Source organism: Castanea sativa, chromosome 12 (genome assembly GCF_040712315.1).
Source record: "Castanea sativa cultivar Marrone di Chiusa Pesio chromosome 12, ASM4071231v1".
NCBI lineage: Eukaryota > Viridiplantae > Streptophyta > Magnoliopsida > Fagales > Fagaceae > Castanea > Castanea sativa.
In genome coordinates this window covers 18,310,396-18,381,827 of record NC_134024.1, presented here as the reverse complement: position 1 = coordinate 18,381,827, position 71,432 = coordinate 18,310,396, and the positions used below count along the sequence as shown (strand labels likewise).

The 71,432-nt window shown below is 34.5% G+C and overlaps 6 protein-coding genes, 1 long non-coding RNA gene and 1 pseudogene across 10 annotated transcripts; 5 read left to right on the top strand and 3 right to left on the bottom strand.

The window, feature by feature from the left end:
* Positions 1–257: 257 nt before the first annotated feature.
* LOC142618281 (putative glycerol-3-phosphate transporter 1) lies at positions 258–4,043 on the top strand. Of its 2 annotated transcripts, none has more exons than XM_075791190.1 (3): positions 258–423; positions 1,493–2,504; positions 2,860–4,043. In XM_075791190.1, exons 2-3 carry the CDS (start codon positions 1,508–1,510, stop codon positions 3,423–3,425), a joined length of 1,563 nt encoding a protein of 520 aa, XP_075647305.1. In that variant the 5' UTR covers positions 258–423; positions 1,493–1,507; the 3' UTR covers positions 3,426–4,043. The 2 variants fall into 2 exon arrangements, with proteins under 2 accessions (XP_075647305.1, XP_075647303.1); XM_075791188.1 differs by having other exon boundaries at positions 1,431–2,504.
* Positions 4,044–11,376: 7,333 nt separating this feature from the next.
* Positions 11,377–12,356, bottom strand: LOC142619961 (uncharacterized). The gene has a single exon (XM_075793372.1). It carries the CDS (start codon positions 12,194–12,196, stop codon positions 12,011–12,013), a length of 186 nt encoding a protein of 61 aa, XP_075649487.1. The 5' UTR covers positions 12,197–12,356; the 3' UTR covers positions 11,377–12,010.
* A 1,972-nt stretch (positions 12,357–14,328) lies between these two features.
* On the top strand, positions 14,329–29,454 carry LOC142619813 (E3 ubiquitin protein ligase RIN2). Of its 2 annotated transcripts, none has more exons than XM_075793105.1 (13): positions 14,329–14,483; positions 14,937–15,342; positions 22,986–23,063; positions 24,612–24,698; positions 24,803–24,924; positions 26,216–26,312; positions 26,420–26,522; positions 27,322–27,479; positions 27,595–27,732; positions 27,806–27,873; positions 27,963–28,193; positions 28,439–28,820; positions 29,122–29,454. In XM_075793105.1, the coding sequence occupies exons 2-13, from the start codon at positions 15,103–15,105 to the stop codon at positions 29,176–29,178; spliced, it is 1,761 nt and encodes a 586-aa protein (XP_075649220.1). In that variant the 5' UTR covers positions 14,329–14,483; positions 14,937–15,102; the 3' UTR covers positions 29,179–29,454. The 2 variants fall into 2 exon arrangements, with proteins under 2 accessions (XP_075649220.1, XP_075649218.1); XM_075793103.1 differs by having other exon boundaries at positions 27,322–27,491.
* A 7,197-nt stretch (positions 29,455–36,651) lies between these two features.
* On the top strand, positions 36,652–38,589 carry LOC142618815 (uncharacterized). The gene is made up of 4 exons (XM_075791847.1): positions 36,652–36,784; positions 37,084–37,186; positions 37,606–37,667; positions 38,323–38,589. The coding sequence occupies exons 1-4, from the start codon at positions 36,662–36,664 to the stop codon at positions 38,455–38,457; spliced, it is 423 nt and encodes a 140-aa protein (XP_075647962.1). The 5' UTR covers positions 36,652–36,661; the 3' UTR covers positions 38,458–38,589.
* Positions 38,590–39,373: 784 nt separating this feature from the next.
* Positions 39,374–42,158, bottom strand: LOC142618373 (uncharacterized). The gene is made up of 2 exons (XR_012841274.1): positions 41,751–42,158; positions 39,374–41,257 (listed from the first exon to the last, which is right to left on the bottom strand). It is a non-coding gene; the product is annotated as an uncharacterized LOC142618373 (long non-coding RNA).
* Positions 42,159–47,382: 5,224 nt separating this feature from the next.
* LOC142620291 (F-box protein At5g07610-like) lies at positions 47,383–48,612 on the bottom strand. The gene has a single exon (XM_075793687.1). The coding sequence runs from the start codon at positions 48,610–48,612 to the stop codon at positions 47,383–47,385; it is 1,230 nt and encodes a 409-aa protein (XP_075649802.1).
* Positions 48,613–53,406: 4,794 nt separating this feature from the next.
* LOC142620290 (8-amino-7-oxononanoate synthase-like) lies at positions 53,407–67,019 on the top strand (annotated as a pseudogene).
* Positions 55,447–61,236, top strand: LOC142621203 (ATP-dependent Clp protease proteolytic subunit 6, chloroplastic-like). Of its 2 annotated transcripts, none has more exons than XM_075794521.1 (7): positions 55,447–55,651; positions 57,810–57,923; positions 58,040–58,101; positions 58,717–58,786; positions 59,319–59,454; positions 59,651–59,716; positions 61,079–61,236. In XM_075794521.1, exons 2-7 carry the CDS (start codon positions 57,838–57,840, stop codon positions 61,223–61,225), a joined length of 567 nt encoding a protein of 188 aa, XP_075650636.1. In that variant the 5' UTR covers positions 55,447–55,651; positions 57,810–57,837; the 3' UTR covers positions 61,226–61,236. The 2 variants fall into 2 exon arrangements, with proteins under 2 accessions (XP_075650636.1, XP_075650637.1); XM_075794522.1 differs by having other exon boundaries at positions 55,452–55,651; positions 58,040–58,074.
* Positions 67,020–71,432: the final 4,413 nt, after the last annotated feature.

The following is a 71,432-nucleotide window of genomic DNA, read 5'->3' as shown; positions in this document are numbered from 1 at the left end:
CTATTTTTATAATGAGGAAAAAGAAAACCAAAACACTACAACAAGAATATACTAGCGAGCATTCTCAAAAAAAAAAAGAATATGCTAACGAGGGTTTTTTTGTCATTTAGACAAATTCAATGGCAGTATCGTAATACAAAAAAGCAGTTTACGCGAAAACCCTCAAAAGCAAGAGAGTGGGGCATTATAGTAATTTTAAAAAATATTATAACTTACATAAGAATTTTCGACGTTTGCTACTTCTGCGTTCGAATCAAAGCCTTTATAAACGGAAGTGTGTTCTGTTCGTTAAAGCAAAACCAGAACCATAACCAAAACCAAAGACATAGTGAGAGAGAGAGTGTGTGTGTTTTGTTGGGTATTTTAGAGAGAGAAAGTGAAAGCAAGGAATCCCAGTTAGCTAAGCTAAAGCTAAACTCAAAGGTAAGTTTACAGGGTAATATAAATTTCTTATATTTGTTTTGGTATCTGGGCAAGTTTTGGTTTTCTAAATTTCTTTGACCATTTAGTTTTCTGTCAATTTTTCTTAGTTAATTTTGTAGTATTTTTTTGGTTGTTGAGAAATGGGTTTTGTCTGGGAAAGATCCTTCAAGGAAGGAATTTGATAAAATGGTATTTTTTTCAAACATACATTTGACTTGGAATTTTTTTTTTTTTGTGACTTTTTGATTGTTTCAATCTTTTTTAGTTATAAAAAAAGAAACTTTCTTTTTGTTGGTGATGAGGAGGTTGATTTTGTCAAATATTTATCTTTGAGAAGTTAAATTTAAAATTTGGGTAAATGTTTAAAATCACTTTTGGTTTGAAAAATGGTGAATTTTTCTCTGATTGTTGAAAGGTGCATTTTTTTTGGTCTGTAAGAGTTTGGTTTAAGGATTTGCTTCAAAGTATGGATTTCTTTTCCTTTTCGATCTAGTTTGTGATTTTGTATGTATGAAAGAACTGAAATTAAAGTAAAGTAGACGATTCAACCTGAAAGATGGTTTTTAGCTAGTAGTTCAGAAGCACCTTTTGCCATTGGCTTTCCATCAGCTTGTTGAACCATTAAGTTCAGAATCAAACTTTTGGGAAAATGTTTCGGACTTACCTCTAAGCAAGTTAGGGAACTGGTTTTAAAATATTGCTGGATAAAAAGAAAATGGTGCTTTTTAAAGAAAGTTTGAAAATTGTAAATTGAATAGGTCAGAACAAGGGAAATAGAAAAGTCAAATTGAACATGTCCCCGACTCATTGTATAGGAATTTGAAGTACTTATTGTCAATGTGTTTTCTATTGTATGATATATGACAGTAGTTGATTACCATAGCTGAATTTTGTGATTGATTTGGTGCAGAAATAGGCAAGTTGCTCTCAGTTTCTTCTTTAAATTCAATCTCACGTCTCCTTTTTTTTTCTTTTTTTTAAATTCTTTTTTATCATCTTATTTTCAGCTTGCTGATTGTGGAACCTATAATAGGAAGTTAAACTTCTTCTTCCTCTTTATCCCCTTCAGATTGAGAATAGATAAATGGGTTCATTGTCAGAACCAACACCTGAGAGCAACTATAGCAAGCCCCCTGGAATCAGATTCTTGGAGTACATCAAGGGAACCAGAATTTCCTACAAAACCCACCAAGCAATTGTTTTGATTGTAACTTTTTTAGCATATGCAAGTTACCACGCCACTAGAAAAACCACAAGCATTGTTAAGAGTACCCTTGATCCAGAATCATCAGATGTGGGATTGAAGTTCACCCCATGGAGGACATCTTACTCTGAGGAACCAGCTAAACTTTCATGGAAAGTTGGGGATGGCTGGTATCCATTTAATGGACCAGATGGGACAGCATTGCTTGGAGAACTCGATGTTGCTTTCCTTGCGGTTTATGCTCTGGGAATGTACTTCTCAGGTCAATTGGGTGATAGATTGGATTTAAGGATCTTCTTAACAGTGGGAATGGTGGGAACCGGCTTGTTTACTTCACTCTTTGGCGTTGGATATTGGGGAAACATTCATTCTTTTTGGTACTTTTTGGTAGTTCAAATGGTTGCTGGTTTGTTCCAATCAACTGGATGGCCTTCGGTGGTTGCAGTGGTTGGTAACTGGTTTGGGAAGAGCAAGAGAGGGCTAATTATGGGTATATGGAATGCTCACACTTCTATTGGAAACATCACAGGTTCTTTGATTGCTTCTGCTCTATTGAGCTATGGATGGGGTTGGTCCTTCGTTGTGCCTGGTCTCATGATTGTATTCATTGGTTTGGTGGTTTTTCTTATATTACCTGTTGATCCTGAGTCTGTTGGAGCTGATAAAGAAAATGATGAATTGCATTCTCCTAAGAAAATTGGCGAGGGAGTAACAGAACCTTTGTTAAATTCAGAGACAGTGGTTAAGGAGAAAGCTGTGGGGTTCATAACAGCTTGGAAAATTCCAGGAGTTGCACCTTTTGCTCTTTGCCTTTTCTTTGCCAAATTAGTTGCTTATACATTTCTCTACTGGCTTCCATTCTACATTACCCACACAGGTATATTAGTTCTTTTGCATTTTATTCCTATGATTTGGTTAAATTTGCATACATTTTTAGTTGCAACTATAAGATGGTAAAGCAGAGATGAGAAAGGATATTATGAGTTACTGGACTAATTGAGTCTTCTATGAATAGGCTTGAACAAACGATTCTCATAGTTACAAATCTCAACTATACTCAACAACTTCTTGACAAGTTAGTGGCCTAAATGAGTTTTCTATGAATTAGCTTAAACACTCTGCTCTCCTAGTTTTGTATCTCAACCATACTCAACAACTTCTTCACAAAATTTATTATTGGCATCCAAAGTAACACCTTGATCAATTCTCATTTTTGTTTTTTCATTTTGCAGCTATTGATGGAAAGTATTTATCTAGCACCGCAGCTGGAAACTTGTCTACATTGTTTGATGTTGGTGGTGTGCTAGGGGGAATCCTAGCTGGTCACATTTCTGATCGCTTAGGTGCCAGAGCCATAACAGCTGCAAGTTTCATGTACTGTGCTATTCCTGCTCTCTTCTTCTATCGAAGCTATGGACACGTTTCCTTGACTGTAAATATCATTCTCATGTTCATCACCGGCATGTTTGTTAATGGGCCATATGCTCTTATAACAACAGCGGTTTCAGCTGACTTGGGAACCCACAGTTCACTAGAAGGGAACTCCCGGGCACTGGCAACTGTAACAGCAATTATAGATGGAACGGGCTCTGTTGGGGCTGCGATAGGGCCTTTAATAACAGGTTATATTTCCTCTACAAGCTGGAGTGCAGTTTTCACAATGTTGATGGCAGCAGCTCTAATTGCAGGGCTGCTTCTAACTAGACTAGTTGTGGCTGAGGTGGCTGCAAAGATACAGGAATCAAGGTCACAAGGGGTGTCTGCATCAAGATCTCCAGCACAAGCACTTGAAGTGTGAGTCTTTGGAGGGCTAATAGTGCTACTACTTGTGTTGTACATGTGTGACTTATACATACGCTCCAGTTCACAGCCTCTGATGAGTCTGGTCGCTATATTGAAATGAAGATCCTTGTGTGATGGTTAAAGAAAGTAGAGGGTATTTTTTAACCTTCTCCATCATTTGGTTTGGTGGGGGGTCCAAAATGTGGAGAGGGTTGAGGCATCCGTTGTACATTATTTGTATCTCTATCAAACAAATCATACATACATATATATATATATATACACACACACACATAGCATCATCCAGAAGGTTGACCAATTACAATCTGTACCATTTTCTCTCAACTGGTTTGCCTTGTTTAGAGCTGTATCTTTTGAACAACTTATGTTCAATGGTGCCTGTGCTTGGCTTCAGTCACTTGGGGAGTTAAATTCATCTCAAAATCAGGGAAGATGCTACAGTATAGAACAGGGTAGGCTAATTGGCTTTGTTGCTTTAGTGAATTGAGATCAAAAGTTGAATTGTAATTAAGAACGTGAATTTCAGTTGTTTGTCATCAAAATCCTTTGTATCCATTACAAACACAAATATTTTACAGATTCAGGTCTGGTTGACATCCGTTTATTTTGCTGATTCAGCTGGCTTTTTAATCTGAGCCAAACTTCCACTCAGAGAGAGGAAGAAAATAAGCTGCCTAAAATGACGATGCACTTCCTTTCACACTAGACAAAGGTCTGAGACTCTGAATAGAAATCCCACCTCATTTATCAGTCTAAAAAAGGTGCAACAAATTTAGCCCTCGAAAGTAAAAAGTGGTCCACACATAAGGTTACATGCTTCAAGATCAGGTGACCAAAAAGTATTAGGAGGTTTGTGAGCCCTGCATTGGCGCTGACTCGTGTAACATGTGCAGAGACCATAATCCATTCTTGTTTTTCTCTCAATTAAAAAAATTCAATGCTTTGTAGTTTATAATATGGGTCTGGTTAATGTAACCTTATGTTTGGTTAATGTAACTTAAAGACACACATTAACTCATTCATTTTTGAAAAAAATTTCTCGAGAATTGAAAAAATTGTCAAAATTTTTTTAATTTTTGAGAAAATTTTTCTAAAATTGATAAATTATTGTACCTTAAAGGCACACATTAGTAAAATAGTACCACAAAATGACCCCCACCAAACGTTCTACTTTTGACCTACAGAACCGTCTGGTAAGAGGCACTCAATTACCTATCATGAATAATCCATGGTGCAAATTGTTTTGGTGAAAAGAATAAAAAAAATGTAAAAAAAACTTCTTTATCCAAAAGAAAACACATGGTATTCTCTATTCAAATAGAATAGCCACTGGTTTTTCCGTCATGGGTTTCTTTAGTGAAAATGTTACATTAGCCATAACACAACTGCATTATAGGCAAGTTTGGATTATTATAATTATTTTTTTAAGCTTGTTAGTTTATTTGTTTATGTATTGTGAATTCCAGTTAACTCAACTGGTCTCTGACAGTTGAATAAGAGATTTAAAATTCAATCTCTGTTCACACTAAAAAACAATTAGTATTTTTGTTTAATGATAAAAAGCTATCATTAGGAGTGAACGCTATAAGTTGAAATTTTCTCTAGAAAAAATACTAATTTTGTTTCTAAAAAAAAAAAAGGTTTATGTATAGTATTTTAAAGTCTTACTCTTTTTTTTGAGAAAATAAAGTCTTTACTTTTTCTAATTGCACATGTATTTCTGTCAACTTTTAACAAACAAACAAACAAATCTTTAACAAAAAGTTAATTCAATCTCACAAATAAGTACTCCTATAAAATTATACTTGCCCTTATTAATGAATTAATCTAAAAGGAAGGAGATGAAGATTTAAGGGTGTGTTTGGTAATTGTTTTTTCCCTTTATTTTCTGTTTTTAAAAACAATTTTCTATTTTTCAGATTAAAAAACTTGTTTGGCAACCCAAAATGGACTAAAAATAAAAACTGTTCTCAAAACTCAATTTGTGAAGGAAATTGAAAACATGCAAAAGACTGTTTTCAGTTTCTAATTTTCAAAAGTCAATGAAAATACGCATTTAATTTAATGAATCTGTCTCATTTAATGGGTTAGTATTAGAGTTTAAATCCTAGTAACAACATATTTTAGTATTTTCTATTTTTTTCTTCAAAAAACTTTTTTTTTTTTTTTTAATTTTAACTAACCAAACATGTTTTTTATTTCAAAAATACAAGAAATTTGTTTTTTTATTTATATCCTAAAAACAAGTTTTTGAAAATAGAAAACAAAAATGGTTACCAAACATAACCTAAGATTGTGCCCTGGTCATCAGCTCTGACTGAATCACTGTTTTAATTAATGTAATAACTACATAACTTTGGATTATAATATAATCTTTTAGACACATGACATCAAAAGCATATTTCAAGAGGGATAAATATTAAGTGCCTGTTTGGATACCGCTTATTACTAAAAACTGAAAATATTGTAGCAAAATAATTTTTAAATATATAAATAGTGTCGTGAAATTCATTTTTAATGTTTATTTTGTTGAAAAAAAAGGTTTGTGGGTCCCGTGAACAGTGCACGGGACCCACTAAAACAAAAAAGTGCTGTTGGGAAGTGCAAAACGCGCTTCCCAAACGCACACTAAGGGAGTGTTTGGATAGAGGTGAAATACAACTAATGTGTGTTTGCGTTTTACACACAGTGGGTCCCATGTGCTGTTCACGGGACCTGCAAATATTTTTTTCAGAAAAAAAAACAATTTTAAAACTGAGTCTTTCGGTACTCTTCACACATTTAAAATTTAGTTTGCTATAATATTTTCAAATTTTCAATTTTCAGCAATAAGTGGCATCCAAATAGACCCTAAATTAACCTAACTCCATGAAAATAAAACTCTTGCTACGAGAACGAGTATGTCTGGTGTGGTGAGGGACTGTATAGTTTTCTCATTCTGTGCTATTACCAATCCCAATTGAGCTCTATCTAAAACTCACGCGGGCTTGAAGAACAAACAACAATGTGTTGTCAGAAATTAAAGACTATTTTTTCTTTCTCTTTCTCCTCTAGCAGCACATTTGATAATTTGTGTTTCCACGTATGCTTAAGCTAATTGGATTAGCATTAGGCACATTTCCTCAACTGTCATTTATTTTTTTAGTTGACAAAGGAAGTAAAGGAATCCATTATTTTCAGTAGTAACATTATGAATGCGTTTCAAATCAACTAAAATATTGGAAATTTTGCTCTTAGGGAGTCTCATGCGTAAGTTTGAAAGTGGATTAAGTTGGGTGTTTGAGAAAATATATAATAAAAAATAGAAGGAAGAATGTGGCCAGCACTTAAGAAATATGATGGGGAATCATGCTAATCAATTCTGAATTAGATGACAAATATTTAGGTTAGGTGAATGTTCTTGCTTATCCATTACCAGGCTAGTGTTAGTATTGGTTTGTCACGACTTTCACGGTTTAAAGGCATCAAAAAAATTTCATAACAGTTGATGCAGCTTATTGTGATTATCAAATAATCAAATGGTGTTACTGATCGGCTAATGTGAATGAAACATTACAATTACAATGATCGCAACTTGCTAAGGGGAGAAATTGTGAAAAATTAACACTATTTACTAGGCAATTATGGGGATAGTACAAGAAATAGTGTAAACACGATTAATTTATAACTTATTAAAGTGCTTTTCAAAAAGTCTATATTAGTTTTTTTATCAGTCACAAATTAGATACTTAAACAAACGAGTGGTAACTACTACATATAATGACCAATATAAGTATTAACCAATAAGATACCAATTGCATTGGAACCACAAATTAAAAGGTTAGTTTTTGTTTAGTGACCTTACTAAATTACAATATCTCTAACTCTAATCACTAGGTTAAAAAAAAAGGTTTAACATCTTCATCTTGTGATTCCTTTAGTTATTGACTAATATATATATCTCTTTCTCCACGAGATCATCACACATTCACACTTTTATTATGGGGACCACTAGAATCCTTCTCTCTTTTCAAATAAATTCTTGCTAGAAATTTTGCTCTTCTCTCTGTGGGTCATATAAGATTCCCTAATCTCTCAACACCAATTAATATATCTGAATTTAGGGATTAGCATTTTCATTCAATTATATGTGTAATGTGATTGTTTGTGATCCCGTTCACGCGTGCAGATAGATAGCATTTCTTTGTTTTTTTAACGTTCAACGTTTTCAAATATAGTTTACTGGTCCAATTCATACATATTATTGCCAATTTCGTTTGCATTAACAAGGTAGCCGACATTATTGACAATTAAATTTAAAACCACATAGTTGATAGTGACATTTTTAATTTCAACTTCCACCCATAGAAAACGCAGATTCATTCCCTTTAAAGTTTAAAATAGTTTTTAACCCAATTCACTGCTCTTTTTTCAGTTTTGGATTTTAAGAATTCATTTTTTGTCTCGTCATGCGTGTGGAAGGTGGCTAAGTGAGGGCAGAGCACGTGGAATATTTGTGAAATAGATTGTGATATATTTTTGACCAAACACTTATTACTAATTCAATATATATATATATATATATATATATATAGGTGAAAAATGTTAGAATTACAAATTTTTTACAATTTATAAATATGACGAGCAAGTAAGTAAAAAAGTAAAAAAGTGATGTCAATCATTTGTCCAAATAAGAACTAGTAAGAATGTATTACACAAACACTTTTGTAAAAATGTTATAAAATAATTTTTAATTGTAGTATTACTCTAAATAAATATAAACTTTTGAACAATGCAATCATTTACTTTCTGATTTCAACGTAGATCAGACCCCACAAGGAGATGCCCCAAAAAAAAAAAAGGTTTTGCTGGTTATTTATTACATATTGGAATGTTTCGTTGAAATACTTCGATTGTTACTAGTGTGATTGATTTTGCAGTCCAAAATTTAGGTCCTTGGAATTGGAAATTGAAGTAGAATAGTGTCTATTCCCAGGCCGATTCACTAGATTCGGTCCAGTTAACAGAGTGTTATATAAGCAAGCAGGAAATTTTATTAGAACACCACAATCTCAGTTACAGGACCACAAGCCCAAAGCCCTAAGGCTTAAGCCGTGAAAAGAAACTACACATTAGCCACTAAAAAACAATAAACAGACCCCCCAAAAAGGCCTTGTTATACAGTGCAGACAAAGGAGTAACTCCAAGCTAAATTTAATGGAGTAATCTCCCTTAAATCAGCTACTCAAGCTTTAGCTTCCCATGATCTGATGCTATGAACAATATACTTTCTTCAGATTTGATCAGTTCACCGAGAACAATTTTGTTTCTTTGAATCCAATTATGGTAAACATTAGCATGGCAGCTTGCTAGCAATCCACCATTTGTTTTGTTTAAGGAAAACTTTTATTAAATTCAAAAAATAGACCACTTACATAGGATGTATATGCAGCATACAAGAACAAGCATCAAGCATCTCAAACATAGTATCAAAGACATATAGAGGATGCATTCATCTACTCAAATAAAGATTTGTGAGAAGAAGAAACTTTTAAGTTTGTGCACTGATTTCTCCCATCTCTCGGATGTCCTAGCATTTCTCTTTGCACTATAGGCACCACATAAGACAATGCGGAATTGGGCTCCAAATTTTGTGACTTCTAATTCCACCCAGCCTTCAGTTTCAACTATTGAGGAGATCCTCCTCCCCTTCTGGCATAACCCACATAAACCGAGTAACACAAAAATCATGCTCCGTAACTCATAAGCACTAGGGCAATGAAGAACCAAATGATTTACATCCTCCCTCCCCCCCCTCCCCCCGCGGGCGGCGGGAGAGAGATTTGCACATACAACACCAAACAATAACAGGATATTGAAGAGATCACACATAGGCTCCTTAAGTTATCAATGAAGAAGCAAAAGACATTATAGCATATTATTTACCAGAAGGATAGGTTCCTCAACAAAGCTATATGGTTAAAAGGGCTTTCAGCTGTCACTTCAGAACAGTTGAGACAAAGGCCTATGTTGAGTTTGGCTTAGCTAGAAATATATAAAGGCATAAAACATGCCAATATATAGAAGTGATATATAAGAAATTCCATAAGTGAAGGTGAGTAACCCAACAAGCTCACACATAATCACTCACAATAAACCATACAATCGATGCAACAAAGAGCTTAAATGCAATTTCGATGAAATGCTCAATTGCCTTCTTTTGGAACACCCAAAATTAATAAGAAGACCTCACTCCACACTTCATGGCCCTTAGTTTTCCATGCCTCAATAGGCTAAGTGCAAATGAAATGCCCATTGATACTGCCAGATACGTGCTTATCAAAATAATAACCATATATGCACAAAGGCAGCTGATCAAACCTCCAAATCCATATTGCAAAAGAAACAACATAGACAGACCCATAGCCCCTATTCTAGCTGTAAGGACATCAACCATGAAAATCTCACAAAAGTGATTGTTGAATTGAAGAAAGCAACATGAAATCCTATGTTTAAGCTTGATAGTAGGCCATGTGCGCCTAGCCACAATTTTAGGTGAAAAGGGAAGAGCACCATGAAGACCTTTGATGGGAGCACATCTAGGGTCAAATATGAGCTTTGACTCTATTATAGGCATTGGTAAATAAACATTATCTAAGTTTGTACTTTCTCAAAAACATTGAATACTCTCCTTCAATCCCCCTCCTTTCCTATTAATGCTATAAGAAACGTGTGTTGTGGCACCAGTAGAGTATAAACTACTTCAAACTATAACTCGATGGTGCTCTTTCAAGTATTCTAGATGGTTGGATATTAGTGACCTAAATTGAGATTGCCAAATATTGATTATTGAACATGGAGCACCCCCCCCCCCCCTTCCCCACTTTCACTTTTTATATTTGGTAAGTTAAGTAGGCAAGTAGTGAGTGTTGAACCCACAACTTCACCCTCCACCATTAGATTATCAACATTAAAAAACCCATTTGGAGGTGACAAGGGAATGTAATGAAATAAATCTTAATGGGAGGAGATCTTATGGTTATAAGGGAATACACATTTCATTCTATCCCCTCCATAGCATTCCTCCCAAAAGTGGGAAAAACACCCATTCCTTTTAATGAAAATGGAGGTGAATTATCAATGTTATCCCTAGTTTGAGAAAAGACATAAAAGATGAAGAGTATATCAGTAAAATTACAAAGTTCTTTCATTTCCATTTATTCTTTTATAAAATACTAACTACACTATAGAAAATACACAATATCCCTTCCATTTTCCATTCATTTATGATTTAACCATTCATTCTTTTTTAAACTCCCAAACATAGTGACTGTCTACATAAGTAATCCAAATGAAAAACACCTATTACAAATAGACATACAAGGTCTCCCAAATACATAATGACATTGCTAGAACCAGCTCCTCAAACTTTTTTTTTTTTTTTGATAGGAAAAAATAATATTATCGAAAAGAGACTACGTTGTGAAAATAAACACAAAGTAGCCTAAAGAATTACAATGGGATAATATCTACATATGAGTAGACTCTATGAAGGAGTGAATAGAGTTACTATCAGTAAGACCCAAACAAAAGACCACTCATAAAGAGAACAAATGAAGGATACATGTATTTGAGAAGACATGCACTCCACATCTTCAAAAATACACTGATTCCATTCCCTTCATATAGTCCACATCAAACATAAAGAAATAAGATTCCAGATACCCGAATTTGGTCCACAACATTGCCACCCACATAATAAATCAAGAACCTTCTCCAGTAAAACCCACCGAACCCCAAACATCCTAAAATAAAACTCCATAACTCGAAAGCCATCAGTCTCCCCGCTACAGCAGCACATACAACACCTACTCACCATTGAAAAGCCCATCTTGATGAGATTCTCATTCTCACAGGTGAGAATCTTTTCCCGAGCCGCTCCTCCCCCATTTAGTAAACTCCCTTAATCAATTAACTGATACAACTCCTTTTCATCATAGCATGCTACCCTACATCTACCATACACTTCTATGTCAGCAGTTTCAACAATTTCTTCAAGACAATAACGCATCCTTTCTGCAAAAAATGTCATACCGCTTTCTCCCCCACATAGTTAGCCCACCAGAACCCCTCCATTCCTTTATTTCAATATGTAAATAAGAATTTTACTGAACTACACTACTTCATGTACACGAAAATGAATCTCAAAATTCAAGAATAGAGTAACAATTAGTGAAACCCCACGCCGGAGACCAATCAAACAATAATCTAGCAAACAATTCTGTCAAATTTGTCCCTGAAATTTCCAACTGAAATCCAAAACATTAAAAATCATATACACCTACTGTTCGGTCCGGTTCAGTCTATTTCCAATATTCCATTAAAAAAAAAAAAAGTAAAAACACAATCTTTTTTCTCTTTTTGTTTGATAAGTGATTCCAAACTATTATTGATAATTCAAAAAACTGACTTTACACAATTTTCACAATCAATATCTGAATTCCAAAAAAAAAAAAAAAATTCACTGTATTCCTCTAGAATTCAAAGTACAAGAGTTTATCTTGAAGACCTGGTTGGATTTTGGCAAAACGGGGTCGGATCCTAGCCGTCATCATCGTCGTAGTCGGCCTTGGTTTTGGGCTTTCGGTACTTCTCTTCGACGAGCTTGGCCTTGTAGAGGGCATCGTGGGCGAGCTTCCTGATGTTCGGAACGTCGTAGTTTTGAGCTATGTATATTCCACACACCGTCCCTACTATGAACGAGAAGCTACTCTTTATGATTCCCATCTTCCCAAAATCGAAAAACTAAATTTGGGTTTTTTCGATTCTGATTAAACCAAAAAAAAAAAAAAACTGGGGTTTTTGTGTTGTGGAGGTTGAAGAAGAAAGAAGAAAGAAGAAAGAAGAAGCATGAAAGATTCTGGAAACATGAGCTGAGCCTGAGCTAAATGGGTGCTACAGTGTGGTGAACTTGACTAGTATAAGTATAGGGCCCATGGGCCAGCCCAGATTAATGTTTTTTTATTTTCAATATCTTTTTCAGATTTTTTTTTTTTAATTTTTCGTTCTAAGGGTTTGTTTGAGTTTCGCTTATTTTGCTAAAATTAAAATTTTTTGCTGAAAGTACGGTAGGTGATAGTAAAAATTAGCTGAAATAGTACAATGAGACCCATGAATAGTACCAAAAAGTGCAATGGGCCATGAATAGTAACAAAAATAAGCTGAATAGTAAAATAAGTTGACTTTTTAATTTTTCCAAACACATGCTAAAAACTATGTAATTTGTTTTTTTTATTAAAATTTATTACTAAATATGTAGTTCATGTATAAATATTTTTTTTGTAAAATTTTTTTGTGCATGACACAAATTTACAATTATATGTATAGCTTTATATCATCAAAAGAATAGCAAGTTTCAATTAGTTTAATTAATAAATTCTTCTATAATGAAAATCGATTGATGTCTCAGCCCTATGATAAAAAAAATGAAATGGATGCTATAAATTAAAATTATATTTGACTTTGTGAGAAGTTATATGTTTCTACTTTGTGGGTGCCTTATTATGAGCTTGAACTTGCTTCTATAAACTTTGAGGAACATGTTTTTACTTTCTATACTTTTTATGAATTGTAAATTCATATGTTGGCTTGCTTTTTAGAATTTGAACTAAAGTTTTTATTTGAAGGAAAAAAGTTATATTTGGACTAATCGGAACTTATTGATATACTATACTTTTACAAATTGACTAAAATACTATTTATATTATGTAAAGCTTATGGTCTCTTTTAAAATTAGTATTTTGAATAAAACAATTGTATTGATGTGCCTCTTATGTTAACATGTGTTAGAACATTGCTACTAAAACCATTGTTTTGGACCAATTTTTTTTAAAAAAAAGTACAATTTTTTTGTTGTTGCAAACTTATGTCATTTTTGGCTGGTTAATGACAAATATATGATGGGAAGTTATATTATAAGTTTTGAAATTGAGAAACCAATTTAAAACAATTCATAACTTTTTTTTTGGTTGAGACAATTTTAATTTATAACGTCCGTTCCTAATAATAGCTTTTAACATCTGATTAAGACACCAATAAGTTTTTGGTGTAGGTGAAAATTAAACTCAAATCTCTTGAAAACAATTCATAACTTAAAAAGAGTATAAAATGTCTTTCTTAGCTATAATAAAAAATAAAATCACCCTCCCTAGTCCCTAAAAACTATATCCCTATGTACCCATTTCTCATATAGTCATATGCATGCTACCTCTATATTTGTTTTCAAAATAATGTCATTATATTGAAAATGACACTCACCTTTAGATTCCGTAAATTTGGAACTATTATTATTACAATAGTCCAAGTAAAAATTAATTAAAACAGAGAATATTGTTTTGTCATTTACACATCTACACTCTCTCAATCCATCCCACCTAAATGCATTCAATGAGAACACTTGACCAAAAAAAAAAAAACAATTATTACAGAGTAAGATTAGACTCATTAGAGTAATTATTAATTTTATTACGTTAACTATATTATATAAATCATCAATTATATTTATTGTCCTATTTTATGTAAAATTTTTAATAATAAAATTAGTATTAATGTTAACTTTTTCCTTGAAATATTACTGATTCCAAACAAGATCAACAAGGCAGGGACAAAACAACAGCATTAGTGCATTATTAAAAAAAAAAAAAGTAAAGTTATGAATATATATATATATTTATTTATATTTATATAATATGATTCACACACTTACCAAAAGCAAAGCATAAATATTTTTTTTTTTTGTTTTTGTTGAGAGAATTAGTTAGTTAAGTAACTTACAAATAAATCTCCCAATTTTTATTTTAAGGTTAATTTAAGGCTGTCGTTTTCGCCTTTATACATAAGTACTCTAAACTGACAGCAATAACTCTCTCTCTCTTCTCTCTCTGTCTCTCTCTCATTTCGTTTACCCAAAAAAAAAAAAGGAAAAAACTCTCTCTCTCGCACGAAAAAGCGATGCTGGTAAAAATTGCAGAAACCCCCTTCGACGAAAAAGCAATATGATCATAGATCGAATCAGGTCCGTTCATTTGCTTATTCATTCTCAAATTTTGGTCTAATTACTCCACAATTATATCAAAAAATTTCAGAGATTCAGAGATAAAGTTTTTGACTTTTTTCTATGCTCTTCAATTCATGGGGTTGTTAAATTTTAGCTGAATTCCTTCTGGGGTTTCTCAAAAGTTCATGATTTGCATTTGAAATTCGAAAATTTAATTGGGTTTCGAGGTTTATGTATAGGTGATTTGAATTTATAATTGTTTTATTGCACATTTAATTTATTCTAGCTGGGAAAGAAAAATGAAAGAAATGTAAAAGTTTTGATCTTTACGTGTTTTGGTTTCTGGGTATTGAAGAAATGAGAAATTCATAGCCTTTTAGACAGTTTTCTTTTTGGATGAAGTATCACCTGGTTACTTGGTTATTTGTTTGTAATTAATTATTATTATATTTGTTTTGGATTTGGGGACAGGTTTTGGGATTTGATCTTGGAGTGTTTGGCATGGTAGTGAATTTTTGACTGGTTTACTTCACTGCCAAATTGTGATTATAAAATGGGGAGAGTTATGCTAATGCCATTCTGATGAAAATTTTGGAGTTGGGTTGTGGTGAAAAGGCTGAATATAGAGTTGCTTGTAATGGGTGTGCGCTACATAGCCGTGTCAGCGGTGTCTACGGTGCTAAGTTTTGTCTTTCTTCAATTCTGGACTGAGTTGTCTTTAGATAATCTTAAATCGGATGGACTAATAGCTGAGAATTATATTCATTCGGAGAATGCAAGCCGCGTCATCGAGCTGCTCTCGGGTTCTTATGCTACCATTGGACTGCTGACAAATTTTGTGCTCAATGTATTTGTTTTACTAGTTCTATGTCTAAAGGTAAGTTTGCTATCTTGCTGAGGGACTTTTAAGCAATTATGTCTTTGTGTTGGTCAATGAACTATTTGCATAGTGGACTGTATGCTGAGTTAGGCAATGTATAGATCGCATTTACTGTTGCTGCAATAGGATATGTTCTTTATATAAAGCAGGTAGATTTTTTTGGAGAATATGAATTTTACTTTGCTATAATGCCACAGTGATTGAGCAATGAGAATGATGCTAAGACATTAAAATACGACATAAGTGGCTGCAGTAGGTATAATAGACTAATAGTCTGTAAAATCACTGAGTTATGTCCATCTTTTCCGTAAAGCGGGCCAATTTGTATTTACACTGCATGTATTGGTTTAGATGAAAAACCTTCTCTAGGTTTCAGGAAATTTTGTAGATTTTTTGGCGGAGATTATTGTGAGCCACTCTGGCAAAGATAATTGAGTTTGATGAATTGTATTAAACAATAATGCCATCAGCTTATCCTCTGCTAGCTGGATTATGCAATGGTTAACTCTAATTGGTGTTGGCTCTGCCAGTACTTATAAATGGCATTGGAGAAAAAAAAAAGCATATTGATATTATGAATATTTTTGCTATTTTGTTGTTAGGTCTGATTCTTTTAGAGTATCAAAGTCATAGATAGATTGAATACTTGTCTTCTGGAACGTTCACTTGTGTAGAGATTCAAATTCTTACATTCTTTTTCACGTGTATGATTTATCTCCCTTAATTTCATGCTACTTTTCATCACAGAAATGGGTGAGGGGTCTTTAATGGTTCTTATATCAGATAACTTAGGACTTATGGTTTGTCAATGGTGAATGGTTGTAGACTGAGGTTCAAACTAGTAAACTACTGGTTGATGTAATGAAGAAATAGGCTTCTGGAATATATTAATTGAAAGAACTATACACTAGATTCTCACTAACCTTGGAACAAGGGTCAGTATAGTTATACAAGCACTCCTGACATACAAGCATCTAAGCACTCATGCTGAAATGTATTAAGTTCTAGCTTAGAGCTAGTTATTGAACTACAAAATTTTTGAAATTGGATTACAACTATGCTTTCCATTTCTGAAAGTTAAACGCTAAAATTCATCCATACAATTCAGACTATTAGTTATCAAAACATTTTATTTTTTTTTGTTTGATAAATAACGGAAGAGTATTATTAATAATAATAAAGGAATTGCCAAACCGAGTACATAGGGGATGTACTAATGATGCAGAAATCATGAAACAAGAGAACAACGGTCAAGAAAAATAGAGAAGGAAGAAAAGTAAAAATGAGAAAAAACCACACTCCATTCGAAGAGGGTGTGTAAGAAATAAGACTTAATCTCCAACAAAGAGCGTTCGCAACCCTCAAAACTTCTAGCATTCCTCTCTCGCCAAATGCACCAAATCAAGCAGTGAGGTACCAACTTCCAAATATCAATGTGACGATGTCTCGCAAACTTTCCTTGCCAGGCCTCAAACACCTCAAGAACAGTACGAGGCATAACCCACTGAATACCAAACAAGCAGAAAACCAGAGACCACAGCTCCCAAGCTATGGAGCAATGAAGTAGAAGATGATCCACAGACTCCCCACACCTCTTACACATAAAGCACCAGTCAAGCACAATCACTCGTCTTTTACGAAGATTGTCTGTTGTTAAGATCTTACCTAAGGAAGCAGACCAAGAAAAGAAGGCTACCCTTGGAGGAGCCTTCGATTGCCATATCATTTTCCATGGAAAGGAGACAGGAATATGAGGATAGAAGGAACTGTAATAATCTCTAACCTCAAATCCTGTATTCGTTGCAGACTTCCAACAAACCTTATCTGGTCCAAACCCTCTCACTAACGAGGAGTAGAGTAGCCCCATAAACCGATCAAAGGCTTCTTCTTCCCAATCTTGTGGAGGACGACGAAATAGCACATTCCAGTGAAACCTCCCAGCAGACCACCCCATAACTTCAGCCACTGAGGAGTTCTTGGACCTACTAATACAATAAAGCTCCGGAAAGGCCTCTTGGAGAGTACAATCCCCACACCACACATGCTTCCAAAATTTCACTCTAGTACCTTCCCCCACATCATAAACCAGGAGTTTAGAGAAGTTCAACCAGCCACTTCTAATATATCTCCACAAGCTTACCCCATAGGGACTTGTCACTTTCTTCGAACACCAACCACCCCAAATATTCCCATATTTTGCCTCTATAACCCTCCTCCATAACGCATCAGTCTCAGTTCCATACCTCCACAACCATTTACCTAGTAAGGCAGAATTAAAATTACCCAACTGTCTTATACCCAACCCCCCATCCTGCATAGGCCTACAAACCTTGGCCCAATTAACTAAATGCATTTTAGGTTCACCACCAATCCCATCCCACAAAAAGTCTCTCTGTAATTTCTCCATACGCTTGGCCACCTTCCCCGGTAAAGGAAGTAAGGAAAGAAAGTATGTAGGTAAAGACGATAATGAGCTTTTAATGAGTGTCACCTTACCCCCTTTAGATAAATACATTCTCTTCCAACCTGCTAATCTCCTCTCCATTCTCTCAAGAATCGGGTTCCAAACAGATAAATCCTTAAATTTTGCACCTAAAGGAAGGCCCAAATATTTCAAGGGCAGAGAAGACTGCCCACACCCCAACAAACCAACCAAATCCTCCAAATTGGATACGCCACCAACAGGTACCAGCTCAGATTTCCCTAAGTTAATACGAAGCCCAGACACCTCCTCGAATCTAGCAAGAATCGCCCTCAAATTAGCAATCTGAGAAGGTTCAGCATCACAAAAAATCAAAGTGTCATCTGCAAATAGAAGGTAAGACACCATCACTGACGGACCAGCCGTATTGCCCACAGAAAAGCCTGAGAATTGGCCAGTGGAGGCAGCCACATCCAACATACGACTTAATGCCTCCATCACAATATCAAATAACAATGGGGATAAAGGATCCCCTTGCCGAAGCCCCCTAGAACTTCCAAAGAAATCAGTTGGGCTATCATTGATTAAAATGGAAAACTTTACAGTTGAAATGCAATACCTTATCCAATTTCTCCATTTTTCTGAGAAACCACAACGCTGTAGCATATACAATAAAAAATCCCAACTCACATGATCATATGCCTTCTCCACATCCAACTTACAAAGCACACCCGGAACTCCTGACTTCAATCTACTATCAATACATTCAGAAGCAATCAAGACGGAATCCAAAATTTGTCTGCCCTTCACAAAAGCATTTTGTGAACCTGAGATAATTCCATGCGCCACCCTACGAAGCCTATTAGCCAAAACCTTAGAAATAATCTTATACACCCCACCAACTAAGCTGATAGGCCGATAATCCTTTACCTCCACAGCATCCACTTTCTTAGGAATAAGGGCTAAGAATGAAGCATTAAGACTCTTCTCAAACACTGCCTGAGTATGGAAATTGTGGAAGACAGCCATAATTTCAGTTTTCAAAACACCCCAACAAGATTGAAAGAATGCCATGGAAAAGCCATCCGGGCCAGGTGCCTTATCACCATTAAAGTCATGGATCACCTCGAACACCTCATCTTCCTCAAAAGGCCTATCTAGCCAACTCGCATCTTCCACCGAGATGCTAGAAAAGTCCACATCATCTAAGACCGGTCTGTGAGCCACATCCTCAAAGTAAAGCTGCCTATAGAATTGAGAGATACAATTTGCTATAGCAGCAGGGTCCGAAGACAACACCCCATCCACCATAAGCCTATCAATAGAATTAACCCTCCTGTGAGAATTAGCTACACGATGGAAGAACTTAGTATTCCTGTCTCCTTCCCTAACACAAAGAACTCTAGATTTCTGCCTCCAACAAATTTCTTCCAACAGGATAGCTTTCTCTAAGTCTTCACGAATTCTTCCCATATCCACTCTTTCCTCCGCTGATAATCCCTGATTCTCCTCCCTACTCTCTAGAACACTAAGTTCCTTCCACAAGTTTCTAATCCGAACATCCACATGACCAAACCCCTCCACATTCCATCTTTTCAAGTCATTTTTAAGGAGTTTTAATTTATTAGCCAAAATAAAACTCGGCGCACCATGAACCTGATAGGAATCCCACCATGACCGTACCCTATCCACAAAACCTTCATCCTTTAGCCACATATTCTCAAATCTAAATGGCATACTCCCTCTCTGAAAAGATCCACCCTCAAGGACAATTGGAAAATGATCTGAGCACAATTTAGACAGCCGCCTTTGAGAAACTGTTGGAAATTTATCCTCCCAATCTGCAGAAAACAAAAATCTGTCCAGCCTAGCCTTCGAAGCAGCTTCCCTAGAATTAGACCAAGTGAAGGTACCTCCTTGTAGTGGCAAATCAATAAGACCCTGTTCTGAGATGAAGTTAGAAAAATCCCTCATAGCAGTAGTGAAAGAAGTAGACCCCAATCGTTCAGAAGGGAATCTAACCACATTAAAGTCCCCGCCCACACACCATGGGACGCTCCACCAGCTATTCAAGCCACAAAGTTCCTCCCATAATAATCTCCTATCTCGGTATAAATTAGGCCCATAAATACCCGTAAACGCCCATACAAACTGATCTGACACACTTGTAAACTTACAAGAAACCGAAAATCTCTCCACTGCTTCCTCCATTTTATTCACTACCCGAGTGTCCCACATCACTAACACACCACCAGAAGCACCACATGAACCTAAATAAGACCAATCAACATGATGTCCACCCCACAAGCTACGAATCACGGCTCTATTAATCAGCCCCATTTTGGTTTCTTGAAGACAAACCACATCTGGCCCCCATTTCCTAATCAAGTTTCTAACCCTGAGCCTTTTATCCTGCTCATTCAGCCCTCTAACGTTCCAAGAAATAATCTTCACCTTCATTGATAAGACACAACCGCCCTCTCAGAACTTGCACCCCTAACTTTATTTGTATCAGACTCAACATTTAAAGATGACAGCAAATTCTTCAGCTCCCTCTGACCTTTTCGTCCGACTTAACCAACATCTTCGACCACCCACCACAAGTTTCGCCTTTCTTTTTTCCCCGGCCTCTATGGCTAATAACGGACACATGTCTGCTCCTCAAAACCTTCCGGTGAAGTTCCCACAGATTTCTTGAAAGCCTTTATCCTATTGGTTACCCATTGCGATAGATGGCAATTATCCACACACTCCTTACACCCAATCTCCTTCAAAGGACTAGACTCCAACTCCAACGGCCCTTCAGTAGCCAAAGGAACCACAACTAAAGGCTCATCACCCCCTCACAAGACCTCAACCTTACATCGGACTCCCACACTCACTCACCGTCCCGGGAACCACATTCAAGGAAAACAATAACCCCACACTCTCAACTGCCCAATTAACCCTCTTCCCTTCATTTGTACAAGAAACATTACTTGGTACACCCTCTCCCTCTAAACTTGAGCAACCGACATACACTCTGGAGAACGGTATAGTGACAGTGGGAGCACTAATTGCCGACCATCACGCATTTGTAATATCCAATCTTTGGAATTACCCCAAGACTTATCCAAGTCTCCAATCAAGTCCGTAATAGATGGGCCAGGTAATGGAACTCCCACAAGGTCAGAAAGAACCGAACCTTCAAAACCCATGAAATCCTCATCCCCTTCCTCTGATGCCACTGAAGAAGACAAAGACACCAGCTCCGACACTATCGGATCTTCCAGATTCATTACCTGTTCTGATGTCGTGACCGATGACACCTCCGGCACCAATCTCGACTCACACTACGTACTGGTCATCGACACCTGTTCGTGGGAGACTTGGGCCACCGCCGCCGGACCTGTTGGCTCAGTGGGAGGCGGCGCTAGTCGCTTCGAACTAAGCTGAGCAACGGCATGTTCAAACTCCGTCACCGCTACATCAATCGGTACCGTCGACGACATCTTAGGTTGCTCCGAGGTGGTGGTTAGAGCCATCGGAGCCTTCGGCGTCATCACAACTTGCTCCGATATCTTGGGTGTGAGCACCGAGACCTTCGACGACGTTGCGGGAGGCTCCGATGCGATGGGTTTGGCCCTTGAGCACCTAACCTCCTTCGGGACAATGATCTCAGTACTACCTGAGCTTGTTGTAAACCCATTCTGATCAGAGGACTCCAGAGCCCGTGGGCCACTATGAGAAGTGTCTACATTCTCATAGACAGCTGGTCTTATCAGACCCAGGCCGAAACTAGTGTCTTTATTACCAAAAAATGCTGAGGCATTACTCTTGGATGGGATCAATCCCACTACGTTATTAGTATCGGCCTTCCTTGGTACCCATCTCGCGGTTGTTGACCACCCTTAACAGCATCCCAAGATACCCGCCTCTTCCCATATTCATTCACACTCACTGTCAGCCCTCTCCCCAGCCAACGTCCCTTCCTAAAATCACGCATCTTTCCAAACTCAACCATTTTTGAATTCAAACTAATCTTCAAAGGATTCTTGCAATTAATTCCTTCCGGGATTTTCTCCTCACTATTATTCTTGCCATTCATATCACCTACTCCACCTTCACCACCACCCACGGCTGCCTGATGAAAACTACCAGCCTGAGTTTCAGAAACTACAACCTGAGTGTGAGATTTGTCACCTGGAAGCTCCTCAATATTCATCACGAAGCCAGCCTTAATCTTATCTTTGTTAAGGGGCTGCTGATCATATTTCAACCTTGCCTGCGCTGGATCTCTAACAACATCCACAAATGACCTGGTAGGATGATGTATTAGGCTCTGCTTAAATCTATACGGTACAAACTTCAACCCACCCAACGCATATTGAGCAGGTTCCAACATCCTCCGTAATTCAATCCCAAAAGTTCTCCATCCTTGTTGTAATTTACCGGCTGGAATAATGATATTTCGCCGCTGCCCACCAACCTTAAGCTCTGTCACTGATACAAACTGCCCAAAAGAATTGGACCCCCGTTGCAAAGTGTACGCAGTAGCACCTTCCCTAAGAGTGAAGAATTGCTTAGAGCTAGCCCCAATCACAATGTGTTCCAGATTCCGCAAAGTCCAAAGCGCTGCACCCTTGCCCATAAACACCGATTGCATATGGTATTTGCCCCGTTCAAAGATCTTAAGGGAGAAAACATTACCTCCTTCCTCAACCACGAACTGAAACAACTTAGATTCAATAAAGAAACTACGGAATCCCCCCATACTAATCCTAATACATAAAAAAACTAAAGCAGTATTTCTGGCTAATTCGAGGTAGCCGGGCCTCAAGAGAACTAAGAGAAAAGAATCATGTGTTGGAGTCTAGTCCTGTTTTATTAAAGTGCCTCTTTCAATTAAAAAATACAACCTTAAGTAGCATTTTGATCCAAAACATTTTATGGAACTTCAATTTAAGAATAGGACCTCCTACAATGATCGAGTTCCATAGTTATACGGGTAAGATTGAGAATCTTTCTGAAATTTTATATGATTAATTATCAAGTCAACTCCACGAAAATAAGTTGATGATTGAGTGGAATTATTTATTTATTTGTAAGATGTATGGGCTATTCTTTTGAGTTCATGATACTTATAAAATGATGTTTACGAACTCATCATCAAAGAAATGATGAATTTATGACCAATAACACTGTCTTTGTAATTATGGTTTATACTTTTCACTTGCAGACCATATTCTTTGTGGAGTTGTATCCTCCTGAGACTCGGAAATTGTTGGAACGTCTTGTCAATTATGTTATCTATAAGGTAAACTTTTTTTATTTTCAATTTAAAAAAAAACATATTCTGATCATTCCTACAAGTAGCATGTACCTATTTAAATATGTGAGATATCACTTTTTCTGGAACTTGTTTTTGGGATCCAAATTTCCCCACAAGTCTTTATAGGATTATGTATGGGGATATATGTGGTAGAGCCTATCTGAAGATTTGTGTAAAATATCACACCATGATACATAAAAAATTTATTACAGTGGAAGTGTTAAAAAGAAGTCACATCATGACATTGAAGTTTATATGTAATTCTTAGTTTTTTTTCTTCTTGTTTTTCTTTGAGTATTTAATATGTTTTAATTTTAATGAGAATCTACTCTAATGTTGTAGTATGTGTGCGTGTTTTAATTAATTAATTATTTCTACATCTGGTAGTGGTGTTAGGCCTGAAAGGGCTTGATCCTGTTGGCTATCTTGGGTAGTGACTGTGGCAACTTTTGGTTTGGTTGGGCTTTGATGAAGGGAATTTTGATGGTATAGTGGCTGTTTGGTGGAGATGGGTGGTAATGCATCTAGCTACATTTAGCTCTAGTGACAGCATAGATGGCTTCATAATTGACTAAAGTGGTTGTAGCATGAACCAAACGCACATCAACTCCAAAATAATTGATAAAATCAATTTCCACCCTACCACTTAGTTGTTGTTGTCTTCATCACCAGCAAGTCCATGTCACTACCTTCAGCCATGGCAAAAAAAGAGAATCATAAGGGATAAAAAGGACAGAAATGATAACAACGTGATGCATTTCCTCACTAGATGCAAGGGAGCTCTTCTCATTTTGTGAAAACCTGAGGCAAATTGATGAGTTTACTCATAATACCTATAATTGAAGAGGAATAGCTTTTCTGATTGATGAGATTAAAAAGGGGATGTAAGCTGAGGAAGGAAGGCCTGATCTGTTTGGCTTTGGATTTAGGGTTTAGGTTTAAAAGGCTTTTGTAAATTACTTATCAAAAAAGTTCGAGAGACTATTGTAGTTGGATATGTGATCTGTTGGGTGTTCCTTCAAGCCATGATGCTAAGTTATTGTTTCATACATTTTCTGAATTTTACTTTCCATGCAGTAGTGGTTTTTTTATAAGTAAAAAGATTTCTTGAAAAGCACAATACTCATATAGTAGTAGTTTCCAGAATGGTGTAGTTAATTGATCTATATGGATAATAAAGTTCTTATGGAGAGAAGTTTGACTTCATGTACTGATGTTTAATGTTTAGCAATGCAATATATAATGTGTTGGGACCTAGGTCAAGTTAAAAGGCTACTTAACATATTTATATATGTATGTATAAATGTATATATATCTATGTATTGAATCCTTGATGTTATCTTGATTGATTTGCTATATTTATTTATGGCAATGTCCTTTGTGCTATCAATTCTCCAGGAGAATGGGGTGGTGGTTAAGGTCATGAATTCAAGTCCCATGAGTTAGATGTGTTTCTTACCAATTGAATTGTTTTTTCCCCCTGATGTCTGTGGTTCAGTAATTGTGTGAAGTCTGTTGCTGAATATTGAACAGGGGACGTTTCTACCACTGGTTATTCCACCAACAATATTTCATGCAGGCTTGTGGTCAGTCTGGTTGACTGTTCTATGTTCTTTAAAGGTAATATTTTATGATGGTTATGCTGATTTTGGATTTAAGATGAAAGAGACTATTTAAATGCATGGTGGTTTATCTGTTTGACTGTTCTTCTGGTTATTGTCCAGATGTTTCAAGCTTTGGCTAGAGATCGACTTGAACGTTTGAATGCATCTCCTTCTGCTACACCTTGGACATATTTTCGTGTATATTCAGTCTTATTGTTGGTCCTCTCTGTGGACCTTTTTTGGTATTGCTTAATTTCTCCTCTCTCTCTCTCTCTCTCTCTCTCTCTCTCTCTCTCTCTCTCTCTTTCATACACACGCACATGCGCACACGTAGGAATTGGTTGGATGGTAGTCTTTGTAGGGTGTGGTTTCTGAGGTTCGACAGCTGATGCCTCCCTTACTCAAAATTTATCTATCCAAAATCACACCCTTTTTTAATCTAGTTTCATTAAAATTTTCACCTTTTACTGATAAATATGTTTTAGAAAATGCATTTTAGGAAATGAATTGTACATGTCTATTATTATTATCTTCATTACAGAAAGTGTCAGAATTTGTTAGATATGTGTCAACTTTTTACAGAGACTATCTTAAAAGGCAACACAGTTTGGACTTTATAATTGGGAAGTTATCATTATTTATACAAAAAAGAAAGACTATGATTTTTGCTTTTTGAAAAAAAAAAAAAAACTTTTTGGGTAGAGTGATGAAGCAAGCCCTCATTTTCTATTTTACATAGTTCTTTTGTATAAAATTTCCCTCATTACATGTTTTTAGTTGGCAGTTTTCCTTGTCATATTTTTTGGTAATTTCTTGTGTGCCTTGTTAGAGGACTGTTTGGAAGGTTTTAAAAGTTTGAGATGTTAGATGGGAGTAATAAGTAGACAAGTTCTTGGGTTCGGCATATATCTACAATTTCTTCAAGCTTCATTTATGCTATTTGTCAGATTCTGGTCTAGCAAAACTTTTAAAAGGTTAAATGTTGGAAATTGGTAATTTTAGCTGTGGCTAGCTGTATACGTCTTAGTTTGGAATTCCATTTAATAGTGACATCTGCAAGGCAATTTTATAAGGGATTTCTTAGAGGTTGCTAGCTAGGTGCAGACTTGTAGGCATTATAGTATTCACTGAGTTTTCAAGAAAGTTCTAGATAGGTGTTTGACCAGCAGGCTACTTAATGTTGGGCCCTATGATGTTTTAGTTAGGAGTCATGTTGATTGCTGTAATCATGCATTTTTAGTAAGTTTTCTCTGCAGGTCTATCTATGGGTCTTGATTTGTTACCACATACCTTTTCTTTATTTTATTTTTGCTAAGATCTTACCATATGCCTTAGGTTTTGTTGTAGATGGTCTTTATATATTAATAGGGTTTTGCGTTGCCAATGTATAGGCCTTTGTTGTGAAACAAATGGAGACCATGGATGAATTACAGTTAATATTTATGAAGACCTTGTCTCTCATTCTTTCCCTCTTCTCTCCTTCCCTTTATGTTGTCTTTTTCTTATATATATATTTTCTTTGGTTGCTATCAGGATTAGACTGTGTCTGGTAATATATAGAATGCTGGGTTCATCGATGTTTCTGTTGTTATTCTTTGAGCCTTTCAGCATTGCTTTTGAGACGCTGCAGGTAATGTTATTAGAATACGTCTTGGCAAGTTTTGGATTAGTTGGATCCTGTGATATATCAGAACTCAGGTTGACTAGGTTGTTTCATTCATGAAATATGCTTTGTAGGCCATTTTAGTTCACGGATTTCAGTTGCTTGATATATGGCTGCATTCAGCAGGGAACAGTGCCAATTGCCAAAGGTTCAAATTTTTAGATACATCAGCAGCAGGTAGTTCTTAAGAACTTTTATTAAAAAGTATAGGAAATTTATATGAACACTACATCTGGCATGTTTGTATTTTGTTGTTCTTGTTCATTTATATGGTTGTCTTACTAAACTAACGTTTTGATTGTAGTCATTTTGTTATTTTTCTTTTCATTCTTTTTCTATTCTTGGAATGCACCATTTGGATCATGAGGTTCAAAAATAGACTCAAACAAATCATTTATTGATAAATATATATATTATAAATTTTTCTTTTAGTTTTTTCTGTTTACGTGCTTCTTCCTCTTGTTCACTCTAAGTTTGTGTATGGTTATATATTTTTGAAAAATGCTCACGCATTTCATGTTTGATTGAAAAAACAAAAGCAAACAATGTAAGAAGAGAAGATTATATTGAAAAACACAGCTAAATTAGTGGGTGATTTTTTTTTTGGGGGCGTGTGGGGATGGACTGATGAACCAGACAATATAAGTAGTGATTTATATATATATATATATATATATATATATATATATATATATATATATATAAAGCTTAAATTTGTGGTGATTGGTAAATGTGAATTTAACACTTTTTTAAGATTGAGGGGATACTAATGGGAATTATTGATTCGTGCATCACCTCTTTATTAGAAAGTGAGGTGTATAATGAGAATTATGCACATTAATGAGTGGAATATGTTGTGAATGGAAACACACAATCCTCTTACATGGAATATGGATAGCAATTTTATTTTATTTTAAAAAAATTAAGATGAGCTGTAGCGGATGTAATGGTTTCTGATTAAGGAGTGTGACTGCAGGTTCATTGTGGGAATGGAAGGGCATTCTTATTCGGAATGTGGGGTTTTCCCTGGACATGGCAACATTGTTAATGGCACTTGGTCATTATGTGCATATTTGGTGGCTTCATGGCATGGCATTCCATCTTGTGGATGCAGTCCTTTTTCTAAATATACGTGTAAATATTTGTGTAAATATTTCATTCTACTCTCTGATTTGAATGTCAATTTTATTTGGTTATCTGACATTCAACGTTATGTTCAATCTATAATCAATTTAGAATTTCTGATCAGGCCTTGCTAGGTGCTATGTTCAAGCGTATAAAAGGATTCATCAAATTGAGAAAAGCTTTAGGTGCTCTTCATGCTGCTCTTCCTGATGCAACTACTGAAGAGCTACAAGCTTATGATGATGAATGTGCCATTTGTCGGGTATGATTTGGTCTTTTATTGTTTACCTTTTAGTTATTATTCATGCCTCAATGTTGAACTCAGCTAATTACAGGAACCTATGGCCAAGGCTAAAAGGCTACACTGCAAACATCTTTTTCATCTTGCATGCTTGAGATCTTGGTATGATTCATGCTTTTTCTGATTTTACACCTTTTGGTTTTGTATATTCAAGCATGTGAGTCATGCTGAAACTTACTCATTAATGCCAGGTTGGATCAAGGTTTAAGTGAGACTTATTCATGTCCCACTTGTCGAAAGCCGCTTTTTATTGGCAGACCTGAAAATGAAGTTACTCCCCGTACTGGAGAGGTTTTGACTGATGAGCAGCTTGCCCGTCAAATAGGTGCTGGACTTGATCGGCAAAACAATTCTGAACATACCCTACCTACTGGAGTATTCCCCAATCAGACACAGAACCCTATAGAAGGTGGTCCTTGGAGGTTTGTTTTCTAAATTTATGTCATTGTAGTTTCTCTTGCTTGCCTTGAATTAAGAACCTTGCTACCTCTAACTGAAAAAGCATACAAATTGGCTTTGGAGTCCACTTAGATTATGGGAATCTTGTTCTCTTTTGTTTTGTCAGTAGTGCAGCCTTCTCCAAGCAATATATATGAATAATCGTTGGTGCAGCAAATTAATAAAAAAGTTTCTTTTTTGGGAAATCTTTTCTCCTTTTGCTCCATAGGACTGCAGGACTGGAATCAAGTTGGTTAAATGCTTGGCCAAGCCAGGGTGTTGATGGGGCTGGACCCTCAACTGCAATCAGATCAGTTGGATTAGGGAGAGTTCAGATGGTGATGAGGCATCTTGCATCTGTAGGAGAAACATATGCACAGACAACCCTTGAAGATTCTGCTTGGAGCCTTTGGCCGGTGAATCCCTCTCAGGCTGCCGCAACTGGTGGACCCATCCCTCATGCTGGTGGTGGCAGATACACTGGAGGCACTGGTGGTTTACATATGAGGACTGCTTCCCGCCCTGCAAATGATAACATTGCGAACATTCTTGCCATGGCTGAGACAGTACGGGAGGTTTTGCCACACATGCCTGATGACATAATTTTGCAGGTATAATTTGGACACACAATATTTCTCTATGCTCCCTGAAGTTGGTTGTCTGAGTCAGTCATATCACCTGAGATATAATATATACATGTACATATAAAAATGTATAATTTGTCAGGTATAGTATGACCATTTAAGTTATATAATTTTCTTTAAAAATTGGTCATGTAGATTGGGGTTTTTTTTTAATTTAATTTTATTTTATTTTTAAGTCCTACATTCTTTCCCTTTTCTTTCTTTGCCATATATTTGCTTTCCAAAATTTCTCTAATCTGTTTGAGATCCAATGTACCAAATTTTGCAGGACTTGCAGCGAACAAATTCTGTCTCTGTTACCGTTAATAATCTTCTTCAAATGTGAGTATGTAATATGTTTTCTTTTGTTGTAACATACTCTGAGTTCTCAAATGAGGTTCCTGGTCAGTCATACACCTCTTAAGGCTTTGTTGGCATGCACAACTTGTGGTTGCCAAATTGCCTGATTTTTTTTTTTTTTTTTAAAAATTTTCTTTTCCTCCCTTTTTAATAGTATACATAAGCTTCTTTCTCTGTATATAAAGGCAACTCACTCAAAAAGTTTTATTTGTGTAGGAAGAAAAAAGGTGCAAATATAGTTCTTTTTTTCTCCTCAGAAAAATTAAATTGCTATACACAACAAATATGTGGATGGTCCTGCATTGTGTTGCCTTGTTCTTCTCAGAAGTTTCCACTTTTACTAAAGTTTCTATTGTGATTTAGTGGCTATATTCTCTCCTAGAGGTGATAGTAAATTTCAAAGTAAAATATTTTGCTGCTTTGATTGATTAGGCGTTAGTAAAGGGAAGATAACTCATAAAATGGAGAGCTTGTCACCATTTCTAGGCTGGTTTTTCACCTTATGAAATAAATTTCCATCTAAGCCACGTTGGAAACTGAACTATTTGAGATTTTGCATCATGGAACTATTCTAGATGAGTAATGCCACAGAGAGCATTTTTCACAACCTCTTAAGTGACATTTCGTAATTAGAGCACCGCCACTTTCACAATGGCTCACCTCTTACTCTACTTTTATTATGTACCAATAATAACAGGCCACATTAGTAACTGTGATTAAAAAAAAGTGAAAATTTGTGTCTAGATTTATTGATTCTAGATTGGTCGATCAAACTTGCATTCAGGATGTGTTGAAATTGGATGATGAATTTGCCGTATGGGCTAGATATTTGCGCCCTAGGCACATATGCTCCCACTCCACAGGAACATTTCCCAAACATTGTATTTTTTTGTGTGTATAGAGGTCATTATGTATATGTATTATGTCCACAGGCATGTTTGAGCCAATGATATTGAATTTCTGTTTATATTTGTTTCAGTGTCAGCCTAGTTGATAAAGGGTCCTTTAGACGTTGCTATAAGTAGCGAGCTTTGGCTGTAGCTGTAGAGCTTTTAGAACTATATCATGTTTATAACAGCTAACAAGAGACGAGAGGTCTTTGAGAGAGGAGAGAGCTACTTCTCATTGCATAACTCATTTGTCCAATGAGCCTCTAGTGGAAAAAATTAATAATAAAGAAAAGGATTTATGGGTTATTAGGGAAAAAAAAAAAACTGATGCAATGAGAGGGTATTTTAAAGGAATCAAAATTGAATACTTCTATTTTCTTGAAATATACCATCGAAGCGCATGATTTCTGAACTTATTTGGACTTTAAAGCATATAGCCTACAAGTATTAGGGAGATAACACCTTGAGAAAATTCTAATTAAGACTTTAATATAAGATAAAACATATCATGAGTGTTTTAAGTGTCAAAAGCTTACACTTATGGATTTGTAACTAAATTTTATTATGTTGCTTTTTCAAATTTTTATTTTTTTTTTATTTTTTATTTTCATGCTGAGGCTTTTACTTATACATCTATATCTATATAAAATCTAAAAATTGAAACATAACATTTATTGTTGTTACGTTCATATTGAGCCTTATCAGTGTAGCATTTTGGTCCAACCAGTCTAGTTTGGTCACTTTGGTCTATTTCGGTCCAATTTTCTCTACTTGGGTCTAATTTAGTCCACTTTAGTTCAGTTTGGTCCATTTCTCTTCACTTCAGTCCGATTTGGAGCGGTCCATTTATTCCATTTTAATTAATTTGATCCAATTCTCTCCACTTCGGTGTACTTAATAATGAAAAAAATACAGCTTTGGATTGAAAGTAGCTATTTTAAATCGGAATTTATTTTTAAAAAATATAGATCACAAACTTGATAGACAACTTGGTAGGTCAAAGGATAAAAAACATAATAAATGTGGATAATTCAAGATATGATAATTTTTTTTTTTTTAATACAACATAGAAATTCTATGTTAGCCTAATTTAAATGTATATGTGTGTGAATTTTTCTGTGGGAAACTTGAACTTCGACTCTTATCCCTCATACCTCACAAACACTTATATTTGTAAAGTGACCATTGTGCCAAGGGTGCGTAGTGGTAATAATTATTGTTGTTGCCTATAATTTGAGTATAAATCTGATAGATTTTGAATGTCCTTTGGAAATAAAATGTGTCGGTCAATAGATTAGCATTTTCTCTCTTTTCCCTTTTCATGTTCTAACTTCTAACTTCCAATCACGCAATATGATAAGGAATACGGTAACACACTCTATGCAGTCTGTTATTTTTTATTCAAAACTTTTACATATAAACATTATAATACAATTGGATTAATTATTCATATTAATGTAAGGTTCCAAACTGAATGTGCCAAAAAAATGCGAGTCCAACTATGAAGACAAGGGCAATGAGCAGACCAAGAATGTTGTACTTTTAAGAAACACACGTACGTTTGAGTATTTCAAGCTCAAAGTTCAAGGTCTTTGCCTTGCCGACCATATCAACAAACATTAATTCTTTAATCTCGCTACTACTTAATTCTTGTTCTAAGTGTGAAATTAGGGGTTGTGCCTTGTTTCAAACCAGAACTAGAAGTAATATATACATATATGTCTGCATCCTTTTAACCTAACATGCTCAAAGTTACAAAATTCTCAATGTCCAAAATTAGTCAAAGCTCAACCTGATTTTTCTCTTTTCTAACTGTTTCTCAAATCCCGATTAGTTAATGCTCAATTAGAATATTTTTATTTTATCTTTTCTTACTTCAAGTCTACAATAACTGCGAACACATGTGAATTATTGTGAAACCCTCTTTTTATACAGCCAAGACTCAAGAGGCGAAAACTGTAAGTTTTCCTACACAGTTTACCACTTGTGCGTTCGCTTGTAAATTATAATATAAATATGCACTTACATACATGCATACATACATATATATTTATTTATTTATGTTCTTTTATTGCCTTTTCAAAAATAATGGCCTATCATTTAATAGCGATGATAGGGAAACAAGTATTTTGAATATTTTGCTATAAAAAAACGTGTTTTAAATATATTATAACCTTTTTATTTTAATTTTAATTTTTCCTTGAGATAATAATTTTATTGTGATTCCAGTTATTAAACCAATATCATTTTTATATGAGTCCATTATTGACATCATTTTTATTATGTACTAATCATAATTTGTTATGTGACAAAATTTATATTTCTAAACTTACTATTTAATTTGTCACTTGTTGACTGGGGCTCCCATATATGCATGGCAAGAAGGTCCTAGTTTTTAGCCGTGATTTAGACCTATAATGTGGTTTGCTGTATATCATTAGGACTGTCACCTCAGTTATAGCCTATCATTGTCTTAAAAAAAACAACATTTAAAAAAAATCATACAAGAAAAGGCTGAAAAGATTAAAAAAATAAGTCTATGAATACAATATTTTCCAAAACTACCCACTTAATATTTTATGCTTGGTGCATAATAAGAGTGGTATAGTGATGGACCTGAGTAAAACTAATGTTGATCCAATTATAACTTACAACTCAAAAAGTTGTGAAAAAGTTGTGTTTTTAATGTTGTACAAATATTAATACATATTTCTAGATTGTTCTTAGACTAACCATTTTTTTTAAAAATTAAAAATGTAATAAACTGGTTAAACTGTTAAAGTTTCCGTGGTACCAAGTACAAGGCCATACATAGGGGAGAGAGAGAGAGAGAGTTTTTCACTTTTTGAGCTTATTGTTTATCTCACTAGCTTGCTGGATCACAATGACTAATTTGAAGAGAGAGTGTAAAGAACATTGTCAGAGGAAGAATTGTGGAATAAAGTTAAACAACACGAACTAAAAGTTTTCATTTTTTATTAATCTATGGTTGGGAATGTAATCTCCTCTGCTAGTAGAGAATTAAAAAAAATGGAATGGTAAGAATTTTGTCGAGGTGAAAAGGTGCGGAAGAGCAACAAACACGGAGCCACAACCCACAAACCACAAGCATGAAGTAGATACAAGTAGAACGACATTATTTGGAGATTTCGATGGAAACAAAACTGGGTTGGACTCTAGTTTGCTCATCCTACCTTTTGTTTTTCTTTGACTCCCATTCACTTTTTTAAGGGCATAGATTTCCTCATCATTAACACTCTTTTTTTTTACTATATTCCCATGTGTTTTACCCTATCAATAAGGATGTTTTATAATTTCTTTACATTTATTATTATTGTTTTTTATATCTTAAAACTTTGAAAACGAGAAACTCTTATCAAATTTTGTACGTACGATTTTTTTTTGTTTTGGTTTTTACCATGTAAATGGTCAATGCCCGTGTTGCCATAATCAGCGGTGAGCCGGTGAGATTATTAAAAAAATATTTTTTTTTTTAGTTACAAATCTGATGCTAATTTTTTTTAAGGGTTTTCTTTTCTATCCCAACAGATTAATCACTATTCATTTCCCTTATATCTTTGGGATATAGTATGAGACTAAGAATACATTCCAAATTCTTAAAGAAGAATTTATACTCATCTTCTATTTTTTTTTTTTTTTTGAAAATTATACTCATCTTCTCTATCTTGGTAGTTGGTAATTGCTAAATATTAGCATTGATATATTCCATGTCGAATATGCCTGAATGGATGTAGAAGCATAAAGTATGAACACAATAATACAAGAGTTACGTAGTTTAGCCTAACAGCCTACATCTACAGATAAAGGAAGCCCTTAAGGAGCGTGTGGTACAAATCATGTGTTATAATGAACTTTAACATAGGTATATAAAGTAGACTAAACCCTAATCTAAGAGACTTGTAATATAAGCAGGGGACTTGACTTGTACACAGTAAAATTAGGCTTGAGCTTATATTAATGGACTAATATATCTAAAGCTATAAGTAGGGGACTTGACTTGTACACACAATAAAATTAGGCTTGAGCTTATACTAATGGACTAATATATCTAAAGCTATCTTGTTGTGTATATTGTGGGTTCAAACATATTATTGTTTTGAAAAGAAAAAAAAAGTATTCTCCAGAATACAAATACATCACAAAAACTCAGAAATTTAAACTGATATATATATATTTTAGGAATGCTTTGATTCAAATCTTAAGGTAAGAAAATGATTTGGCAAACTCTCAGACATAGTAAAAAAAATGAGTTTTATTCAAATATTTTTTACAAAACCATAATTTTTTTTTTGTTAGGGGACAGAGGTGGGGTTTTTTTTTAACCAGAATAATTTGTTGGCGTAAATGCACTTTTAGTCCCTACATTTTGACGTTGTTCCATTTTAGTCCTTACATTTTTATTTTACCACTTTTAGTCCCTAAACCAATTAACGCATGTTATTTTAGTCATTTCTGTCAGTCCACAATCGGAAATAACGGAGGTGACTAACAGAGGGATTAACATATTATTAAAATTTTACTGTAGCACTCATCAGATAAAAAAAAAAAAAATCTATGTTCATCTTTTCAACCAGAACACCAAAGAACACAGACCCTCTACTTTAATATTATAATAGGAAATTTGAATATATAAACCAAAACCAACAAAAAAACGTAACAAAAAAAAAGCATTGATCGTGAGGGATGGAGAGGGAGAGATAGATTGAGAGAAAGAGAGATGTAAAGGACCAAAGATTGGTGGGTGGGTCTGAAGGAGGCGAGATGGGTGGGTGGGTCTGACAGCGGCGAGATCGGTGTTGCTTCTCGGCTTTGGTTGGGTTTGTAGATCAGAGATCGGTGTTACTTCTCGGTGGTGAGGATCGGTTTTAGCTTCTCGGCTTTGGTTGGGTTTGTAGATCAGAGATCGGTGTTTGCTTCTCGGCGGTGAGGATCAGTGTTAGCTTTTCGGCGGAGAGGATTAGTGTTAGCTTCTCAGCGGTGAGGATCGGTGTTAGCTTCTCGGCTTTGGTTGGGTTTGTAGATCAGAGCGTGTTAGCTTCTCGGCGGTGTAGATTTGTGGCAAAGACGATGACGGTCCGGTGAGGCTAAGGCTTGAACTTGCAGCACGATCAGACCGGCGAAGGTTGGGCACGATCAGAGAATGTGTTGCTTGGGTTTGAGGATGGGGGTTTGGAATTTATGATTTTTTATTTTTATTTATGGTGTTTTTATGCTGATTTTTCTGGGTTTATGAATTTTATTTGCTGGAGGTTTCATTGTTGATTGAAAGATGAGAAAATCTGGGTTTTGTTATGATTTTGTATATTTGGATTTTGTGGTTTTAGAAAATCTGAGAAGATCTGCTGCTAGGTTTGTGTTTGTGTTCTTGCTGGAGATCGATTTGTGTTTGTGTTTGTGTTTGGTTGACAAGAAAGGGCAAGAAAATGCAAGTAAATCTGAGCATGTGTTTTTATGTTTAAAATCTGGGTCTGTGTTCTTTGTTCTCTAGTGTTTTTGTTGAAAAGATGAACATAGATTTTTTTTTTTATCTGATGAGTGCTACAGTAAAATTTTAATAATATTTTAATCCCTTTGTTAGTCACCTCCATTATTTCCGACTGTAGAATGACGGAAATGACTAAAATAACATGCGTTAATTGGTTTAGGGACTAAAAGTAGTAAAGTAAAATGTAAGGACTAAAATGGAAAAATATCAAAATGTAGGGACTAAAAGTGCATTTACGCCTAATTTGTTTTGTACCACTTTGTTTTGCATTTTTGTCCGTGGTACCTTCTTAAATATTAAACTTCTAGTTTACATTTACTATTCAACTCGCGTAGTTTAATCCTAGCTTCCTAGGATTAATTAAAATACCTAATTCTTTAAGTTTTTCTTTCTTGCACAAATTACTATGCTAGCTGCTATTCTTTGTTCATGCGAAGTTAATTGAAAGAGTAGTCCAAAATCTCCTCCGCAACCAAAGGAATGTAGTCTTAAACTTTCTATGAAAATGTGAAAACTAGTATCCATTTTACTGTAAAAACTCATCTAGGTCCGAATGTGATTTGTACCACTACCACATCAAAATCATAATAAAAAAATTTCATAATTATTTATTGTGTATATAAATATTGACACATCAATTTAAATGGTAAAATTTAAAGCATTCATAACATCGATTAAAAAATAACTTTGAAAGTTGTAAAGCTTGAATTTCCCTTCTATATATATTTCATTCTTGAGTTCAAAGTTGACCCTCTCTTTCCTTTGTTCGGGTAAAACGCCTATGTTTTGGGGATTCTAAGTCACTTAGAAGTGATTAAAGGGCACAAGTGAGGCCACCACCATGCATTCCCTACAGTTTTCTTCTTCATAAGTCTTATAAATACCAGTTTGTTCTCTTGGACAACCTCTTCTGTCTCTTACAAAACCTGGTCTTAAAAAATTGTTTCTTTTGTAAGTTTGTTAGCAACATTCTGCACTTACTGCACTACTCCCTTGTATATGCTCAACATAAATATATACAGTAATCACTTCTCTTTTCAACTTTACAACTGTTGAAAGAGCTCTCCTTGATCATGTCTATCATATCTTCTGTTTTTATCCTCCTCTTGTTCCTTTCCATGCATGAATATTGCAATGCTCGCGGCCTTGGAGTAGTTGATAAAGCTTCCAGCTTACAATTCATTGTTTCTGAAAAGGTTGGTCTTGTACTTCTATGCTCCCCATTTTTTTTAATTCACTAATTTCTTTATGTAATTTTCTGGAAGTTTAAATTTTGGTATTTTCTTTATGGAAAATTTTTATTATCAAATTTAAACTAACGTGTAAGTGAATGTGATTGATGACATTTCAACAACATGGTAAATCAATGTTTAAATTGTTTTTTTAAAGATTGATGACAGATCGGTTTATAAGAGTTATGATGTAAAATTGGTAATATCCCTTGCATCAGTCTTAATTGCTAATAGTTTTGTTTATCTTTTGGGGTATGTTAAAGGTAGAAGAGAAGGTTAAGCATAACATGGAAACAATTCAAGGAGGAACAGATGGAAACAAAATTGATGACAAGTCTCGAGGTGGTGCAACTACACAAATTCCAGGTCTAGTTCCAATCAAGCCTTTTGTTTCAGTTTCTAGGCGCATGCCCCACAAGAACCATGATGAACATCCCGGCTTTAACTCGGACTATTCTCGGCCTAGAACTCGCCCTCCCTCCCATAACTGAAGTTGTTCACTTGCTTTACTATTAATCACTCATTAACTTCCTCTTTTGAATAGCTTGGCGGCTTTCTTTCATTTTCTATCATACCTTAAATCCATAAGCCGTCAAAACCACATAGAAAGAGCCTTAGAATGTAAGGACTATGTGTATTTACTACTTATCAAACAAAATTCCTTATTCTTCAGTTTTGTACACCAAGGTTATATATGAATCTATAATTCATTATGCTCTTCATCTTCATCTTCTTCTTCATTATCTTTTTATCAGCATTATTATTGATAGGAATGGATTATGCAGGATGTGAGAATTCTAAGTCATCTTGTCACATGGGCTTGCTTAGGGAAACACGTATTAATAAGGTAAATTGTCCAATGCTTTTATAGTTATATAGAGGGTAAGTTTGGGTTTAAATATGGCAAAAGGGAACCTATTGATCCCATTTTTTTCATCATGTCCATTGTGAGGGTGACAAGTGCAAATGGTCTCTATGCATAAATTTATAAATTTTCATGTCTATGTGATATACGACTGGCCCCAAAACTAAATATATTACGAAGTGCATGGAAGCCATTGTGAGAAGTGGAGAAAAACAGCATGTATGTGATGCTACATATAGTGTCTGCAAAATCAAGGTTACCTTTGTTGAGAAGCTATTAGATAAGTTTTAAAGCCCCTTATATGATAAGTGAAAACATTGTTTTCTTCTTCTTACAATTTGGACCCAGGTTTTCTTCCTATAAAGAACACTTAGCAATGTATTGAGTTATAGTAAACATGATTCACAACAATATTATAAGTTTACCAAAACTTTTGAAAACCAATGTGATAGTTGATATTATTAAATCACATAACTTTTTTTCTTTTAATGAGTGATGAATTAGGATTATATGACGAAAAGTCAGGTAATGAAAAGATATAAAAGAACTAGGAATTGACGTGACCGGGTGGGTAAGAAAAACCTTACTCAGTAGATTATATTACAATGAATGTAACATGTTACTGTTGCTTATGTAGGGATCAAGAAGGCGAGCATTATCAATAGTAGGATCTAAAGTCAAAGAAGATAATGTTTTCAATGGTAACAAAGTACAAGATGTAGAAGTGACAGACTATGAACCACCACATCAGACACCACCGATTCACAATTGATATAGAAATCTAGCAAATTTTGCTACTTGTGCTACGGTTTCTATGATCCTATTATATATATACATTTTCTTTCACCATCTATAAGAAAATAACAGCTGAGATAACATTTTTGTATGCTATAAATGGAAGTAGGAACATAAGAAATGGAGATCGAATTAGTGGCTTAGATTGCTACCAGTTAAAAAAAGTGGTAGTTGGTGTATTGTTAAATGATGTTATAACTTATTTCAATGCTTTCATGAGTTGGAATTCGATGTAATTGGCCGTTCGTGGTTTTGGAGTTCCATGCAAACAGTTGCCAGAAATCACTCCCTAAAACACTCCAACATTATACTTTAATTAATATCCAAAGGAATTACTTTCCTAATGCTTGGAAATCCCCTGTATTTAAAATCAAGCGTAATTCCAAAGTCTCAACTCTCAAATGTGAAAAAATATATTGTTCCTTTTGTGATTAAAGTTTGAAGTTTGAGGTATGAACTAGTAGAAACATATAGCATGCTGTATATTAACAATTAATAACAAGCTTTAACGTGGGAAAATCTGTTTTGTAACTGTTGAGTAACTTCAGGCTTAATTTATTCAACTTTTCCTTACAAGTTCCAAGCCAATTAAAAAGGGAGAAGAGCAAAACAAAGGGTTCTATTCTTATCTTGAGGAACTCTATAATATCAAATTTGATAAACAACATATCCCACAACAAATTTGAAAAACAAGAACAAGAACAAAGTAGTTCCATGCAAAAACAATTTATAATAAAAAAGCACTTTTATCAATGGTTTTTTTTTTTTTTTTTCAATCTTTTTCTCTCTCAACCAAGACGAGCAAATGTGGTGGAGTTGATTTGACTCTCGGGCAAAGGGCAAACTTTACTAAACACTAGCTTCTAACCTGCGCGAAATACATATGCACAATATTGAAATAACATTTTTCCACTAGTCAAAGATTAGAAATACAAAAAAGTTACGAAAGAATACAAAAGAGACCTATTATTTTAAGATAAAAATCCATTTATAACATGACACTCAATTTGTTCTAGAGTAGCTATAAAAAAAAAATAAAAAAAATCCACACCATGAATCTCAAATCTATACACGGAGTAAACTCTATGATTAGCTATCAATGTGAGCAAATCTGATGATGGCTACAATCATCTCTTAAAATTACTACTTGTCTCTACTATATTTTTCATCGCTGAAGAGTGTTATCTTTCTCGTTGGTGAATAGTGAATCCATTCTTGGCAAAATGCAATGTCTTAGATGGAGAATCCTTGATTAGAAAAGGCCCCAAGGTCTTGTTCATTTGTGGATCAAAGTCTTTATTAGTGGTCTCCATGTGAATGCGACTCCATTGTTAGGTTCCTATATATGGTTATGTAAAAATGCATTAGTTCTAATTGGAGGCAAAGATAGATTACTCTTTTTTATAGAGGAATATAACACAACTTAAAACCCATAAACAATAATATGAAATTTAATATTAAGAATACAATCAAACTTATTCAAAGTCTAAAATTAAGAAGCTAACACAAATCATAAATTAAGATATAAAAGTAGAAAAGAACAAGAACAAAGAACAAACCTGAGAGAGAGAACGAAGAGAAGCTTACCATGTGGCATCCTAAGTTGCTCCCCAACAAATGTTTTTACGGTATTGTTAGCCACGTCAGTTTCTAGTCACATTGGATGGTATTGCCCAATGTTCCATAGCTATCATCCAATGAGACTAAAAAAAAATATAGGAGTTGCCAAATGTGATAATAATACGGTTATATGTGATGTTAGTTCTACCTAATCGGACATTGACACTATTCAATGTAAGTAAAAAATAAAGAAAAGAGAAAAAGAAAATCATGTGATAATAGTACGGTTATATGTGATGTTGGTATTGTCTAATAATGTAGAACTCTAGTGCCTAAAAAATTTCCTTGTTGTAGCATTTTAATAGAAGTGCATATAAAATTGCTTCAAAATCCAAATAAATTAGCAGCGTTCACCCCATCTACTGCTGCATTATTCCTCTTTTAGAATATTTTATGAAAGTATCACTATCTATTGAAGCGTTTGTCAAAAGTTGCAAGCCAAACACAGCAAAAGTCCACTTTTTTTTGTAGATAATTTTCTCATGCCTACAAAAGGTACTGTCTAAGATTGCCGGCCAGAAAGTTCAAAACATCCAAACAAAAAAGAACAAAATCTAATTTGATGATAAGAAACAAAGTTGCTGACATGGGTGTACCTGGGATGCTCGTTTCGATACCACTAATGATAAGGCTGATAACAACATTACCAGTGGTGATCAAAGCATCTATAGCCAAGCTTGGCTGCCCTAACAAGTGTGGAGATTTAGAAATTCCATATTCATTTGGCTTGAATGAAGGCTGTTACCTAGATGAGACATTTCTCATCACTTGTAACAACAATAAAGTAGCAACATCAAATAATGTTACTGTTAAAGACATATCTATTGAGGATTGTAAGGGCATCCATAGCAGAGGTGCAAAAAATTTAACAATTTGACACTACAAAAAGTTACTTTATCTATTTTACCTACTCACTTTACAAAACATCAAGTAGCAGTGGGTCTATTTTAACTTTCAACACAATAAAATAATATAAACATCACAATAAAATAATATATCTACTACAATAAAATAATATATCTACTACAATAAACAACAATCACAACCACCCGCAACCGCTACAGCTACAGCTACCACTACCGCCACTACCACCGCTGCCGCCACCGACTCTTCCACTGCCAGAAGCAAAAATAGAAACGAAAAAATTCTAGCCTTCTCTGCACATAGAAAAGTCCCAAACTAACATTTAAAAACATAAACATAAACTCCTACAAACAGAAAATTCCCAATACATTCCAATCCTCAACGATTTATCATCAGATTCAACAAATATTATAAATTTATCATTCCAAAAAAATTAAGTAACTCACAACTCACAACAAATATTATATGAATCAAAATTGAGTAACTCACAACTCATTGAAATAAGGCATGAAGCAAAAAAATAAAAATAAGGTAGTAAGCAAGTTTCAAATCCAAATCAAAACGAACAAATGCTCTGAATTTACTGCTCTATTCTATCCATTCATCAATTCAACTTACCAAAGCATGGATAAGTTTGTTGAGATCAAATGACATAAATTTTCATTGAACAAGAATAGCAAAAAAATGATTACATCTACAATTCTTTTATTCTATATTTATAGATACACACACATACCCAAATTAAAAATCCCAAGCATGTAGATGAAGAAGACAGAGACAACTCACTTGAAGGCAAGTCAGGTCAGAGGCGTGGATCGGAGGCGGCGGTGGCGGGACAGAGAGGTGAGAGTTCAGAGGTGAAGTTTGAGAGAGTTGAGAGCATTAGAGAAGGTCGAGATGGGTCAGGGGCATAAATCGGTGGTGGATCGGAGGCATGGGTCTGAGGCGTGGATCGGTGGCTTGGGAGTTTGACGAAGTGGGTCGGTTAGTGGGTTGGTGACGTCGAGCTTCGGTGGGCCGGTGACGATGAGGATCTAGTCGGGCCGGTGGCGGTGAGACGGAGTGGTGAGAGTTTGAGAGCGTGAGCTTGAGAGAAGGTTTTGAGAAAAGGTGAGACATAGAGGTGAGAGTTTGAGAGAGAAGTTTTTGTCTTCAAAGAGCACGGTTTGGAGAATAAAAGAATAGAAAAAAATAAACAAACAAATATTATTTTAGTCCGGGTGCAGAATAAAAAATCAATTTTTTTTTAGCTCTCAGCTACAGTGTACAGCTATATATTGCTGTGCACTGTAGCAATGAAGGTAAAAATTTGACCTTTAGCTCCACTATTGCAACTTTCTTTTCTTTTTTATGTGTAGTAGAGCTAGAAATAACTTTTTAGCACCACTATTACTAGTGCTCTAAGATGAGTGTTTTACATTTTGTAGCTTGACACTATTATAATCAAAGTAATAAATATATGAAAAGCAACAAAATGGTGCTTTATGAACCATGAACACCATTTCCAAGGCCAAAAATAAGTTTACTGTTGGCTGTCACACTTTTGCAAGCCTTGGGTTCCTAAAGGAAGTGTACTTTAGTGGGTGCATGGCTGATTGAAGAAGCCTTAGCAATTTAGTCAATGGCTCATGCTTTAGCATTAAGAGTCCGTTTGGATAGAACTTATTTTGCTAAAACTGAAAACTGAAAACTGAAAATACTGTAGCAAAATAATTTTTAAATGTGTGAATAGTACCGTGAGACCCATTTTTAATGAAAAAGTTGTTAAAAAGTGAAATTTGTGGGACCCATGAACAGTGCATTTGTACACTGTTCATAGCTGAATAGTCAAACCTTGCTGCTGGGTTTGAAAAAAAAAAAAAAAAAAAAAAAGAGGAAGCAAAACGCAAACGCAGCCATAAAAGCTGTATCCAAACGGGCAATAAGTGTTGCAAGATAGCGATTCCCGATGGATTGAAATATGTGGGGGGAACTATACAGCTTTAAGAATCACACAGATGTATAGGGCTTCAATCCCTGCGGCTATGCTTTTGTTGTGGAACAAGGTCAATTTAGTTTCTCCTCTAATCATCTCAAAAATATTCCAAACGAAACTCTCCCAATGATGTTTGACTGGGCAATTGGGAATCGGACATGAGAGAAGCATCTCAAAACAAAACAAAATTTGCATGTAAGGAGAAAAGTAAATACTATTGACCTACACAAAATTGATTCTACAGCGACAAAATGTTTTGCAGCATTTTTTTTACAACGCTTTTCCAACCGCTGCAAGAGATGCATAACAATTTTCCCATTGCAATGCTTTTTGAAAGGGCTGTAGTAAAGTTTTTGCTTTGTAGTGTTTTCTTTGCAATGTTTATGAAATGTTGCAACAAATAACAAAGTTGCAATGGTTTTCAACAAACATTGCAATAAAGTATGTATTGCAGCATTTTTCAAAATGCTACTAAAAGTTTCCAAAAACTTTTTTTTTTTAATTATAAAAAGCATTTTCCCAATAATTGATTTTTTAAAAATTAGCATTTATTTTAGTAATTTGGTCACAAATACTAGCATATTTTTAAATTGCAAATACACAATGCTTCAAATATTAAAGAGTATACATGAAAATAAAATTGTCATTTATTCAGATAATGTGATTACACCACCAAGTTTCACCAATACTCTATAAGTGCAAACATCAATGTTGTGAAATTTAACAATAAAATTTACTTTTGTTACAAAATAATGATTTTTGTTTTACACCTAATGATTTTTGCACCAAACTACCACTAATGTTTTCTTACCTATAACAAAAATTATAATATTAAAAATTAGTAATGTCATTTACAAAATTTATAATGCCTTTATCACAACTTCAAAAAAAATCATGAAACATATGAAAGAGTATTGGTGAAACTAGAATCAATTATTGGTATGTAAACTAGAATCATACCATACAAAGTTGTTTCACCAATCACTTTTAGTCCTAAATCCCAATTACCACAAGGTCATTACCAGCTATTTATTTCAAATAACACAAATTTTTTTTAAATGAATCCCAATTTACAAAGCATGAAGTGAAATTACAAAATAAAATCAATAAAACCTAGATCCCCACAAAATTCACTTCCAAAAATACACAAAATTTCCAAATTATTCAATAAAAAAAAAAAAAATTACTTCACTCAACAAAATTAAAAACACAAAAAATAGGGAGAGAGGGTGACAGACCATAGATAACTTTTTGTCATCTCTCTCATATAAAATAAAATTTATAATTAGCAAATAGGAGAGAGAGAGAGAGAGAGAGAGAGAGAGAGAGAGGGGGGGGGGGGGAACAAGTTGGGGCGGAGGCAATCTCTTTTCTCGGCGACAATGCTAATGTGGGAAGACATGGAGTAGTGGTGGAGGTGGGTAACGACGGTAGTGTGTGGTGTTTGTGAGAATCAAGAGGTCCAAAACAGTAGATGAAAACCAAATAGAGCAATTCATTAATGAAGTGGTTGTTCTCTTCCAAATCAACCATAGGAATGTGATCAAAATATTAGGTTGCTGTTTAGAGACGCTTACTCCTTTATTAGTCTATGAGTTTGTCCCTAATTGTAACCTCTTTAATCACATACATCATGAAAGCATTGCATCCACCATATCATTATCATGGGAAACTCGCTTGAGGATAGCTATAGAAATAGTTGACGCACTATCATATTTGCACTCCACAACTTCTATAGCTATAATTCATAGGGATGTCAAGTCTACAAATATACTGCTTGATGATGATTTTATTTCAATACTCTCTAACTTTGGAACTTCAAGGTTGATTCCAGGATATCAAAAGCAATTAGTTACTGTAGTGCAAGGAACTCTTGTATATTTGGATCCTGAATACATGCAAACAAATCAATTGATGAAGAAAAGTGATGTTTATAGCTTTGGAGTGCTCCTTGCGGAGCTACGAACAGGATAGAAGACACTTTCATTTGCTAGGTCCCAATAACAAAGAAGTCTAGCTATGTATAAGATGATCAATTGTCTGAAATGATTGAAAATAGTATAGTATGGTTTCTTGAAAATGCTTCTTATAGTTGGCGGAGCATTGCGAGCACTCGGGAATTGCTTGATAAAGAGAGCTTACGGAGGGTGGCTACAAGAAGGAGAAAATTAAAGTGAGGCAAGACCGGTGATTATCAACGCCTACCACTCACAAAGTGATGACTCTAAGACAAGATCAGGATGACATGTGTGTAAGCCAGTTAAGAGTCAAATATCTCAAAATGGTTGAGAGGATTTTTAAGCCAAAAGAAGCTGAAGTCATCACTACCATTCCATTGAGCCCCATGCTACCCAAATATAAGCTCGTTTGAGGAAGGACAACGAATGATTCCTTTATCGTATGTAATGTATACCATGTTAAATTGCCAATTCTCTAAAAAAGTTAAAATTATTAAGAAATTCTGATTAATCACTTAATCATAATTCTAACACTTTCTTTTATGTGGGACTCAAACTTCTCCTTAATAAGTGGGGCCCAATACATAGAGTTAGGGAACAAACTCCTGATCTCCTATGCTCTAATACGATAATAATTTATTCTAAAAAAAAATAATACGATAATAATTACAAAACTTAAGCTGTTAGAAAATGATTAATTTAATCATTTAATCATAATTCTAACATATATACTAGATACAGAGGAAAAAACAAAATGCAGAGGAGAATGTTCCTCTAGAAAAGGTAGTGCACAACTGGTGTCGACTCAATGGTATAAGCCATTGATGCGATTGCCTAAGGCCCCAAGTGAAAAAAATGCCCCTAAATTTTAACCAATAGTATTAATTGAGCCGAAATATTAACAAATAAATAAAATAATATTTTCTTATCAAATAAAAAACAAATAAAAAAGAAAAAGAAATATTATATCCACAACATTTTTATAAAAAAAATCCTAAATAATAGATTGTTAAGGGCTGTTATTGACAGCAAAAAAATAATTTTAGTGGTAGGTTCAAATAGAAAACAAGAAGTAACTTAACATCTAAGATTTGTTATGAAAAACATTGTGAATGTAGCACTTCTAAAAGAAAAAAGAAAAGAAAGAAAGTAATCCACAAAAAAATTCATAACATTTTTCACAATAATCGGTTAACAAACTTTTACTAGTTTTCAACTAGATTCGCCACTAACTCAAGTCCACTTTTCTTCTTCCTTATTTGCAAGCTGATGTATCAGACTCTTCATAGTTTGTAATTTGAAAAAAAAAAAAAAAAAAAATTCTTCCGTTATAGCAAATGTTTGTAGTATAATTCCAATATAACTAAGCAAGCTAGAGGACTAATAATAAACCCTAATAAAACTAGGAAGAAGTAAAATCTTTTAAGTGAGCCGGTTGCTTGATGGTCCTTTTGCTCCTGATAAATTTTTCCTACATCAGACAAAAGATGAAGAGAAGAGTTACTAAGATCTTTAATATTACAAACTTATTTAGGTTATGATGTAAAAAACAGCAAATCAAAGAGTGATTACACTACTGTAGTATTTCAATGAAAGAAGCAACAAACTGAAAACAAAATTAAGTATTTTGATGAAGGATTTCCCTAAAGAACAGTTGCATGAATGAGGTAGTTTTTTTTTAGGCCAAAAACAAAAAGTTTCCTTGTTCTAAAATTTTTTATTAGACTTGTGAACTTCATCAGTAATTGAGAGATTTTGGATGTTAATATGACTGTTTTTGTATATTTCTTTTTGATAATATAAGAAAATTAACTGAAAAAAAGAAAACAATATATTTGAATCTCTCAAAGAATCACAATAATGCCTTGTGTTTATATGAGATTATATGAAAGCTTTAGATGAGTCTGCTAAACAGAGGAGCCCTGTTTCACTAACAAATAGGAAATAAAAAGTTCAAAGAAACTCCTTATAAGTGGGATGTTTGGGCTTTGAAAGACTATAGAAAGCAATTTAATATATGCAAGAATATAGGGTATAACTGGTCATTGTTCTTAGAAAGTTTTAGGCACAATCTAGTGGGGAAAACTCCAAGTCTTTGAATTAAGTGCAGTGAAAAATTTCCCAATCTAGTACTCAGCAGGGAAAAAACTGTCAAATAAGTGAGCTTCAACCATGAATAATTTTATTTTGGCCAAGGTTGACTATAAATCAAACATTAAAAAAAAAGTTTTTTCCCAGAATCATTCCAAATTATACGCAACACCACATCAAAAGTCTTATTTCTACCATAAGATCTGAAAATATTCCAAACCCGAAGTGGTGAATACTCACAAGTTTTTATTTACTTTTTGTTTTAAGGCACTTCAATTTTATATATCTAGTGTTCTTTAGTGGTTTTGTTACATGGTTAATCAGCAATTGAATTCACAATTGCTTATATTTATACATATATATAGTTGGTGAAAAGTTCCAAATATATGTAAAACTAAAGACAGTCAAAATATAGAGTTGATGAAAATATAAAAGATGAATGGGTACTTACAGTTCCAATAGGGAAAGGAACTTCACATTGTAGATAAGGAAAGACAACTTTACAAGCTGATCCATAATGTGTATGAGGATCAGACAATTTCAATTTGTTCTCCTGTATGTCACCAAAATAGTACTCTTCGATTTTGCAAAACCAATTATCAACCCTAAGACTGAGAATAATAGTATCATCATACGGATGAAAAGCCATTGGTTTGAAATATATTGAGGGGATCATCTGGGAGAGGATTGCTTGGGAGGGGATTGTGTATTTCAAACACCATACATAATTATTGTCAGTCCTAATACAATTGTGTCGAAGCATCCAAATACGCAGATTTGATTTGTCCGAATAGGAAAAATGCATCGCACCCTGGTTTGCTCCAATACATGCAAGCGGAGACTTTTTGGCAACTTCAGGTAGGTCAATAGACTCGACCTTAACTCTTGCACTTGCAGTGATTTCTTGATCAACAATAAACTTAATCAGATGACCCGACATAGATAACCTATATAATGCACCATCGAAATAAACAGATCGTTTTTCCCAGTTAGCCTTACGAACATGATGTTCGAGTTGATGTTGATATTTCAAGCTAATCCAAACCCCAGTCCTTGAATTATAAATATTGAGTGCACTAAAACCTTGAAAATAAACAATTTTATAGTGACAAGATTTAGAAGGGTCATAAGCCAATGCTGCATACTTAAAACGACTTGTTCTTGGATGAGGCTGCTTAGTGATAGTATCAAATTGCTGGGTTAAGATGTTGAGGACATAATAACGACATAACCTTTGACTTGAACTTTGTGATTGAGGATACAGCGCGGTTGTGTAAAAACCTAGAACCAAACCATTGCATGAATCAAGCAAATCTCGTTTGTTAAGTGTCCGTTCAATTGTTTTCCACCAAGCAATTAACTTTTCATCAATAAGAACATCCTTAAAATTAATGCATCTTCTTACACATGAAACATGTCCAGTATATGCAAGCTTTGATGCCATCTTTGGAAAGCAAAAGTTGATGATCAAAAACTGCCATGACTTACAAACACACGTGAGTTTTGCAAGAAGCTTTGCAGGAAACTTACAAAGAATTTCAATCTTCAAATCATCACTCAAATCGTCGAAGCTTGTAAAAACACCATGGTTTCTCTCCTTGTTGTTAAGCTTCCTACGTTTCATGAGTGATTCCAAAACATAGGAAAAACTTTTTTTGATGAACCGAGACATTGAAAATTTATGCGCCTCTTTTGGTTTTGTTTTTTCTTTAAATATATTCGCAATCAATATCATCTATTATCATTTTATTTAAATAAAATTATTTTTATTTAGTCCAAATTTAACAAGGAGTAAAATTTTATCTCTTTAACAAGTTCAATTTAAACTCAAACTCATCATTTTTTTTAAACAAAAATATTTTTGTAAACTTATCAAAGAGAAAAACTTTATCTCTCTAATAAGTCCAACTTCAACTCAAACTCAAACATTATTATTATTATTATTATTATTATTATTATCTCTCTACTTCACTAAAGTGATATTTTATGATAAGCTACAAACTTATAGCCATAGATTATTCTTTTGAATGTAACCCAATCTTTTTTTTTTTTTTTTTTTCTATTTTTTTAGTCATATATGTTAGGTTATAAAAGTTTTGAACAATTGGCAAATCGTAAACATAAACTTGTCTAGATATAGATCCTAGAGTCTATAGGTATTGTTAGACAATGCTCAAGGTGATTCAAGTCAAGATTTAAGAACATACAAGCTGCAGAAAGAAGAGTTCAGAAACTATCTGGTTCGATTGATTGAAAGACAGGCTCAATCGATCGAGAGTCGTATCTACAGAATTTTAATGAAGGCCCAAATAGCAGTTCAAGCCCAAAAATGATTAGGGTTTCAGATCTACTTCTTCTAGTATATAAAAGAAACCCTAAGCACGTTTTTATAAGGTTTTTAAGAGAGAGAAGAGTGTGCCTTTTTTGTAGATCTAGGGTTTTGTACCCAAAAGCTCTCTAGAGTTTTTTTTTTTTTTGGTGTGTGTGTGCTGTGTGTTGAATCTCTTGTAAGATCTAGAGATGTTTACCTTCATACACACTTAGGGTTATCAAGATCAAGATTTATGTCAAGAACTCGATGATCGTTTCAGTTGCTGCATAAAGAACATTTAGGAAAATCAAGATTCACAAGTAGGAGAACTTGTAGTTGCTGCAGATCAAGGAAAGAAGTAGTCCATGGACTCGGAGATATCATGGGGTCGTGGTAGTAAGTTTTCTACTCGAGGTAGCAATAGAATGTTAGTGGTCTAAGTTCTATTGTACAAACTTCAATTCTTTCATAGTGGATTTGTTTTTTACCTTGAGGATAGCTAGGTTAAATTCTCCCCAGATTTTTTACCGGTTTGGTTTTCCCAGTTCATCAGATTTTTGTGTTCTTTATTTTTTCGCTGCTTTACATGATATGACTTTCTTATTTTAACCTAGATCTGAATAATAAACCTCAATATTCGCTTCATTAATTAATTAGGTTAAACAATCTAGTTTTACAGGGATCTAAAACTTAACAATATATATTTTGTTTTGTTTCAATAATTTCTAAGTAGTGAATCATTTGATTCTTTAATATTTTTTCGTCTTTTAGAAATTCTAATATCTGAATTTTTGAGTTATTTTTTGCAGTATCTGAAATTGTCTGACAAATTGTAAGTCATGGCTTCTTCATTAAATTGTAACACAAATTGAAATCATACAAGAGCAAATCATGTAATGGTGTAGTTTCTTAATCAATTTAAGATTTTATAAAATTATTTTAGTCTATCTCACAAATAGGTAAGTTATTTTATATAACCAAAACCTCTGAAACTCTCTCAATTTTCCACGTAAACACAATATTTAAATAAAATTATTATTTTATTTAATTTATATTATATTTTTTTCGTCCAAACTTCATAAAAAATGAAACTCTATCTCTCTAACAAGTCCAAATTAAACTCAAACTTATCATTATTCATTATATATATATATATATAATCATTTTATTTAAATTATATTATATTTGTTTAATCCAAACTTCACAAGAAATAAAACTCTATCTCTTTAACAAGTCCAACTCAAACTCAAACTCATCATCATCATCATCATTATTATTATAAAACCGAAACTTTTGAAGCTTCCACTATTTTCCACGTCAGCACAATATTTAAATAAAATTGTCATTTTATTTAAATAAAATTATTTTTATTTAGTCCAAACTTAACAAGGAGTGAAAATTCATTTCTCTAACAAGTCCAATTTAAACTCAAACGCATCATTTTTTTTAAACAAAATTATATTTGTTTAGTCCAAACTTAACAATGAGTGAAACTCTATCTCTCTGACAAGTCCAACTTAAACTCAAACTCATCATTTTTTTTTTAAAAACAAAATTATGTTTGTTTAGTCCAAAGTTAGCAAGGAGTGAAACTCTATCTATCTGACAAGTCAACCTTAACCTCAAACTCATCATTTTTTAAAACAAAATTATTTTTGTTTAGTCCAAACTTAGCAAAGAGTGAAACTCTATTTCTTTGATAAGTCCAACTTAAACTTAAACTCAAACTCATCATTTTTTTAAAACAAGAAGTGAAACTTTATCTCTTTAACAAATCCAACTTAAACTCAAACTCAAACGTTGATAATTTTTCTTTAATATTTTTTGGTTTTTCAGAAGTTTTAATATTTGAATTTTTGAGTTATTTTTTTGTAGTATTTGAAATTGCAAATTGAAATTATACAAGAGCAAATCATGTAATGATGTAATTTCTTAATCAATTTAAGATTTAATAAAATTATTTTAGTCTACCTCACAAATAAGTAAGTTCCCACGCATAGTACGGGTTAGTAACTAGTTATATATATAAAACGAAGCCTTTGGAGCTTCCACAATTGTTCATATCACCATTATTTGATATATGTTTCAAGAGCTTGAAAATTCTACTTCAACTAAAATTCTATAACAAAAATTTCAACAAATATAAATCCTTGCCAAGGTTGAAACCCTTCATACTCACTCAAATTTCACAAAGAAAACACACAGCAAATTGAAGATTTTGCAAAGAGGGTACGGGACTTCATGAGACCACTTTGTAACGTTGTATTCATGGAGTTGCTCAGAGTAAATGCATAGGTAAAACTGAAGCCTTTGACTTTTGGTTGACCTCTCCACAATTTTTCACATTAGCATTTTATGTTTATATTTTTTTAATTTGAATTATTCAATTTAATTCTTTAGATTTTATAGCATCAAATTGCAGAAAATTTATTAAATTTCTTTTTAAAAAATTAAATTAAATTTAGTTATTTGGTACCACACAACCACTATACTTAAAGGAAACCTAAATTATTATTATCTCTCTCTCTCTCTCTCTATATATATATATAACCGAAATTTTTGACTTTTTGTTGACATCTTCAAAGTTTACCACATCATTATTATTATCATTTTTAAATTATTTAACTTTTTTTTTAAACTACATAATGCACTTTATTTCACTCGCATTAGGATTAAAAAGAAAAATGAAAGAGACTCACATTAGGAGTCCTAACGTGTGTGAATTTATTTTAACAGCAAACATTGATTGGTATTAGTACCATTATTAGATATATGTTTCAAGAGCTTGAAAATTTTACTTCAACTAAAATTCTATAACAAAAATTTCAACAAATATAAATCCCTACCAAGGTCAAAACCCTTCATACTCACTCAAATTTTCACAAAGAAAACACACACAGCAAATTGAAGATTTTGCAAAGAGGGTACGGGACTTCATGAGACCACTTTGTAATGTTGTATCCATGGAGTTGCTCAGAGTAAATGCATAGGTAAAATCAAAGCCTTTGATTTTTGGTTGACCTCTCCACAATTTTCTACATCAGCATTTTATGTTTATATTTTTTAATTTGATTTATTCAATTTAATTCTTTAGATTTTATAGCACCAAATTGCAGAAAATTTATTAAATTTCTTTAAAAAAAAAATTAAATTTAGTTATTTGGTGCCACACAACCACTATACTTAAAGGAAACCTAAATTATTATTATTATTATTATTATTATTATTATTATTATTATAACCGAAACTTTTGACTTTTTGTTGACATTTTCAAAATTTGTCACATCATTATACTTATTTTTTTTAATACATAATGCACGTTATTTCACTCGTGTTAGGATTAAAAAGAAAAATGAAAGAGACTCACATTAGGAGTCCTAACGTGTGTGGATTTATTTTAACAACAAACATTGATTGGTATTAGTACGTCGGCTAATATTTAAGAGTTGCTTTCTGTAGACACTTTAATGCACGATGGTGATGTTTATATTAATTTTCTTGTATCTTTACACTTTCTCTTAAAACTAAATTCCCATGTTTGATAATATGATGAACTCCTTTTATGCCTGTGAGTATAGCATTTTGTCTTTGATTTAGATATTTGGGTTATTGGGTTGATTGTGATATTTGGATTTTTTATTTTGATTAAAGTTGAATTATGATGAAAAACCTTAAGAATGGCACAATCGAAGAGATCTACAAATCCACTTATAGAAGAAGCCATGAAAGCAAAGAAAGAATTGAATGGGTTTTCCGGAATTAATTTCTTTCCAATTGTTAGTCATGTGCTTTTGGGGTTCACCTCTATTTGATGTGTATTAGATTTTTTTTTTTTTTGAGAAGAGATGTTGGTTTTTTTAAAACTTATCCATTTTTTTTTTCTCTCTCTTGTATAATAAACCAACATCTCTAGTCACAACTTGACATGTGCAATTGTAAATGGAAAAAAGAAAATGAAAAAAGTGATGGTTTACGTGAAAGTTATCGTTAACCAATTGCTATAGCAATTAGCAAATGTCATTAAAGATGTTACAAATGTTGAATTGCTACAAGTCTCTAACAACCTCTCTCTCTGTATGTATATGCACAATACACTAATGGAGACCAATGAGCTCGTGGGACAACTTGGTCGAAGAGGCACTTGCAAAGCTTGAAACTTGGAAACATCTACTGCCTATAAGAACCATACATCTTTCCAACCCCAATGACCAACAACAATTTCCCATTGAAAATCATGAAACAACTCAAAGCTCCTCATTATTCCAACAAGGAAAAGCCAGCTTCCAAGTGTTTAACGAAATAGAGCCATGGGATCGGTGCGCAGTGTAGGTTCAAGTTGCAGAAGTAGCATTTCAGAGATTGATTCATTTCCTTCCTAGTACTAGTACGCACGCTTCTTAAATTTTCACTCCAATTCCTGTTGTTATTTGCATGAGTTTTGTTTTTGTAATGTTGGGGAGTAATGTTTGAAATTTAAATGTGCTCAGATTATTCGTACTATGAACTTAATCAAATTGTTTTCTTTTATGCAGAGGTGATTTTTTTACTAGCTATGTTTATAAATGTCTTACTGTGTCATTGTAAAACCAAGACCGTGTTGTTATGGATATATATATATGTGTGTGTGTGTGTGTGTGTGTGTGTGTTAGAGCACTCATTTGGTTGTAAATCCAATATAGAGTTTTATCTTAAAAGCTATTTAGCATTTTCAGTCTGGTAAATTAATGCAAATAGTACTTTAAAGTTAATGGATTTATAAAGTATGAACGATGAACTATAGAGCTTTTAACTAAAAGCTCAGCTTTAGCCTTAAATTTGTTTTCAGTTTCAGGACTGCCTTAAAGCTCTTAAGCAAAATTGCAAACTGTTTGGCAATTTCAGCCAAAAGAGCTTGAACCCCTTGAAGCACTTTTTAACTCCTCCAAAAGCAAAACTTGACATGCCCATATATATTTATAGGCACTACACTTATGAAAAAAAAATTTGTACCCTATGGTATTCCCTCCTCTCACATGCATACCCACAATGATTTAATTAGTATGACCCACAATTTATGTAAGAGAAATGAATACTAAATAATGAAACCTTGGGAGTACTAAATAATTACTCCTCTCTTTTAAAATTTGCCTATAATTAGGCCTTCTCTGTATAGTCTTACATGTAGTTGAATAATATTTAATTATTATTTATAACATAAATGGGTCCATGCAGCCATGTAGTTGAATTTAATTGAAGAGTTTAAGGTACAACTTTTAAGGAAATGTTCCTTAATTTTGTCAATTGCATTTATGTTTTGTCTAGGGTGGCAGGTGAGATATGGCAATCATGGAATGACTGTAAGGATATCTAATGCTCTTAGGGTGTGTGGATGGTTATATTGGCTGGTAAATGATGCATGATAAATGACAAGAATGTTTTGAGTGAATTTTGGGGGAAAAGACATTGAAGAATATGGTGAACAAGAATATTTGAGATTAAATCAATTATTATGCAGAATAGAGATGAACCTGTTTTTAAAATTTTTTCCATAACCAAATGTGTCATATCTGTCGTTGTCACCAAGTATTCTTATGGTGTCTATTGTGCATGAAAGATGTTCTAGCTAGAAGATCTGTATATTTCTACCCCACTACTATTTCTATTCTTTACTCAGGACTCTAGGGACCACCTTGGTACTAAGGCATTGTTGAACCTTGAATATAACTAAAATGTAGCTTCTTATCATTCACAATTTCATACTAACACCAATCATTGCAGGAGAGGAGGCATTCTCAAGCGATAAGGTAAATGATAATGAAGAAGGAGCCCATCTTCAGCAGTTCAAAAAGCTATACTACAAAAAACGCGCTTTTGGGCCGTGTTTTTTAGCCGCGTTTTTGTAAAACGCAGCTACAGACAGGGGTTTTGAACTGCGTTTATGAAAAACGCAGCTCCAGGAAACACGTATAGCCGCGTTTTCTAAACGCGGCTATAGACCCGCACTGAAGCCGCGTTCTTTGGTGTTGAGGCTGCGTTTGACTGGTAGGATTTTAGCCGCGTTTAAGAAACGCAGCTCCAGACATGTTGAAGCTGCGTTTCATTAAACGCAGCTCCTAAATGTTGAAGCTGCGTTTAATCAAATAAAAAAAAAAAAAAAAAACCCTAAATCATCTCCTAGCCTCCATCGACTCCTTCCTGCTCTCTCTCACTCACCTGCCCAAACCCAAACTCTCTCTCATTTCGAAGCTCTTCTTCGGCCTCACCGACTCCTCCTCTTCCAAACCCAACCCATCCAACGGCCTCCCTCGTCTTTCAATCTCCGCCGTCGATTGGCCTCGCTTTCAAGTTCGCCGAGTTGGAATGCGTCTCCAAGGTTGGTTCCCTTCTATCCTTTAACGACTCTCTTTTTCTTTTTTTACCCAAAACCAAAAAGAGTTTATGTTGATTTCAGTTATTGATTAATCAATTGAAGCAAATTTTTTTTAACTTTTTAATGTTATGATTATGAACACGGAACTGAATCTAAACACAACATATATGTTCTTCTTGCTTGGATTGTGATTATAAGGGAAGCAGTTAATTTTTTTATAGTGAGTGTTTAACATTTTGATCATGCTTTGATTTGGGTCATCAAATACATGATTTTTAACCTGCAAAAAATAATTCTTGTTTCACAACAAGGTGGAATGTTATATGCTTCGGGGTCTATCTCTTTTTATCATTTTTTTTAAGATTGTATTTTTATTATTAGGAACTGAGTTAAATACTAAATAGTTAAGGGTGGGATATATTGTTAGGCTAGTTTTTGAATAAATCATATCTAGTTTTTCTCACTGATAGATATATAGCTTGAATAAGGAGGGTGAAAAATCTTATTATTGAGTGAAATTTCACTTTACAGGTTGGTTTCCTCAAAAAAAGCGAAATGCTTATCTCCTATGTTGTAATTCTGCCATTAGTGAGGTGCCACAACTAGATTATGAACATTGAAACAGAACATCCTTTCTATACTTTGTTATATGTTGGACACATGAAAATGTTAATAAGCTTACAATTTAATTGAAAATATTTTATGTAAATAATGAGGTTCACACATTTATAAATTTCTAGGACAACACTAAGTCATATTTGCTCTGTGATTTATTCATTTTGAGAGAGAGAGAGAGAGAGAGAGAGAGAGAGAGAGAGAGAGAGAGAGATAGCATGTGTGTGTGTGTCTGATATTGTGTGTTAAGGGTAGTTTTAAAGCCATGATAGGCAGTCTTCGTATTCTTTAGTGACTTTCTAAGATTTCTGACAGTCATGGATGAGGTAATACTAGTTTTTGATTGCCATGTTCACCCACCATCTTTTGTTTGTCAACGTTGCTTGGCCTCATGGCCATATTCCAATTTACCACTTCTACTTTCAGATAATGGGGGAAGGGTGAGGGACTATCACTCAAACCCACAATATTTTGTTATAGTTGTTACTTATTACTTACCACTAGGTCAATCTATATTTGAGCTTTCCTATTTAAAAAAAAAAGTATTTGGCTTTCCATGTCATTATTAGTTGTGAAATACCTTTATTGCTAATTGGAATCCTATTCCTATATTGGTATCTTTAGCAAGTATAGATTAGGGCAATGACATTTTAGTCTAAAGTTTGGATAGAGCTTATTGCTGAAAACTGAAAACTGAAAACACTGTAGCAAAATAATTTTTAAATGTGTGAATAGTACCGTGGGACCCATTTTTAATAAAAAAAATCTGTAAAGTGAAGTTTGTGGGTCCCATGAACAGTACACGGGACCCACAAATGTGCTGAAAGTCAACAAAATCGGCTACTGTTCATGTACAGTACATGAACAGTAGCCTTGTCCCCTATGAAACGCGTGCAGCAGAAGGAAAAAAAAAAAAAAAAAACGCTGAAGTCGCAGACGCTAACTTTTTCATCCGCATCATTGTTTTGGAATGATGCTTCATTACCACTTCTTGATGATGCCTCTATGTAGCGTGATTAGCTATTTACTAGTACAAGTGATTCAATGATCGTAGAAAGTCAAGCACTTAGCATCATAACTCACATAGGTACCTATTGAAGCAATTTCCAACGAAAATTGACTTTAGATCAAATATTCCATTACTTCCGTGTTATACTTATCTGTTATTTTTAATTTTTGTTATCATGGAGTTCTTTTTTTTTTTTTCAACGTGTTTAGTTTCCCTTCAAACTTCACTTCTTTCCACTTGATAATTTGGACTAAATTTAAAAGTGTGTTAACCATAATGTTGTTTGAAGTTTTAAATGACATGACAATCTTTATACGATTAGATTTAAAAGATAAAATATTAACCGTAAAATAAATAATTTGATCATAATTCTTTTGATATGACAATCTTGTTCCTCTTTTACTTGTATATTGATAATTTGATCATAATTCTTTTAATTTTTTATTTTCTTTCAAAAGAACTAGTTGAGGAATTTTTGTCATAGATAATAGGATTTGACCTTGGCAACATTTTCATAATTATTATTATTATCACTAGGTAAAGCCTCTGCCTCTCTGGGTGCAAAATGGTAGCTTCAGCTATCTCTGTGCCTTTAAGCTTCTCAATCGCTTCTCGTAGCAGAACCTCGTCCATTCCTTTGTTTTCTCGCAGGTATATATATTCATATATGTTGATGTTAATTTTTATAATTTTATTCACCTCAAACTCTAATTTTTTACTTGCTGTTTATCAATTCTGGAATTGCATTTTCGTTAAAAATTTTACAGAAACTCAACGAGGTCGATAGTCTCTGCCTTGCCAGGTCCATACTCTGATTCTTTAACAATTGGTAATATTCTTTTTTTTTTTTTTTTTCATTTTCTACTTTAAATTCCACGAGTTTTAAATTACTGTTTGAGATTATTGTAGGAAAGTCAAAGAATTTTCTGCATTTTAAGTAGCAAAGGTCAAGCTAAAACTAGATTTGGGGATGACCCAGTTGTCTTTTTGAGTTTAGTTGTACTTAGGAACAGTTTATTTGAGTTCAATGCCCCTAATTTGATTGAAAATTTTGTCTTGGTCTGAGCCAATTCCATCTGATTTCTTAATTACCTTAATTAATCATGCTAAAACTAGAATTGGGGATGACCCAGTTGTTTTTTTCAGCTTATTTGAACTTAGGAACAGTTTATTTGAGTTCAATGCCCCTAATTTGATTGGAAATTTTGTCTGCGTCTGAGCCAATTCCATCTGATTTCTTAATTACCTTAATTAATAATGCTAAAACTAGATTTGGGGATGACCCAGTTGTCTTTTTGAGTTTAGTTGTACTTTTGACCAGTTTATTTGAGTTCAATGCCCCTAATTTGATTGAAAAGTATGGCTTTGTCTGAGCCAATTCCATATGATTTCTTAATTAATGATTCCCATGATTTGTAATATGTAAGGTAATTGTTGTGTACAGGCTTATCCAGTAAAACTTGTTGGTTACCTAGTAAGCATGAAGAGAAGGATTTTCCTGGTACCAGTACAAGGTGAACTGCTTGTGCCCTTTTTCGCTTAAAGTACTTAGTGTACTCCTTTTCCTCCCCTTCTATTTGTGTGTGTGTGTGTGTGTGTGTTATGTGCTGGTGTTGTCTATAATCATTTATTGTAGTGACTGTATATGGCTTTTTGAGTGATCACTTCCTTTGGAGAGTATTGCACTTAGAGGTTTTCTTTTTTCTTTTTTGCAGTTCCATGATTATATTACATCCATTATCCATATGATAGAAAATTAGAAGTTTTTAAAAATTGACAAGGACAGGTAGGAATTGGTTTGAGGAAAAAGCATTGCAGCTGGGCCACATTTGTGTTTATTTATCTTCACAAATTCATTAGGAAACAGGTTACATATACCTGTGTTATACTTCGGCTTCCTGAAAGATCCCAATTATAGTTATAGATGTTTGATCTGGTTCTATGTTTTCTGCTTCTCTGATTTAATCAATTCATGGAATAATTTTCTTTAAAAAAAAAAACCATTTAATGGAATAATTAGCTACTTAAACTGTTTTTGATGTACAGTTATGATGCAATAGAAGCCAGAAAGGGGAATCCACCTGTAATGCCAGCTGTGATGACTCCAGGAGGGCCTTTGGATCTCTCATCGGTGTTATTCAGGAATCGCATAATCTTCATTGGGCAGCCAGTCAACTCACAGGTGGCTCAGCGAGTCATATCGTAGCTTGTGACTCTGGCAACTATTGATGAGGATGCATATATTTTGGTGTGGCTATGTGTTGACAGTGTTATTTTGTTTTTTCAATTTCAGAATCAATGTGTTGGGGCTGTGAGATCAAAATTCTAAGATAAAGATAATTCTTTACAGTTTATGACATAGTCCTGTACCCTCTCAGGTGTATTTGAACTGCCCTGGTGGAAGTACGTACTCTGTGCTGGCAATATATGATTGCATGTCTTGGGTAAGATTTAAATCATTTTTTGATGATTTCTTTGCTCTTCTTTTCTTAATTAATTCTTGCTGCCTTTGTATATTAGTTACTTTATCTTTCCACTCTGGTATTAATATTGAATTTAAAAGGTGAGAACAAATATTGACTAAATTTAAATATTATATATGAGTGCCTCTGGCCAATGACCCAATGTGTTCTGGCTCAAATGGCACTCCTTAGCCCACAAGAGTGGGTGGAAGGTGATGTTTGTGGGCTCAGATCATATTGACTGTGTGTTTCACATACCAATAAACAAAAAACACAATATCTGAGTGTCTCCTTATATGAAATGATTGTGACTATAAGCCTTAAAAAAGCCATTATCTCCAATCTAAAATTGATAAGTACAAATCAATCACATGGTTTATTTTATTTTATTTTTTTCTCAATAAATCCCAAATGGAACAAGTAATGAGCAGTCATCAGTGACTAAAAATTATTAAATCAGTGATCCTATATAAATGTATCAGGATCCATTTATTAAGACAGCTTAGATATAGAATAGATCTGAATGTGATGCTAGTACTTGCCATTAGGTGGCCTGGCCATTTTCTTCTCCACAATAAACGAATTGGAAAGGAAAAGAACAGGATGAATAGGAGGAGAACCAAATAGAACAAGGATATATAATTAGAGGAGCATGAAGGTAACTAAGATGCCAAATAGATATTAGTGTCGTGCCTGTTTATTCCAGAAAGGCTTAACCATTTTACTAACTAAACATAAATGAACTTGAACGGAGTAAAATGAACATTTGGAAAGGAAAACTAAAGAAAGAAGATTACTAAGGAAACAAAAAGATATGTTGTCTCTGTCTCTCACTCTCTGGCTTATTTTTACTGTACTTTATTTTAATTTTACTTATTTATAATGGGACATTTGCAAAGATTTTGGGGGACATCTGATTGGGTTGATAATGTTTCTGTGTTTGTAACTCTATTTGGATATTTTTCAGAGTGCTAAAAGAGGTCATGATATCTGTAGTGTATAGATTAACTGCAAATATCATCTGCATGTAATCTGTAAAAAGTTACTTGACAGTCTTCCTTCCCTTCTACTAATATGATCCTGTTAGGCTTAGCTGTTTGTCTTCTGTGTTCTCGGGAGAAACAAGCACATTGAGACCTGCTTTTTTTCCTAGTCATCAGTAGATTATACAATTAGCGTTAGATGTTATATGGGTACTTGTAAAGGCATGTACTCCATCTTCCACTTGTGTGCATTATACTTTGTAAACATCCATCTTTCTTTCTTTTTTTTCTTTTTGAATATTTTTTTAAAAAAGGTCTTCAATTTCTTACTTTGGAAGCATTTATTGACTAATGTTTTCAGATTAAGCCCAAGGTTGGCACGGTATGTTTTGGAGTAGCAGTAAGCCAAGGCGCACTTCTTCTTGCTGGTGGAGAAAAGGGAATGCGCTATGCAATGCCAAATGCACGTATTATGATACATCAACCACAAAGTGGATGTGGGGTATGAATTTCCTTTTGGTGGAGTTTGCTGCATTTTATGAAAGGATTAGATTACAAGTCTGTAACAAATTCTGGTATTATCTGTGCAAACAAATTATATTAAAGTACCATCTTTGGAGTCAGCTAATGATGCTTATTAAATTTCATTCATTGAAGTCTTTCATAGAAATTTGTTGCTAAACCCCTCAAGTCATCCTTGGATTAGATCCTCCCTCCACTGGTGGTTTCTAGTAGCTAGCTAAATCTTCTGTGCATAAGAACATTTGGTTTGACAAGCTACTTTTGAAGATGTTATAGGCTTCTCAGCTGACAGAGGGCTATAGCCGCGTTTTTCATAAACGCGGCTATAGTCCGCAGCCTATAACCGCGTTAATAACCGCGGCTCAATGGGGTCTATAGCCGCGTTTTTAAAAAACGCGGCTTCAGGCTTGAGCTATAGCCGCGGTTATAAAAACGCGGCTACAGACCCGCAGGGTCTATTGCTGCGCCGCTTAGGCCTGGGTTGTAAACGCGGCCATAGAAAATGCGGCTATAGGTTATAGCCGCGTTTTCGGGGTCTATAGCCGCGTTTTTGAAACGCGGCTACTTTGTTTTGTGAAATTATTTGGGCTCGACCTCTCATCCAACAATTAAAAGGGCTGCTGTGAAGGTGTGCTTATTGATATTAACTTTATCAAAGTACACTTTTGCCACATTCATAGTTTTATTTTGAAATGAAAATTTTCCTTTTTCCTAAACACACTCCTAAGCAATTATGAACATTATTGTAAACCAGGCAGCCCAAGAACATGGAATGGTCCCAAGGGGTACTGCTCTAATTTGCAACTATACTAATTACCATAGGCAACTAGAATCAAGTTTGGCAAATCTACAGAAGAAAGAGGTAAAAGGTGTATTACAATAATGCCTTTAGCTGTTAATGCGTTTTGTTTTTGGCATAAATGCACCTTTGATCCCTACATTTTGGGGTCATTTCTATTTTGGTCCCTACATTTTATTTTTACCACTTTTAGTTCCTAAACCAATTAACGCGTGACATTTAAGTCCTTACCATCACCCAACTAACAGAAAATGCTGACGTGGCTAACGGTATAGTAAAATAATAATTAAAAAAATTTATTTTAGTATTAAAAAATTGCCACATCAGCATATAAATTAATTTTAAATTAAATAAAAAAAATTAAAAACAAAAAATTGAATATGAACATCAACAACAACAAACCCAAAATCAAGAACATGAACATCAAACCCAGAATCAAGAATATGAACACCAAAGAACAACACCACAACAAATAAAAACAAACCTCTAAAATTCCACACCCAAAATGCACAACACCATAAACAACAATTCACAAACCCAAACTTTAGGAACAAAATTTAGCAATGAAAACAAATAAACAACCCCAAAAAAACCTAAATTCCCAAATCTGAGAAAGCAACCCCCACCCGCTACTCTCAACGATCACGAGGACGAGGGCGGCGAGCACAACCAGGGTTTGAATTTGAACTTGAATTTGAGCTTGAAGCTCGCTTAGCAGTGGGAGAAGTGCAAGGAAGGCGAAGGAGAAGGTGGAGATTCAGTCGCTGATGGTGCCAGTAGTAGTAGATCGAGTTACCGATCTACTAGCAATATCCGCAAGATCGATTTGGTGCTGTCTGATGCGATATACGATCAGCGGTGCATCGCGGAGAGGATGATCGCCGCCGATTACTTGTGGGCCGCAAAGGTTTGCGTTAGGGTTTTGTTTGCGAGCGAGAAGAAGCTTTGCGAGCCGATATCGACGATGCGTGCTTCGTCGAGACCGTGAAAGGTCCGGCGATTCAGCTGTTCAATCTCTTCGAAGCGATCAGCATCAGCCGCCGATCGCCGGAGAAGCTATTCAAGATTTTGGACTTACACGACGCTTTGATGGTTTTGATTCTAGACATCGATATCATGTTCTTGATTCTGGGTTTGTTTTCATTGCTAAATTTTGTTCCTGAAGTTTGGGTTTGTGAATTGTTGTTTGTGGTGTTGTGCATTTTAGGTGTGGAATTTTAGAGGTTTGTTTTTATTTGTTGTGGTGTTGTTCTTTGGTGTTTATGTTTTTGATTCTGGGTTTGATGTTCATGTTCTTGATTCTAGTTTGTTGTTGATGATGTTCATATTCAATTTTTTGTTTTTAATTTTTTTATTTAATTTAAAATTAATTTATATGTTGACGTGGAAATTTTTTAATACCAAAATAGATTTTTTAATTATTATTTTACTGTGCCGTTAGTCACGTCAGCATTTTCTGTTAGTTAGGTGACGGTAAGGACTTAAATGTCACGCGTTAATTGGTTTATGGATTAAAAGTGGTAAAAAGAAAATGTAGGGACCAAAATAGAAATGACCCCAAAATGTAGGGACCAAAAGTGCATTTACGCCTTTATTTTTTTTCTTTATTTGTGTTTGTTCTTATATAAACGGAATTGACCACATAAATAGAACCCAAAAGTATTTAAGGAATTCTTAAAACGTTGTCATGAGGTGTGAAAGAATTTCAACTAGAGTGTTGGAATTCTACATTCATGTTGATCTGGTTCCATTGATGACGATTATGTATGGAATTGCAATATGTAATATGGTTGGTTGAAACCACAGAGATTAATCATGTGGTTGACCTTAGTGTTTCCTTGGAGGTTTAGTACTTTAGGTTGCATTCTTTTGATCAAAATTTATAATTCATGTATGACCTTCTGACTATTTCAACAGAAAACTAATTCATTCTTGTTTAAAATTTATTTCATAGGATTGCCTTCGCTGTCCAACAGGGTTTGCAACCAATATGGCATTGTGGTAACAATAGGAAGTATTGCCTCTCTTTTGGCCATGGGCAGAAAACCTTCAAAGGAAGAAAGGATTGCCATATTTTCTGATGCACAAAATCATGCATCAATAATAGATGGTATTTATCTTGCTGAGCGGCAACAAAGTGTGGAAGTGTTCGTTTATCGACATTGTGACATGTTTCACCTTAATGCACTATTGTATGTTTCCACATGTCCTATACTTTCAGTCTCCTTACTGTTAGGCATATATATTAAGTATTGCAATGCATTTTTGGTTTTGACAAATTGAAATGCAAATTGAAGAGGAAAGTTGTTGTAACTGACAGGTTAGTCATGTTATAATAAGTGTTACGCTTGGTTTCATGTTTTATAAGCTCCATGTGGTTGAAAACAAAACAAAAATGAGATCTAGGAAAGCACAGTTAATGGTTTTAATACTTTCTATGAAATTCTTAATTTTCTTCTATTTTATTGATTTATTAATTTTTCAAACAGGAATTTAAGAAACTTCTATCTTGGATTGGATTGAGAATCATAATCAACAATTTTTTTCCCAAATCCATAGTAAAAGAGTTATAGCACAAACAAATAGAAACAAGTGGCTAATCTGAAACAACTAGAACACCAACAAGGACTATTATGACAAAACATAGCAACCCGAAAACAAAGTAGAGTTAAAACCCAAAATTAGCGAGAACAATTTGTTCTTAGTAGTTTTATTTATCTTCTTCTTACTGCAATCTATTCTTGACATCATTAATGATAACTTTCAGAAAATTCTCTTCACTTATGCATTTTCCACAATGAATTTTATCATCCCTTTCTCTCCAAATATTATATAGAGTAGCCTGGCAATGATGCTTTGAAATTAACACCATGAATCTTGTTAAAGATATAGATATGAGTTTATGTGTAATGGCCCAAGAGGATATATTGTAAGCCCATGTAGGGCTAACCTCCCTTATATATACCCTACTACAGCTCTTTGTAACATACAATGCTTAATAGTTAATAATAAAGATTTAGCGGCTAAGGGCTTTCTTCGTGGACATAGACTGTCAGGCTGAACTATGTAATTCTCGTGTTCCACTCTCATCTCATTTACACTCTCTAAATCAATTTCATATTCTCTTCTTTTGACTTCAACAAAGCTTATTTGAAGCTTACTGAACTTCAACTTCCCAGCATCCTAGCCTTTTGTCATACAAGTGCCTTCTAGGAATGGCTGAAAAATACTTCTAGGGAAGGGCAATAAAAAATGGTGCTCTTTAGACTCATTTCTACTCTTGCAGAACTGACACAGTAGATCTCCATTGAAGCCCCACTTAGCCTGTCTTTCCTTGTAGCAATTCAATCTCAAATATTTAATCAACTGGTAAAGCATGTCTAGGAATGTGACATGAAAGCCAGACCAATATCCACTTTTCAAATATCTGTCCTTTAGCTCTAAGCTCCTCCTAAGCAGAATCACAAATAAATACCCCATTTGACGTAGTTGTCCATAAGAATTTATCCATTGTACCGTGAACTTGAAGGCACTTGACTTTGAAAGAGAAACATATTATTTGATCCAGTCGAGAACCAAAACCAATAATCATTAAGCATGATAGAAGATAATGGCCTCTATGTTACTTCCAGCTTCATAAATAGCTCTATGACCAAAAGTAGGGTACAAAGGTCCCTTGGGAGGCTGTCGATTATGCAAAAGGAAAACAGATTTTTCACCACCCATTCTGGACTCCAACAATTGTGTTATAGTAACCCTCACCTGCAGCAGTTTTTTAAAAGCCCAAGAGCAATCCTAGGAATAAACACAACCCAGAAACTTTGACCCCTGAGTAAATAGGTTTAAATCTTATGCTATATTTCTCACCATTATTTGCTTATTCCAATCACCCACTTCCTTCGACCTAACCCACGTTCTTTCTTTGGGAGAGTTAGAAGATCCGAAGACATAAGGGGAAAATAGGGGACCAATTCCAAACTTAGTGACACCAAAGCCATAATGAGAGTTTACTATGAATACTACAACTCTCCATGGTCATAGTACCCAAAAATCATCTCCTAGAGAAAACCCTAATTTTTTATTACTCTATGTGTGCCTCTTGGCTAAAAGAAAAGCTTTCCTTATTTATTTTTTTCTCTCTTACACACACCATGCCATACTACCCTTCTTTTTTTTAATTGACTGTTATTACAGCTACTGAATAGACACACGACCTCTATTTGTATATAGATACATGCTGGCTCCTTTATTTGTAGAGGCGCATGTCTCCTATTTCATTTTCAGTCACATGGAATAACAACCTCTAGCATTTAGTCATTGAATTATATTTCAATGCGCCTGCACCTTAACATAATTTATGTTTATCTTCTAAATTTCTTGTGACTTCATTTTTCTGAAGCCAATGTTTCAAACATATGTATGTATGTGCATGTGCATTGTTAGCTTTCTTTGATGGATGATTTCAATATGTACTTTATTGCAATTTGTTTAGTATGGATGGGGACTTTGCGCCAATGGTTGAAATTGCAAAGCTTCGCAAGAAGGATCTATTTTTGTTCATTGTTGATGATGTAAGTCACTTTTGTATATTGATTCTTATGAAATCAAAAAAAGTTCACTGGAGCCTGTCTTGTCCACATGGTACTCTCTTTGAATTGAAGTTTACCCTCAAATGTAAAGTCTATGATATTTATTTGACATCTAAGGCATAGAGATAATGGACTTGAGCAATTTTCAGATAATCAAATTTATCTTTTTTAACTTCCAACTTGCACCTTGGTTTAATACGAGTATGGCACTAGGGAAAAATGGCTTCTTCTTGTATACCTACCTTGATGCATGTGTATGCTTTGAACATTACAGAGTTATTGTTGTTGAGAGTTCTTTTCAGGCTCATGGAACATTAGTTTGTGAAGGAGATGTTGACATATGCACTGGCAATTTAAGTAAGGCCACAGACTACATTGGTGGATATTTATAGCATGCAGGTAATTGTTCTAGTGTACTGCATTCTTCCTTTGTGGTACTGACCCAAAAGAATAAAAATAGATCAATAGAAGTAGGGCTCATCAAGACAACTCTAGGGGATATAATAATTTTCATTGTATTGGACATAGCATAACAAACCATTTTTCTTATTTTTTAGAGCTAGCCTTTATAGTTTATATAATGAGTTCCTTGAATGAATTGTTTCTTGTATGTGAAAATATGTCTGACTTGGTATGCTATTTTCTGAATGATATATGAACTGCAAAAGTTGGAAGCAACTCATACAATCAAGGGGTCGCTCCTTTATATTTTCCACTACTATGCCGATCCCCATTGTAGCTGCCTATGGTAACCTTAGCAATCTGTTTGTTGGTGCTCATTTAATGAAACATTAAATCTCATTTTTATGTTTGATAGTTTATTAATATACAATTTCTCATGGTTCCAGTACGGATTATAGGATCTGCTATAGTTTTTATGATAACTCTACTGTGGAGATCTTAAAATCCTATTCATTAATTGTTTGACATTGCAAGTTGGCGTTTGTAGAACTACTTGGGGTATTATGAGCATTTAAGAGTACATTAGAAGCCCTAGATGCACTATGGTTATTTTACACATTTAAAATGTATTTCTAGGCTTAGGAAGTAAGGACACTTAATTTGGAGTGACATACCTGTGTCATACCATTATCGTACCTACCATGTCATGTTATAATATTTTAGAAAATGCTCGTGTTGTTGTGTTGTATCCGTAACCATGTTCATGTCCATGCTTCCTAGGTTCTAGCTAGAGAGGGTTATGTGTGTGTAGCTGTTATAATGAAACTGCAACAACTCTATGGATGTAACTCTACTTCTGGATGAACTACTTAAATTTGGTGTGCTTGTATGTGTGCCCGATATTTCCTTTGCTTATGGTTTTATTGATCACATCTCACAGAGTTAGGGTTAGGTCTTACTCTTACTCTTACCTTCCCTAACATGTTCATGTTGTAGGAGATTTTTTTAGAACACTCATATAACAATTGCAATTATATCATTTAAATATATATATATATATATATATATATATATATATATATATATATATATATATATATATTCTTAAATCTATTCAAAGCTTTGATGCTTTCGTACTTCAATTGCTACTTCCACACTATGAGGGTTGACCTTTGAGGGGCTATTTTGGTATGTGTGTGTGTGTGTGTTTATATGATTTTCTGAAGAAAATATGATGTCATAGATTGGGTGATCTTTATATGCTATACTTTCTATTAGAAAATTAATTCTTATTTACATCAACTAATTGTCACCTTTTCCTCCTTGATGAAACACTTTCTTTGTTAACAATTTGAGTATGAATTTACTCACAACTTCCACTGCATGTGCAATGTCTGGCCTTGTACACACCATAGCATACATCAAGTTGGCAATAGTTGAGGCATAGGGCACCTTGCTCATATAGTCCCTCTCTTCTTTTGTCTTCGGTGACTGTTCTTTGCTTAGTTTGAAATGACTACCCAAGGGTGTGCTCACTAGTTTAGCTTCATTCATGTTAAATCTGCTGAGAACTTTCTTCACATACTCTGACTACGAAAGCTTCAATGTACCATTAGCCTTGTCTCTAATGATTCTCATACCAAGGATTTGCTTTGTAGTTCCCAAATCCTTCATTGCAAACTGTTTTGACAATTGCTTCTTCAGATTATTAATCTCCTCAATGCTAGACCCTACAATGAGCATATCATCCACATACAATAGTAAAACGATGCAAGAATTGTCAAAAAATTTAACATAACAACAATGATCAGCTTCACATCTCTTGAACCCAATTCTATGCATAAAACTGTCAAACTTCTTGTACCACTGTCTAGGAGCTTGTTTTAGGCCATACAAGCTCTTTCTTAATTTACAGACTAGATTCTCTTGTCCCTGAACAATGAACCCTTCTGGCTGAATCATGTAAATGTCTTCCTCCAAGTCACCATGAAGGAATGCTGTCTTCACATCTAATTGCTCAAGATGTAAATTTTCTGCAGCCACTATTCCCAGTACCAGTCTAATTGTTGACATCTTCACAACTGGAGAAAATATCTCTGTGTAATCAATGCCCTGCTTCTACTGGAACCCTTTAACAACTAATCTGGCCTTGTAACGTTTGCTATCATTATGCTCATTCTTTATTCTATATACCCACTTGTTGTGCAAAGCCTTCTTTCCTGCTGGCAGTGCAGTCAGTTCCCATGTTTGATTCTCCAACAAGGAATCCATCTCATCCTTCACGGCTAACTTCCACTTGCTTGAATTCTCATCTTGCAAGGCTTCATCATAGCATTTTGGCTCACCACCATCAATCAACAAGAGATAATTTAGAGCGGTTGAATAATGTTGTGGAGGTCTAATGGTCTTAAAAGATCCGTGGACTTCAGCTACAGGTGTACTTTGATCTACCTGTGAATCTACATTCTCCTTATCTTCTTCACCCATTTTCTGGACAGTGCTTTCAATCAATTCATCTAAGTTGACAAACTCAAATTTATCTTGATCTGTCCTTGAAACATTTGATACTATAGTTGACCTGTCCTTATACATAACATGTTCATTAAATATCACATTTCTACTTCTGATGATTTTCCTGTTTTGTTCATCCCAAAACCTATAGCCAAATTTCTCATCACCGTAGCCAATAGAAAAACATATTTTAGACTTTGCATCAAGTTTACTACGAGCATCAGAATCAATATGAATATAAGAAACACAACCAAAAACTTTTAAATGAGAAAAATTTACCTCTTTACTGCTCTAAACCTCCTCAGGAAGTCTGAACTCCATAGGAACTGATGGTTCTCGGTTTATCAAGTAAGTTGCAGTGCTAATAGCATCAGCCCAGAAAGTTTTTGATAGTCCAGCATGCAACCTCATACTCCTAGCACGCTCATTGAGAGTTCTGTTCATGCACTCAGCCACACCATTCTGCTGTGGTGTCCCAGGAATGGTCTTCTCCATCCTAATTCCTTATGCAACACAATATTCACTGAACCCTCCATCTATGTACTCTTTTCCATTATCTGACCTCAAACATTTTACTTTCAAACATGTTTCTGTCTCAACCATAGCCTTCCACTTCTTAAAAGTTTCAAATACATCAGATTTATTTTTTCAAAAAATAAACCCATACCTCTCTGCTTGAGTCATCACAGAAAGTGATGTAGTACCTTGAACCTCCAAGGGATGCAACCGGAGAAGGCCCCCACAAATCAGTGTGTACTAACTCCAATTTCTCAACCTTCGGTGTCTTGCTAGTTTTTAAGAAGCTCACCTTTTTCTGCTTTCCTAAGATGCAGCTTTCACACACATCAAAATTAATGGACTTCAATTCTGGTAGTTTTCCTTTTGACAGCAGCATCTTCATCCCTTTCTCACTCATGTGACCAAGTCTGCGGAGCCATAGGCTTGTCTTAGTACTTGCTTCAGCAACTGCAACTGTGTCTCTTAGAGTTGAGGTCATATAGAGAGTACCGGTCTTCCTTCCACGAGCTAATACTCTAGCTCCCTTTGTAACCTTCCAAGTACCACCATCAAATAGTATTGCATGCCCTTCATCATCAAGTTGTCCAATAGAAATCAGATTCCTCCTTAGGTCAGGAATATGTCGAACCTTCTCCAGTAACCAAACAGACCCATTAGGCAACAATATCCGGACGTCTCCTATACCCACAACATTCAAGACTGAACCATCAGCCAAATACACCTTACCAAAATCACCAACAACATAATTCTGTATGATTTCTCGGTGTGGAGTGGTATGAAACGAAGCTCCTGAGTCCAGAACCCAATCATCAAGTGAACTGTCTACTGCAAGAAGTAATGCATCCTATACCTCTTCTATTACAGCATTAGCAGAGTCATCTTCATTCTTCTTCTTAGGATTTTTGCATTGCCTCCTAAAGTGACCTGTTTTCCCACAGTTCCAACATTGTACTTGTTGGCTTGATCTAGATTTACTTCTGCTCCAGTTAGAATTTCTGGATTTTGATTTGCTCCGGTTTGAATTTCTATCATTTCCTCTACCTCTTGTCTCAAGGTTTAGGGCAAAACCAGATCCTGAGGTTTCACCTGCATCTCTTCTGCGAACCTCCTCAGTCAGAATTAAATCCCATATGTTGTTGTACTTCTGCTTTTCTTTTCCTGTGGAATTGCTTACTGCCATCCTCATTGCCTCCCAACTATTTGGCAAAGAAGCCAAAATGATCAATGCACAGATCTCATCATCAAAATCAATTTTTACATACGACAATTGATTTGTGATAATGTTGAATTCATTCAGATGTTGTGCTACTGATGCGTTCTCTGCCATCTTCAGATTGAACAATTTCTTCATCAAATGCACCTTGTTGTTTGCT

Excerpts from the sequence above, each read along its gene's own strand:
- LOC142618281 (XM_075791190.1), top strand. The coding sequence starts at position 1,508 with ATGGGTTCATTGTCAGAACCAACACCTGAGAGCAACTATAGCAAGCCC. Across the intron at positions 2,505-2,859 it reads ATTCTACATTACCCACACAG|CTATTGATGGAAAGTATTTA; the intron begins GTATATTAGTTC and ends TTCATTTTGCAG.
- LOC142619961 (XM_075793372.1), bottom strand. The coding sequence starts at position 12,196 with ATGGGAATCATAAAGAGTAGCTTCTCGTTCATAGTAGGGACGGTGTGT.
- LOC142619813 (XM_075793103.1), top strand. The coding sequence starts at position 15,103 with ATGGGTGTGCGCTACATAGCCGTGTCAGCGGTGTCTACGGTGCTAAGT. Across the intron at positions 15,343-22,985 it reads TACTAGTTCTATGTCTAAAG|ACCATATTCTTTGTGGAGTT; the intron begins GTAAGTTTGCTA and ends TTTCACTTGCAG. Across the intron at positions 27,874-27,962 it reads CTTGCATGCTTGAGATCTTG|GTTGGATCAAGGTTTAAGTG; the intron begins GTATGATTCATG and ends CATTAATGCCAG.
- LOC142618815 (XM_075791847.1), top strand. The coding sequence starts at position 36,662 with ATGTCTATCATATCTTCTGTTTTTATCCTCCTCTTGTTCCTTTCCATG. Across the intron at positions 36,785-37,083 it reads AATTCATTGTTTCTGAAAAG|GTAGAAGAGAAGGTTAAGCA; the intron begins GTTGGTCTTGTA and ends GGTATGTTAAAG. Across the intron at positions 37,668-38,322 it reads GGGAAACACGTATTAATAAG|GGATCAAGAAGGCGAGCATT; the intron begins GTAAATTGTCCA and ends TTGCTTATGTAG.
- LOC142620291 (XM_075793687.1), bottom strand. The coding sequence starts at position 48,612 with ATGAAACGTAGGAAGCTTAACAACAAGGAGAGAAACCATGGTGTTTTT.
- LOC142621203 (XM_075794521.1), top strand. The coding sequence starts at position 57,838 with ATGGTAGCTTCAGCTATCTCTGTGCCTTTAAGCTTCTCAATCGCTTCT. Across the intron at positions 59,455-59,650 it reads GGCAGCCAGTCAACTCACAG|GTGTATTTGAACTGCCCTGG; the intron begins GTGGCTCAGCGA and ends GTACCCTCTCAG. Across the intron at positions 59,717-61,078 it reads TATATGATTGCATGTCTTGG|ATTAAGCCCAAGGTTGGCAC; the intron begins GTAAGATTTAAA and ends TAATGTTTTCAG.